Raw genomic sequence first — 68,967 nt, forward strand, 5'->3', positions numbered from 1 at the left:
ATATAGAGAACCTAAGTGTTTGCCAAATAAAAGATGGTCACATCAAGAGACCCGATGGACTGCATCTGAAGGCACTGAGAGAACTGGCTGCTGTCATTGCAAGATCCTGCTTTATCATCTTTGAAAAATCATGGAAATTGGGAGAGGCTTTCTCTAACGACTGGTGAAGAACAAATGCTACACACACTTTCCAAAAAGGCCAGGACAATTCGGGGAACTGCAGACTAAGACAGTCTCACTTTCATCCCTGGCAAAATCTTGAAGTAACTCCTCTTAGAAGATATTTCTGGGCACATAATGGAATGAAGATGATTTGAAACAATCACCATAGATTTAAGAATGGTAAGTCATGTCTGACAACTTGATTGTCTTCTGTGATAAAATAACTGGATTTGAGGATGGGATGAGAGAATAGCAATTCGTGTAATTTACTTTGACTTTAGTGAGGCCTTTGAGACTGTCTCACACAATGCTTTTGTATCCCAGGTTAGGACATTACAGTCTGGATGGGTGGATAATGAGATGGCTAAAAAAGCGGTTTGATGATCAGGCTTAGGAGGTTAATCGGTCATCCTTTGCCCAGAGCCTGGTAATGAGTGGGTTACCTCTGGGGTGTATATTGGAACCTCTTGTGTTTAACATCTTTATCAATGACCTGAAGCAGGTGGTGAAGTGTGCTTTCATCTGATCTCAGATGCGACCTTTTGCAGTTCCTTGCAACCTGAGTTACTCCACGATCCTGTGAGAAGGCATTGATTGCAGCTCATGCTGTTCCTTCAGAAGATATTAGCCTTTGCAAGGCAGTATATATCAGCATTCAATTGCATTTGTTCACAGTGTGTGCTGCAGGCAGTTTCCCTTTTTCTTTTTACATGCCATGGGTTTGTTAATCACAAAAGATCCCGATGGGTCAAGTGGATCTGTTGCTTATAGATAACATGCTGAAGCTGTGATTTAGTTATTTCTCTTTTTTTTACTTAGGCAATTAATTTCAGTGTTCAGCTCTAACTTTATATATTCTAGCTGTCAATATGTTCTCAAATCACCAAAGAGTTTTCACTCAAAGAGTTAAAAAGAGGAGAAATATTCCAATGCTAATAATGAGTCAAATAATATAGCTGAGAAAGGGCTGCGTGTCCTGAAATATGCTGGAGAGGATCAGTGCTCTAACTAAGTTTCCGTGTGAACCTCTGACTTTTATAAATACCAGAGACTCTTTCCTTTCAGATCCCAAGTTTACCTTCCTCATCTGGCTTGTTGCTTCCTTTTAGCTGCCCTGGGAGGGGACTGCTGTTTTGCAGGGAGAAGCCTGGGTTATTGTTGTCTAATTTGCCTTGTTGGTTTTTTCCACAGATACTATCCCATGGGGATCAGAAGCTGTGAGACCAGTGAAAGGTGATTTCTTTATGCACAGTTTGTGAGATCTTGCAGAGGTAGCAACAAGTAAAATCTCAATTGGATTAAAATCAAAAGTGAAACGCTCCCAAATTTCAAAAAGGAGAGAGTTTCACCCTGTTCCTTTTGCAGGATGATGTTTCTCATAAGGACAAGGTTTGCCTGAGGGCAAAAATCCGATGAACTAAAAAGAAAAAAAAAGTATTCAGTGGTTGTGGCACATTATATACGACATTTAACTTTTTGTGCAGCAATCCTCCAATGATTCTTGCAGACCCAGGGCAGGAAATCACTGTAACATAATCATTCTGACTGTCTGTCTGTTTTCCCTTCCTGCACCCTACTGAGACTTTTTAATCCACTGGCCATTTTAATCCATTAGTTTTCCATTTTACTATTTTATATAAGCTCCAGTGCTGGGGAAAGGCTTTCAATGGAGTTTGCGACCTAGCGGCCACTAAGAGTTCTCATCCTGAGAGCAGGAGCCACAGCTTGTTCAGCTTTGTTGGTTCTAGGCTCAGAGGACAGACAAGAAGCTGTTCCTGATGAGGGATTTCCCATGCCTACCTCTAGGTCTATCTGCCCGCAAGGACTCACAGCTCTAAGCTCAAACCACATGCAAAAAAAAATGCAGACCAGCAAATTTGGGCTGCACAGAAGCAAATTTTGTGCACAGGTTGATAAAATTCTCAGGAAAGACTTTGGAGTTGCAGGAAAACAGATTGCTCTGAGTGCATTAAGGAGGTCTGATGAGGCTATACCAATGGTGACTTGACTATGTTTCCTCCTATGTTCCTGCAAATGGACCTGTTTGCTTTCTGCTTTTATTCCAGTCCCAGGTAACATTAACATATTTTTCCTCTAATGAGTTTAATTTTATTTTAAAATGCACCTAGCTGGGGAGGGTTGATTTTAGGGAAATCCAGCTGTAACTTCAGTTTTTCCTACTGCTTTCCTAGCAGAACAGTAAACATTTGTTCCCAGGGACCAATCAGCTCTTGCTTTGACAATGCCAACTGCAGCCTTACTGGCATCTCCATCTATCCCCACCAACAGTTAAGGAAAGCTAGAGCAAGTTTATACAGCCTTGCTCTAAAGATAATGGGGAAGATGACTGAAATATTAAGGTGTCAGTGTGCACCTGAAGCAAGGGAGTAAGACAGAAAGAAAAAAAATCTATTTGAATATTTAACACTTAAGGGCTAATCTTCAACTTTTAAGGTAGAACCTTTTTAAAGGTGGAGACAAGTAAGTTGTTTCTGAGATTTCCCAGGGCCTTACCCCAGACGTACAGCAATATTTGCAGAAGCAGCTTGTTTACAAGCTTGTATCATATCTTTCACATGGGACTTAAAGTGAGACCGTGGCTTGCTGGAAAGGCACACAGATAGCAAGGTGTAAGCTGAAATAGGGACCTGGACTTTCTGGAGTGCAGCTTTAGCAGGCTGTCTGTTTGGTTTCTACAGTCTTATGGGAAAGGTTTAGAAGAGTGAGACAGATTAACTGCTGTCTTCCAAGCCCCTGAAGGTCTCTTGCTTGTAGGCATCACTCATGGCCAGTACAGTCCCTGGATCAAATCTCTCACCTGTGTGCTGTGCACAGGCTGACGGACCTGCAGCAACAATGCCAAGTATTTGGTGCTTAGCTGCACCGAATACCAAGCTTCAAATTTGGCAAGGTTTTTTCACACAAGCCCATATTTTTGGGCAGTTATTTGTCTGCAGAGAAGCTGTGGATGTGCAAGCCCCAGCAGCTTCAGGACTGAGCTCACTGTATTTAACTACATTTTCTCATTGTGTATTTTCCCAAGGCCAGAATATCTGAGTATTTCTTAAAGATTAATAAGGCATGGCAATATCCAAAGAAACAGAAGTAAACAATGTTTACATCTCACAGACTTTCAGCAGTTATTCAGCACTTCCATGTGTTAGTCTCAAGGAAATTTTTCCTTATAGAGGGACTAACTATATATGCTTCCTAATGGTGTCAATGAGTTTTCCTTCTCTGTGCATTACTGAGCATGGTCTGATTTAGTGTTCAGTGAACTCTGATCCAGAAACATGGAGTGGTAAGAAAAATGTGATTTAACTTTTCCTTTATTAATTACCACTTTACATTTACCTTATGTTTTTCTCTGTCTTAAAAAAAAAGAGTAAACAGGTTGACTTCTTTGCCAAGAATGTGTGGAAATACAGGATATATATATTTAGCACTAGTCAATCTGTTGAGAATGAGTAGGAAACCCATCAGTTCCTGAGGCTGTAGTAGATTTCCTCTGCACAACTTGTCAGCAGCCTGCTGGAACTGAGGATATTCTGACTGTGTACTTGAAATGTCAGGAATGTATTGTTTATTTGAAGCCAAAAGCCTGAAAAAATCAGGGCCTAAAGCCTCTCATGCAGAGGCTGCACGACTCTTCAGCAAGCTGCTGGTATGAGGTATAAGCTGTGCAGCTGGTACATGGTAATGCTGAAGCATCATTGCAATCAAACTGCAGGCTGAAGTCACTCGTGCAAGCTACAGTGTTTGATCCGCTGCCCCTGAATTCTCTGTTTGGAAACACATGGATTTTCCAAGGGCTGAGGACCACTCAGAGCAATTTGAGCAGAATACTCTTTATTAGCATGCATTGTACTCAGTGCAGAGCTGTTTAAGTGTGTATGAAAACCACATGCTTACGATCTTCTTGCAGAGAACTACTGTGTCAGGCTGATGATTTAATTAACTATAAGATAGTACAAGTTAACTTATAAAAACTTCAGGGGAGCCATACCATAGTATGCCAAAGCACCTTTCTAGGAGCTCCAGTAGTTGATTGTGAAAACCTAGAGAAGAGTAAAAGCACAGGATAAACACACAGAAAATTTCTCCCAAATATCCTATTTCAGCTTCCCAAGATTTACTACACTTAGTACCTCTGAATGTTTTCTTCTTCCGTTAATTTGCTCAACAGTTTTCTGAACTGATTTAAGTAGTAACAACCTGTGGAAAAGAGTTTCACAGGTTCACCAAGCACAGATGAAAAGCACACTGTTGTTCATTTTGAACTTGCCCCGTTACTCTCAGCTGATGCTCTAGTTCTTGTGCTGGAGGAGACAAAACAGCTTTTCCCTACAATTCTTCTCCTTCTGTGACAAGCTAGTGAAGTATTGTCAGTCTTCTCTGTAACACCAATGAAAGAAATACAGACAACGGTACTGCTGAAGACTTCAAGTATCTGCAAGAATGTCTCAAAGTCTACTTGAAATCTCGTCAGCTAGGGAAGAGGATAAACCAGTATATAGTGGGGAAGGATGCCTTTTTTGCCATTTTAAAAAATACTCCAGATGGAGCAGTGAGTCTCTCTCCCCTTTTGATGCTGTGCTGATACCAGCCTAGAGCCCCACAGACACACTGTGCTGCCTCTGGAAAAGTCCACAATGGCTTTAATTTTACAAGTGGCACTAGCAGGAGGAAGGAAAGATGCTGTGCCTCTCCACCACTGCCAGTATCCATTGCTTTTCCTCTTGCACCTGCCTTGTCCCTTTGTAGCTACAGGACACAACAAACTACATCCTGGGACTTACCTGAGTTCAAAGCAACCTGAGAAAACTAACCAGTCAAACAAACACAAAGACTCGATTTGTTTCCAGTCAGCTCTGTCCTCTGCCTAAATTCACTTGTGGTCAGGCAGCTGCTTTTCCCACACAAAAAAAGCATATGGCTTGGGGTAAGTGTTAAGCCTGAGAGTTCTTAGGAATTTCTTCTGGTGATGTTGCCACCTTATGGCAGTGTGACTGTCAGAGAAATGCTGGTTTGAGGTACATTGAAAGCATATACACTACAAGTATAGTTCATGAAACAAAAGCTGACTTAGATGCACCTTGGGGTTTTACACAAAAGTGAGTCACAATATTTTAAGCTCTGATTACCTGTCATACACTCAGATCTAAGGAAATGCTCTTAAAAAAAACCCCACTACCATATAAAGAAAAATAAAAAACACTTCATCAATTCATATGAGAAATATGTCACAGCCATTTCTGTGGTAGAAAGTTCTCCATCTTAGATTAGTGATTTTTTGCAATGTGCGACAAACATGTTTATAGTATGGTGATTTGAATAAACATATTTATATGAATATATTAGTTTTTTGAAAGCTACATAGTAGTTAGGAATTTTAATGATGTTTGGGAGTCAGAATGGGGGGAAGATATTTAAACATTCAGTAATGATGTTCTGTAATCTACTTGTAAAATCGCCACATGAATGCAAAGTCACAACAGTGAGGACAGATTGTGCAATCCTCTCTTCAACGTCTAAGACATCTATCTCATCATGCAAAGCCCAATTCCAGCAGAATTATAAAAATTCCTTCTTAAATTGATTTCAAATCTGGTCCCATAACAGACTCAACAAACTGTATAGCCATTAAGGGACTCCACATTATACAATATTGATTTCTCTAATATCCATATAATTATACTGAGATGTGAATTGCTAATAAAACTTAATAATCCCCCTGAAAAATTGGGGACATTAGCCTAAAAGCAGGCTTGAAATGCCTGAAGCCATTGTTTTGATAGCATTACTAAGCCATACGTTAATAATTGTATCAGTTTATCTGCCTGGTCCCTGCTGTTTTAGTACTTAACTAAACTATAATGTTAAATAGTTGTTGCCATTTCAAGAAGTTTATCAGACAATATAAGGATGTCTTTGGGATTGTAATTTAAAACTACACATAAGTGCACCTAAAAAGTTCCACTTGTGAAGTTATCTCTTACGGGCCCCATTTATGGATATTACCCAGAGTTTAAAGAGAGTTTTTATACCCCTGACTTAACTCAGTAAGTAACTGATAAGATAGGCCATGCTTTCACTCTGTTCTGCCAGTTCACGGTGGTAAATGGTGCCCCTGTTTGTGCTGTGTTTAGGCCATACAGCCTCTGCTTTCTTCATCTTATCCCTCCGCACAGCCAGCCAGGAGCCAGCTCAAGCAGCCTGGGAACAGGGTGATGCGGCACGCACAGGAGACAAACACAGCCCAACCTTTGAAAACATTTCACCGATCAAAAATAGCAACGCTTAGAAGATACTCACAAAGTTGGATCTTGACATTGACTGATGTTTGACAATGCTGCGGTACATTTATCACGTGAAACAGTTGACATAACACCATCCTCTGCTGGGTGTCCCACAGCCTCCTTCCTCCTGACGGAAACTGGGTATCGTGCAGAGACCTGCTTGGGAATCATGCCAAGCACATGTCACCTTCCCACCAAGGGGCCCTATTCACAGCTTTTGGGAGATGCAAACAGATTTTACTAACAACTAGGAACATTCTGTCTCAAAAGGGAATGACTGAGGGGATAGTAGTCCATCAAATCCTAAATGACATGGAGAAGATGACTAGGGAATGCTTGGTTGGTGTACTGGAAAATACCTGGATCCGTCAAGTGAAAATTTGCATGCAAGAAATCCTTGCTGCAGGATGTCTCAGATGCTAAGGATTTTACATAGGTTCAAGAACAAGTGGAAAACCCTTCAAAGGACATGAAACATAAAACATGATGAACAGACTAATAAACAGAGCACACTGCAAGTCTGCAAGTGAAACTGTAGAAAATTTGGTGGATAAAGCAGCCCTATTTCTCCATGAAATACGCACTGCAAAGCAGCCTCCAGATGACTGGCAGTAAGCAATGCTGGTTTTCCAGTCCTACAGTGCAAACTGATTGTGTCTGACAAGAAAAATCTCTTTGCTCTTCCTTGGTTCCTGATGCTAAAGTACAATTCTCCAGTATAAGGCCTTACTAATATTTGAAAAGGACATACACAATTACCAGAATTTTCTTTCTGCCTTTTGCTCCTCTGCTCTGTTCCGTGCCTATGCAGCACTGCTGAGTTTAGGCGGAGTGTCAGTCCCAATCCAAATACCTCTGCTGCCCACCAGTTCCCATCAGCTGTGAGGTTAAACAGGGTCCACAGAGCTGGGGTCTGATACACCTGGAACTAGTGGTGGAAAACAAACTCAACCAAGCTTGGGAAGAGACTGTAGGAATGACACTCTGAAACCAAAGAAATGTAACATCACAGACAATGTTTGCCACCATGGTGCGTGATTCAGGTGTAACCATGGGTCTGTGCAGGCCACCTAGAAGTGCAAGAAACTTCAGTAACCAAATGCGATTTGCATCCCTGTGGTTATTTCTAGGTGTGGAAGCACTACAGTTGAAGGTGTGGCACATATAGAGCTTCATCCAGCAACCAGATTTCTGCTAGCAAGCAGCGTGGGCTTTGCTGTGGGCCCCACTATTGATGGGTAACACCGTGACAAGCAGAAGCCCAGGCTCTGAATTCTCACTGGTGCTGCTGCTTAGCCTGGCAGGATGAAAGCTAACTTATGTCTATCTACAGTGTGACACAATCATGCTTCTGACTGTAGCATGAAAACAGATCAAGAGAAATAGAACTAAAAGTAGTGACATTTCCACTCGCTTTTGTGAAACCATTGCTAGAGTAATCATGCCACTTAGCATGAGAGAGCAGTACAGAACTCAGAAAAACAGTGCTGTGGGATACTGAACAGCTTCATCTCCCACTGGAAAAAAGAATTGAATTTCAGTTCATATATTCCACCTTTTAAAAAACTTTTTCTAAGACTCAGGAAGGCACATTGCACTGCCATTTTTTCTGGGCAATAAAGTCTGTGTTGGATGCCAGAGCTGGACCTGGAAACTGAACTCATTTATTGCTCCCTCAAACTCACAGAGAAGCCATCATTCACCATAACATGTCATCCTAACAAGCTGCAAGGCAAAGATACTTCATTCAAACCAACTGGTGGCAGTCAGTGAATAACACCTAGGTAACCAGGACACCCTTCATCATGAACCTGATATGTCTAACAGCTATTTAAATCTGTGTAGGGATTAGGCTTTACATTGTGTAGTTTTATGGCAACAAAACCTGAGCTTCCTAAGATTGCACTGACCAGTCCCTTATCTCTGATGCAGAGATGTTTATCAGCACCATACGTTACAAGCTCCTGCTATGTTTCCCAATGACCTTCTGGGACTTAATCAGCCCGAATGTCAGGGGCTGAGGAACTGAGGACATATATTATGACACAGAATCCAATGCTCAGCCAGGCAGAATGAAAATCCAGGGCTAAAGTCCAAAGAAAAGGTCTTTGTTGGTTAACGTCTGTCCCTAATAAATTTGTCAATTAGGAAGAACAAAAGTTAACTTTGTTTTCCTTGCCCTTGCTGTTGCTTTGTGAGGTCCCATACTGCGAGGTAACACAGGGTGTGTACTCAAGTACCAGTGATGAGGGGAAACCTCAGATGATTCATAGTTTGGGAATGTTTCACATAAAAATAGCAAATTCCAGCTTTATAACGGGAGGCTATGCATGCTACCCAACTATGTTTTCCAGCCTTAAAACCATCAAAAAAGAAGCAAATAGCATTTTTGTTCACAATTTCAATATTTCTGTGATAGTAGTCTTTTTTCATTCAAACGCTGCTTTTAGTATTAACAAACGCTTGGCCACTGAAGTCTGCAGGCACGGTGCTTGGGGATGATCACAGAAGACGACACAGAGGATCATCATAACACTTTCACTTGAATGTTTTTACGCTTATGTGGAACACACTTGCTCGTGATTGGAGAAGCATTAATAAGAAACCTTGGGCAAGGACTAGATTTCCCAAGACATTTCCATGCAATGAATTGGATACAGTTTGCATTATCTTTTGCAGGGACCTAGCTATCATGCTTGAATGCTCCTGCCTTCTTCAGGTGGTTTATCTTTACATTGATAACAGCTGACATGAGCCATCTTCAAGCCCCAAAACCGCCTATTTCAGGCATGACTCTCCTTGATTCCCTACATCCAAACCCATCAGCAGTTCCGGTTCATTCTGGCAGTTCTTCTGAACAGGAACTGTTAACCCCTTCACTGCTTCTCTCAGCTCCTACCCAGCTGCTCACAGTGATATGTTTGGATCCCTAATCTCACCAGTGTCCCTTCTCTACGCAGCTCAAATCCAGGCTGGAACCTCCCATGCATTTCACAAATAAGGATGCTGATTCAAATACTGACATTTAAGTGTGCGGTTGCAGAGTGGAGATAAAGCTGGGACTGGTTTGCAAGGCATTTGCAAATCTATACACTGTATGTCTGTCATTTCATTGAAAATATCCTTTTTGGAATTCAAAACATCTACCAAGATTCGTGTGGCCTGACTGGGGTTTAGCTGAACTTCTTGTATTCAGAACACAACAAGAAGTCCAGGTGTTTTAAAGGATGTAATGGCAATGGTCTAAGAAAAGAATCATGTTACTGAGTGCCAAACATATGCATTTATAGAAACTTTGCTTGCTCCTGAAACTGAATATATGTAATTTTTTTTTTTTAAGAAACTAATTTCCTTTCCGAAAGCAGGTGTGTGCTAGTTCCCACGTTGTCCAGGCACGTTTAAAATTATTTGGACTCATGAGAGTGTTTCACTAACTGACAAGGACTATAAATCAGAAAACTCATTAGCTGAAATTGCACTATGATGGATATTTTAGAGTTACTGCAAAGAAACAGGGAAGCATCTGACTACGTGTATGTGGTACATACTGTGTGCTACACCAGGCTGGAGAGGAAACAAAACTACAAAGTTCGGATGTCTAGATTGAACATCCCAAACCTTGGGGAGCTCCAGGCCTATGGCAGATGGACGTCAATGACAGATCTCTTCCACCTCTATGCCAAGACTCTCCAACATATGGCTCAACCAGGTAACCATCAGGCTTCTGTCAGTGTCAGTTTCATTAAAGATATTGAAAAATACTGTGGAGGGGAGATTGTAAAGAATGTAGCATTTGCTGTTAAGCATACTCTACTGGCTATGCTCTTGCCCAGGAAGCAAGATTAATGTCTCAACATTTTTCTACCTGACCTCCCAGCTTCTGCTTTTCTGGCTGTAAAATGCCAGATCAGATTCAGAGAGAGGAATGGAGAAACATCTGAAGCTTGACATCCCACAACCTTGTAGATGGGGCATGCACATAGCACATAGAAGGTGTTGGTTCCATATTCAGCCTGAGAGGAGTTTAGCAGTGAGATCTACCAATTCTTAGATACATGTTCTAACTTTGCAACAGCCTACAAAAGTCTCATTTCAAACTACTATAAAGAGAAGATTAATTCAAAACTGCAGTTTGTGGTTTAATTTGCCTTGCACTCTTTTTAGCGTAAGCTGTTATGATTCGTTGAGTCCTGATACCCCAATGGTGGCCAGCCTTGCACTGTGAATGAAGGTACACATAGTGCAATAGAGAAAGTAAAAAAGGGGACAGAGTGAAAAGATGGGAGCTTTAAGTATAGATTTAAAATAAAGGAAGATGTTGCTACACAAAAGCAGGGACAACACCTCAGTTAAGAAGTGAGATGGAAGAAACACAAATGTGAAACGATGAATAAGGCTTTAACAGAAAGTGCTACTCTTCAGGCAAAAGCTGCAATACAATTAGACAAACCATGACCTAACTGAACATAATAAACTCTTTCCGAGGAGGTTTGGTTTGTATGAGCAGTCTGTTCCTCTGACCATTTCTCTAAAGGCATTTATTCCCAACTGATAAAAATCACTGAAGTTTCTTTAGTATAGGTACCCACAGAAGTGTTCACAGGCCTGTACAATGGTATAGATGACTAGATTCATTAAATGTCACTTGAAATAAGTAGCATTTGATAAATTTCCCTGCCCATAGAAAGCATATAAGAAAACACACGCAAGAAAGCAAACAGATACATGTAGTCCCCACCTCTAAATTTCCAGTCCCTTCTAATAAAATTAAATGTTCTCTTAAAAATTTTCTGACCCCTGTAATGATACAGAACACTGATACAAAATGTGACTAGTACAATACCTATTATATAATATATATATTTTAATATATTACATTTATTTCTACATAAAGGGGCTATAAATACTGTATATGCCTTATATTCATGTTTCCCAGCATTTGACATTATAGTAGGTACAAACAAACAAAAAATTATAAAAATACAAAAAAGAACTCAGTAGAAATAGTCTTACATGTTAAAATCTTGTAGCCTGCATTTTGTCTATCAATAGAGCTCTGGGACTACAAGAGCGCAGGTAAAAAGTTGTCCAACAATTAGGCACAATCTCACCACACAGAGAAGATCGGAGCTGCCATGAAACCAGTCACGGATTTACACAAACGAAGATCTCTGCCATTTCAAGCACTTTGAATTTGCAAAGTGGAAGGGTCAGACCTACATCTGAGGGAGGGGGGATGAGATGAGAAGGTCGGGCTCCCTGTGGTCCTAAGGTAGATTACATTGCCTTTTCTACCTGTTGTAGAGGCTGCTCCAGTGGTGATTCAGGGGGAGAGGGTATTTTCTGCAGCCATTTCAGGCTACTCAGAAGCAGGTTGGCACCTGGTACGGGTCAAGGGTGCTGGGGAAGATGGGGGGGCAGAACCATCCCAGAAGTGAGGCACGGCACCGGCACTCGTGTCCCATCAATTGGGTCGGTGCTCTATCCTCCAAACCAGCCGCACTGTGCAACTCTTGCAAGCAAATGCAGCTCATGAGGTCTGGGATAGCAACTTTTTTCCTCTGCCAAGGACAGACACCATTGCCCCCATCTATATTTAGCTTGGCCTATGTTTAGTCTCAGGCAGTTGGCGAGTGCCAGAACCTTGAGCTGGAGGTTCCTTTTTTTGTTTGTGGAGGTGCAAGCAAGGGATAACTCTGAGAAACAAGAGCCAGCGCTGTGCTGTTTCCTTCCTGGAGTCCATCCGCAACGGGAAAAATAACAACAAAAAAAAAAAAAAAAAAAATGCAAGGCTGTGCTGTTATTTCGTACAACAAATGTCGTGCCGCTGCCTGCATCAGGCAGGTGCTCAGCATGTCACCACGGTCTCAAAGGCCACCACACTGCCTCTGCCATTGGATCGGTACAGCACGCACAGACCGCAGCTGGAACTTTGCAACGTAAACCACAAGCGCCTCTCGAGGAAAGCGCCCCGCATCCTGGCACAGTGCAGTTTTGCTGCCAGATGCTTCTGCATCCTCTTCAGGGAAAATTAAGGTCTATTCTTAGTCTCACGACACCACCTTTCTAAACACCAAACCTGAGCAATACCAGCCCAGGCAAGGAAGGCACATCCCAGGGGGACAGAGAGTTGCTGGCTTCATCCTAGAGTGGTGGAGAGGCAAGTGGCACAGCTCCATCATAGGTGAGCCCATGTGTGCAGCAGAGCAGGGGTGAAGCCTCCCGGGCACACAAGAGTTCTGTTTCTTCGCTGGAGTAGACAGTGGTATCCATGTCATCTGAGTGGTACCCAGACTGGTACCCACTTGTCTGGTTGGAGGCTTCAGACATGACGGACTCATTACTCTTGCTGGGCACCAGCGTGCTGTGAAAAACAAGTAGAAACAGGACTGAGAGAGCTGTGGAGACTGTCTCCCGTAGGGCAGGTGGGCAATTCCTGTTGGTAGCTGCTTTCCATCACAACAACCAAACAAAACTGTGCACTTAACAAAACTGGCTTCAAGTCTTTTTAAACGTGTTTGATTATAAAGAGACACCTTTTTATATGGCCTAACTTCACTAGCACATGAAAAAGTTATTTAGTTATATGACCACACAAGATTAGATTGTGACGGTGGATAAAATGGAGAAAAAATTTTGAGGTTTCATACATTTCAGCCATGGTGCAATCATAACTGCAGAACACCTTTGTTTGCACTGAAGTTGTCCTGGAAAAAATAATCTCTGAGAAGCTCTCAGAAAGCATACGTGAGGTTTCAGCTCCATCAACACCACTGTGCTTCCTGTGAACTGCACAATGAAACCCCTGTACAATGCTCTGAAAATACACCCAGGTACATCCTGAAAACTCAAAAGTCAGCTTCAGACAAAAAAAGAAGCAAAAAGGGAAAAAAGGAGCTCTTTGTCGCTGCAGACAGGCCCTTACAAACACACTCAATTGTGTGCACTGGCTTAGTTCCTTCAAGGGGTGGTTGATGCTTTCGCAGCTGATAAATACAAGTCCTTTCTGTGGTGCTGGTGGATACTTCCAACAGCTGCATTACCTCTTCTCTCCTAGCAGCAAATGCAGATGACCAGGCATACAGTGTACAATTTTGGCTTACGTTTTGAAAAACACAGTAAGAAAAGATTTTATCTTCTAAAAATTTACAAACCAATGAGTTCCCTGACTTACTGCAAGCAAAAGGTTCTATTAAATACCATGGGTAGCCTGAGCCTTACCTAAAGGGTATTTTCACTTGTTTATCACTCTCCTCCAATGCCTTCAGCTCTTCAGATGCAAGAACCATCCCACTGTCTGTCTGGTTTTCCTGCAAAGGTATTAGAAATGTATTCAATGGAAAGGGATGAAAAAAAACCCCAAAACATATCAACAGAAGGAAAAGAGAGAAAAACAACTGACGAACTCACCTCCTGAACAACTTTTACAGTGGTTACCAATGGTACATCTTCAAATGTTTTCACACTCACAGGGCGGCTTTTTCTTTTGCTACCTTCTCGGTACTGACTGAAAAGAAAAGAAACAACAAAAAAAGTTTTGTGTCCACTATCCACAACTTGGCTGCAAACAGCACCATGATATCAGGATTCTTTTATCTCTCTACAGAGAAGTTAATCCTTTTGTCAAAACATATTATGCAAACCTCCAAAACATCCATTTATTGAAAAGGATGAACCACCTAGAAAGCGGCATGTTTCTGACCTTCTGCTCCTGACAACCTTGATCCCTGAGCAAATTCTAAGAAACAGCTTTGAGAAAACAGCTCCTTTCCTCAGTTACACTGGAGGGCTTAACTTCCTGCAAGCTTTGCTAAGAAGTATTATAAACAGAGCACAGACATGTGTCTCTTCCTTTGGACTGCACTTGTGAGACCTCTGGCTGGACGTAGGACAACAACAGCAGACTGCCACCCTTAAACGATGGGGATCAGGACAGGGAGTGCTACATGTCTCTTGAAGGCTGTTCTCCAAAAGAAGCCCTCTGGTCAAGGATCCTCCCTCTTCTGAGATTGCTGCAAGCAACTCAGGGTTCCCAGCATGTAAGTGGCTGTACCACTATTTGTCAATCATGGATACCACAATAGCCTACTAGAAGCAAGCAGCAGACAAAATCCAGTGACAATGCTAGTTAGGTTGCATACCTCTTAGCTATCAATTCATGACCTCTTTACCAACATTCCACTCTAGGAGGTGAAGTGCCAGGGAGGCTACTTAATGACAGATCTATTACCACTGATATTTAGAGACCTGCAATACATGAGTGCGGGCACAACTGAATTGGACAGGTAAAACTTTGTATTTGTTCTGGTTGTTAAAAACTATATATCAAATGTTTCTTTGAATGAAAATAACAAATCTAGGAAAAGTAGCAAAAAAATAAATAAATCCCTAGCATTCACAGAGGTGAGAATCTAATTTTCACCTGCAAAACCTCTACAGATTCATGTTATCCCTATAGAGGAGGTTAAATATGAACCATGCAGCTGAAGTCTCTTCCTTTCATTTTCCCTGCCCCCAGCATGAACAAAATCCGTTCAGAGGCCCCAATAGGATGTCCACCATATAAAATACCTAATTCCTGCTGTGTTGTCATAATGGAATTTAGGATCACAGACTTCCTCTTCCTCCCTACAGGAAACAGGTGAAGTTGGGAGAGAGAGACCTGAATCCTCCTCCACATTCAGTGATACTGACAAAGGAAGGACAACGTAGTCTTTACCATCCTGTAGAATGCAGTGAAGAAATAAAAAAAATTAAATGAGGCTACAGAGACATACAGGCATAAACAGCTACACATACATACATGGAAAATGCAGCAGTCCAACAGAACTACTTGGTTGTTTTATTAACCTACAAGCACTATAATACCCTCATAGGAGCAGCTTAATTGAAAGAAGGAAACACACTAAGAGCCATTGCCAAAGAGTTTTCAATTAAAACATTGAGATTTTTATATGACGATGTAACATAACATGTAAACTGAACTTTTCTTGATGTCTTTGAGATAAAAAAAATCAATTTTAGTAATGTTTGAATTGCAATAACACAAAGAACATGACCCTGAAAGAAAAAAAATACCTAAAACTGAAAGTGACATTGAGTTGGACTATAGCGTATGAACCATAAAGCCTAAATTAAGTGTAAGAAGTAAATGGAAAAAAATGAAATGGAGATAGTAAAAAAGGAAGGTTTCTCGCAATACCTTGGTATCTAACTCAATATGAATAAAAACAACAACATTTAAAAAAAATATTCCACTTGTTTATATTTCTGCTTTAAAGTATAAAAAGTATAAATTAACTATGCATCCTTTGTTACTGCATACCTCTTCATAGCCCAGTAAGCAATAACCTTCTAGATTCCCCTTTTCTCTAATTTTTTTAAAAAAATTTGGACTACAATACGAAACATGTATAATTACCTATCAGTTATCAGACAGTAAATTATATTTGTCACAGTACACTATAGTTCATGACAAGAGAGCCTAAATCAATAGCAACCCAACCATATTAGGTTACGGGCAAATATATATAAAGTATGTTCCGAACATGCAAGAAACCACTTTTTTTACTGTGAGGGTGACCAATCACTGGCACAGGTTGCTCAAGGAGGCTGTGGAGTTGCCATCCTTGGACACATTAAAAAAACATCTGGACATGGTCCTGGACAACTGGGTCCAGGTGCTTGAACAGGGGTTGGATCAATGCCCTCCAGAGGTGCCTTCCAGCCTTAGCCAGTCTGTGGCTCTGTGACACACAAGAGTCAGGCTGCTCTGTAGGAAAGCAGACAAATTCTATCCTTCCTGAATTCTGGTATGCACAGAAGACACTGTGATTGGAAAGGACAGGTAATTGTCATCACTACCAATAGGCTGGAAAGGGCTACCTAGTCTAATAGAACAACGTGAGGCAAAATCCAGCCTCGTTCATCCTGAGTGCTCACATCTATTGCCCTGGCCTTGTCCACATTTATGATGTGCGAAGAAGGAGCCACAATATGAAGAACCCAGGAGGGAGGGAAGCCCATATACCCCAGCTGGAAGCAATAGGCTCTCTTAATATAATGCCTGTGCGTTGGATAAGTCTTAATACATGCATGCACATGGAACAGCTAACAGGTAGTGAAACATCTGTATCCTCGTCTTACAGAAGAGTCAACAAAAACCCTGCATCCCACATGTGCAAAGATATCTATCTTTGGCATGGTAAGATCAACAGGAGCTACCTGACAAAATGCCTCTGCAGTCTGCAGAGAGAAATAGGCAGAAGAGCAGGAATTGAGCCTGTGCCAACATCTCCCCAGCAAGACAGCTAAGTAACAACAGTGGTGGTGTAAGGGGAAGCCCTTGCTGGCAGGACAAGTTGGCTTTTGGTTACCACACCAGATCTCTGCAATCTTTTCCCTCCCAAGTCATTCTTTGCGAGTTGCCTTGATTGCCAATCAGTAACAGGAGCAGTGAAAGCTCAGGCTCCCTCATGGCTCCACGAGACAGTACCCATCTGTGGGATTCTGTGGTGGCTGGCAGGACAGGCAGGGTTCAACCAGTAGTTTTAGCTAAGAGAGAACGCATTTCATGTACCTGACGGACATTGGCTTGCAATAAATTTCCCAGGTGCTCTACCAGCTCTGAAAAAGTTGGTCTCTGCTTAGGATCTCCATGCCAGCAATCCAGCATTGTTTGGTACCTACAAGGACAAAGCCCATTAAAATATCAGCATAAGGAAAACAGCACCTATTGCTTCCTCAAGCACCTGCTGTTATTGCAAGGTAAAAGTGGGCAGCTGGAAGAATAATTTCTTACATTTCTGGTGTTGTATAGTCGGGAGCTCTCATTCTTGTTCCTTCTTTCAGTCTTCTGCAAAATTCCTCATCAATTTTCACTCCAGGGTATGGCGAAGCACCTAATACGAGAGCAACGGTAATTTTAGTGCATTAGACTCCTAAATTCTGGGATTAATTTTCAAACAAATAATTTGCTATGATCTGAGTTAATAAGGTAATTCAGTATATTTGGCTGTGCAAATAATTTATATATATATGATGGCAACAGCAACTGATTGAGTAAATAAGGCACATAATCACATGCTGAAATTGTATGAAGAAGCATTTCAAGTCCATGTTCCTATGTCTGCATTTTTAAGGAAATTTGAGTATTTTATTTTGATGCAGAAAATGAACAGGAAATTTTCAAGAAGTAAAAAAAAAAAATTCTAAAGAGGATCCAAGAACACTGTGAATCTTTTCCTCAGATTTTGTTGTTTAACATTTAAAATGGTTCAGTAAAGTAAAGTGACTCACCTAATGAAAATATTTCCCACAGCAGAACTCCAAAGGACCACACATCACTCTGAATAGTATATACTCTATCAAAAATGGTTTCTGGTGCCATCCATTTTAGGGGTAGTCTGGCCTGAAAGCATTTCCGTAAACAAAAAAGGTATCACAGTTTAGCAAAACACTGAGTTTCAACAAACCCATTTAAGGTGAAAAAAAAGGAATCCTGACCGTATTAATTCTATCTCAAACAGAGAATCTGAAACTTACATCTCCTTTCCTGACGTAATCTGGGTCCTTGTAGATGTCTCGAGCCAAGCCAAAATCACAGATTTTGACCACGTTATTGTCTGACAAGAGGATATTACGAGCAGCCAGGTCCCTGTGGATGCACTGCAAAGAGAAGTAAACAACTTCATATGCTGCCTGTCATCATAGTCCTGTCCACGGGGCTGATTGGTTTTGCATATGTGCTCTCTTGCCCTCAAAGGCCAGATAATTCTTAAAACCTTTCAAGAAAAAGAAACCTCAGCATCAACAGTTACTGATTTTAAATGTTTTTTTGATGGTCACAACTGATTTGGCTTAGGAAGACTTGTGTTCCCAAGTCCAAACATACATCTGTTTATCCACTATGCAGAGAGGCCTTTGAAGCTAGTTAATTAATTATCCTCAGAAGCTGACACAAAACAGGTTCAGATCTGATTACCTTTAAATTTACTTAGGTTCACTCAAATCTGTGTACTCCACTCTCTGAAAAACATACCATGCAAAAGAACCCGATTTGATTGCAACAGAAACTAATCTTGACCACGGAGAGAAAAGTCCATGCCTTTGCCTATGCAGAATAACAGCTTAGACAACAACATAAAGATTTCAAAACTCAAGCCTCAATAGCTAGAAGTAAAAAAGCCAGGTTCTGAAAGTGGCTGCAGATTTGCTTCTAGGGTGGAGTAGAAATGAAGAACTTGGAAAGACATATTTTTACATACACGTACCAAACAGAATGTATGAAATGTAGAGAAATGCCTGCACTCTAGAGCATTGTTCTATTCTCCCTTTGTATTCCCTTTTCTCATTTCTAAGTACCTTTTGTTTTTATATAGCTTCAGGCAATTCCTCTCTCTTGCTGGCATTTACATCCTTTGAAATGTGTATTATTCTTACTTAGCATCAAACCACAGAAAAGCACTTCTAGAAGGCCAAAATGCAGTTAAGTTGCTACTCATTATCAGGGTGTCTTTAGCAAGAGATTCTCCAAGGAGCCATCCACAAAGTTTCACAGAGGAGCATTGTCTCTCCTCACACTGCCTTTCCAATCCCACTGCACAAGTTGCCGGCAGCCTCCTCAGAGCACACTCCTTTCCTCTAGTTTAGTTCTGGTTATCACAGATTTGTTCCTAATCCTTTGAATCATCCTCCTAAGTCAGTTCCCCTCCCCCAACTACTTAATCATTTTTCTATGAATCTGTGACCCACAAACCTTATACAGATCACTAACATTTGTGTCAATAAATGCATCGGCTGTTTAACTCTGTGGTATTAATGATTTGGGTGTGCCTTAGGGCAAAAAGAAAATGTTGCGGATGATTGCTAGTCCAAAGATGAAATTGTTTCCCTCTATAGACCTACAGCACTACTTCCTACAGTCAAATAAATAACATGCCACTCTTCCTGAGAAGTTCCTTACTTTGCGTGAAGCCAAGAACTCCATCCCCCTCGCCACCTGGAAGCTATAACAGATGAGGTCCTCCATGGTCAAAGGGTTCTTGCAAAGGTCTTCAGGTCCAGCTGCAAAGAATCAGAGCACAGTCAAACATGCCCTTTATCACTGATTTCACCCATAACTGCTTCTTAGGTAAAACCCCATCTTAACCTTATGCTACATTGAACTGGAAGAGTAATCTGAGCCCTTTTATGGCTGTACAATTAGCACTAACAACCTATTTCACACCAAACTACTCCTGTGTAAAATAAATTTTGAGATGATTGGTTGTACCCCAGGTGTCCTTGCTTATTTCCAAAGTACTCACCAGTGGAAATATTCGCAAAACAGTCTCAAAAGAAAAACAACCAAAACCCAGTTCACAAGTTCCTAGGACAGGAAAGGCTGCTGTGGTTTCAGCAGATGGATTTGAAAACCGATGAAATAAGCAACTTGATATTTTTGCTCAGCTCTTGTTTTCAAGAAGAAATGTACCAAGAGCTACAGCACTGTTTGCTAATATCCTCATCTCAAGGCCTGCTTTAAGTCTACACACTTCTTACAACATCCCAGCTTAGATGGTCAGTGGTTACACCAGAGAGGCCTGAAAATGACCAAAATAGTGTGGAAAGGCATAAAGTGCATGCCTGACATTACCCATTAGGATCACACTGAAACTCCCTGTTAACACACTGATATTTTTCTTTGCACGAAATGATTTTTATTAGAAGCTGAGGTACAGGTAGTTGACCTATAGCTTCCCTCCTGATCAGTCTGATCCTACTGCTTGCTGAAATCAGCAGTCTCTGAAACATGTTGGCAGCACTGAGCACTTCGTGCTGTCTCTGCCAAAGGAGAACATGGCAAATACACCAGTGAAAACACTGAAGAGGGTATGTATACCCAGGGGAGGCTTTGAACGAGCAGAGAATTTAGGTTTCCTGTTCCTGACAGACCACCTGCACAGAGGAAAGGCAAATCAAATTTTCTACTAAAAAGCAGTGAAGCAGACTGAATTTGATAATGTTTAACTTCTAGGTAAACACTAAGGAAATTCAGTTAGCATCTTGGCACAACCCTCTCTGCACTGCCTTCAGAGTTTGTGCTTCACGATTTCCCCTGAAGACACCAGGACACTGAAGAGTTGGATCTCACTAAAAATGCACCCTTTTCAGATGGGACATTAACAGGACTGAGCTGTGGGGTTTGGAGTGTTGAACTAGATGAACCATAGCTAGAGAACTTTGTTCATTCAGTAAACACTCCACACACAGCTTTGGGGGAGCTTTGGAAATTGCTCAGTTCCCCGTGCTCCTTATCAGCCCCCTGCCATGACAGCTGTTGCAGCACCAAAAGACATATCCTACCGTCCTCCTCTTCCACATCACTCAGGGACCGCTCCTCCACAAAGCCAGAGCTTGCTGAACTCTGGCTGCTCGTGATGCTGTCCAACCGTCGCTTCAGGTCTGCAGAGATGTCACCAACACAGTTGTCCTTCCCCTGCCGAAACCTGGCACTTTTGGTCTAGAAATGGGAAGGGAGGGTGAGAGAAATCAGAAGGAGAAAGCATGCCAGAAGCTTCCTCAGGAAAGGCAATGGCACTCCCCACGCTCTGTGCCATGGGCACTACTGAAGGCACGGAGGGTAGCTCGGGGCTGGCATCACTGGCTACTCGGCTCCAAGCCAGCTCTAGTTGGTGTACTAGACTGGCACAGTGACAGTACTGGCAAGCCCTAAGCCTTGGCCATGTGGGCTCACCAGCTTAAGCAGCCCCTACTGATCCACAGAGTGGCTTTAGCCTGCTGCCACATTGTCCCAGCTGTCCCCCTGCACCATTTCCAGACACTTCAGAAGAAATCCACACTGAGGAGCTGGCCTTCTCAGCCTCCTGCTGCCCACCACTTGTGAAGCACACATGGATGCTGCTGAACCCCTTTTCATACTCCCAAGCCTCTCCGTACCACTACAGCATTACCTCTTGCTGCAAAGACTATTCCGCTAAACCTCTATCCTGGCCAAAATGCTAGTGGCCTTCAAAATCTGATTTAATTCCGTCCTCTCCTAAGCTACTGAGTGCCCCTGAAGAGGATGCTTTCTCCATCCTATTTCCATTTTCTCCTGCTTTGATTTGGTGACTTTTGTCCCCTGGCAAGGCTGTTTTTTTCCGTTCCTGATTCCCATCCCAAGGCTTGTGTAAGCAAGGGTCAGCACCCTTGTGAAACTCTGCTTCGTCCTTCAAGGCCTCTCAGATATTTATTTATTCTTTTTACCTCAAAAGAGGATGCAGCGAGTTGCCTTTGCCAATATAAAATAGTAAACAATGGCTCAAAGGATAATGAAAAATAACCCCCCTGGAGAACTGACAAGCAGTTTGAAGAAGCTCTGATATAAACACAGCAGCTGCACGAGGGCTGGAGCCGAGGTCTACCAGGGCAGCAGCACACAGCCCAGGACCCTCCCTCCCACCTGTACGGAAAAAGGGTAGTGTCTGAGCATGATGCTTAGTGCTGGGTACCCACAGCCATGCAATCTGACCCTCTGACCCTCGGAGGGGATAGATCCTCCTGACCATCTCCAGAAATCAGAACCCTCATCAGAGGCAGCCAGAAATTAGTTTGAAAATGCCAGCCTCCATCCTCCATCCTCCTTTCAAAGTGGGGTGTGTAGGGAGTGCTGTGACAGAGCCTTCCTTCACAAAGGACCAGGGACATGGAAAGCTGAACATAAACTTATGAGATACATGAATTACACAAAATGATTAACAGCAAAGATGTATAGCCTGGTTCAGCAATGAGCCAAGGGGATAGTGGACAGGATGATCACGTGATAGAAGATGTCGATGAATAGTCGATGGATATGTACACTAAGCAGGGAGTGCAGTTATTTAAGGTGGTCTGGAGCTTAACTAAGAAAGGAAAAAAATTCAGGCTGATAATCAGAAAAAGCTTCCTGACGGATATGGCCAAATGTAGAATCATCTGCCAAGGGAAATAGTGGAAGCCCAGTTCCTTTGCACATTTTAAGCTAACAATAATAAAATAGCTATATTGCAGGGGCCAGGGAAAAGACCAGATGACCTCTGATGTTTTTGCCATCTCTCATTCCCATGAGAAGTACTGGATATTCAGCGTCCCCAAGGACTGCTACTTCAGTCTGCACTAGAAACAGAAACACGGTGCGTGGAAAAAAACCATCAAATCAAACATTATACTGTTAAACTTGACTCCTTACCTTGTATGGGATAAATTCACTTCTCTTGCTCCGTAGGTAGGCTGACAGATTGCCGAACTTGCAATACTCCACAATCACCATAAGTGGGCCTGTACAACAGTTAAAGCAATTCCTCAGAAAAACTATTCACACCTCATCTTATCTCAGAGCATAATTTGTGGCTAGAAATACATACATTTCAAAAAGCATTCTACTACCCAGAGTTTTTAAAAAATATTAGTAATAAAAAGGAAATTTAATCAAAGCAGGGAAATTATTCCTTTTCTGCTGTATAAGGAAGGAAAAGAAAGCAGATACTTCTCAAAATCACAGACCGAATTTCATACGTGAAAATGTATAGTCGTGTGCTCATACTTTAAGTGCCAATAACTGCCTATGCTAATTGATACTGTAAGGATGTGCCATACGTATTTGAATGAAATTCAGTGCAACTAACCACTCATCTGCAATAAAGTACACAAGTGAATATCCACGCGCTTTTCGTGCAAGCAGTTTAAGTCCTGAAAACTTAAAACAGGAATCTCAGTTTCAGACATAGATGTCTTATGTACAGCCCAGATGTTGTACTTCATGCTCAGATTGCTTCATATAGGCATCTGCTACAATGACAAATTTCCATCCTGGGTTCCAAATACTGGCCATACCTATTCTATTATGGAATAAACAAGGAAAGAAATATTTATGGATTATGTTTCCTTCAACTACTGCGCTTCTCTCATGGAACTTTACAAATTAAATTCTGATCCCACAGTAAGCCAACAAGTCGCTTCCCTGAAAAATTATTACCGTGTTACTTTCACTGAATATCTTCCAAATAAGTGTGCAGTGCTGGATTTGTTAAATAAAACATCTGTCCCTGATTATAAAGTGAAATAGATTCATCCACCCAGAGCTGGACTCCAATTGCAGTCTCCTTTCCCACACACACACAGAGGCATCCACAGCCCATCCAAAGCCAGGGAGGGAAGTCACAGCTTGCAATTGCAGTGCAGCTGGTGACAAGAATAAGACCAACTTGTTAAATCTGGTACTAGACTCAGTCCCGAAGTCTGTTACACGTAGGGTGTCCACAGTTACAGTGGATCTGAGGTACAGAAAAGCAGTGATAGAACAATTAAGGGAAGGAGCTGCACGTAGAACTCAGGGCTTCTAAGCTTTTATCCCACTTTGGACTTGCTCTCTTTTTTAAAAATAAAAGACAATTTCTTCCAGACCTTCATTTAGAAACTCTATTTTCTATGCAGCAGAAATGGCAGAAATGGGGTTTTCATCAGCACCTTTCCACCCACTGAGAAATTACTCACCTCCTGGCTTTGTGCAGGCTCCAAGTAAATTGACAACATTGAGATGATGGCCAATATGAATAAGGATCTTCAGCTCCGACATAAGTGCTCTGTGCTCACTATGGGTTGCACCCTCTGCAGAAGTAAAACAACATAGATCAGACACATCACAGACAGAAAGGCTTTTCCCCTCCTCTGCACTCTCTTCTGTTATTTTTCCAGCCCATCTACTGAGAAGTCTTGTTGGTTGGTAGCCTGGGTCAGTTATGTTGCAGGACACCGATGAAAGCTAGACACATGCATGACAGGCTTGGTTTTCCTCTGCTTTTAAACATTTTCAAAAGTTTGCCAACAGTAGTACATCAGAAAAGGTACAAAACCAATCCAGATTAGTGAACACCTTTTTTTCCTACAGACCTTTTGAGCATTTTGTACTCTGCCATTTGACCTCCCCAGCCAAGAAGAGCTAGAAACACTGTCCCATAGCCATTGCTGGGGTCCACGCTAAGGGTCTAATGAGTCCATGGACTGGGAGGGGATAGGGCAGGGGCCAAACATGCCTGACCCCGAAGCCTCACCAAAAGCCTAGAGACAAGACTAGTATCCTCATCTCACAGGGATAGAAGGGGAAGAGGAAAAGAGCTTAAGCAGTGGGGTGAGAGGGGCAGAGGAGGCAGCTCTCTGCAGTCTGTCTGTGCACTGGGAAGCTGTAGCAACAGGGCTTTCTCATTTTTATTGTAATTACTGCATACTCATACCATCGTAACAAGTCTACAACAGGTATTGCCTGTGCTTGTGACTGCTTACACTGTACTATCAGAAGACTCCCAACTTCCCTACCCTCCTCCAGTACTCCAGTACACCCTCTGGGATACAGACCCCAACTACTGGCAGACCCACTTTGCTGCCCCAGCTACGTCCTCCTGTTTACAGAAACAGTGTGTCCGGGAACTGGAGCTTTCAACTTTCTTGTGGCAAACACAAGGTACTGTAATATGATTTAAAGTGAGGAGAAAGCTGTTCAAAACTACAACTGATTTTAGAGTGTGCCTAAGCCCTTGCCTGAGACTTGTAGAAACATCCCTGCATAAGACAGAACCAGGTATGTGCAATTTGCTTACAGGAGCAGGTTTGTATTCTGAACCTGAGCAGACCTATAAAGCAACAGCTAAGAAACCACAGTCGCATTGCTCCGATTAGTGATGAGGTAAAGGCATGTACTCATTGCTTCATCACCAACTGTTAAGCTAAACTTGGTTACATCATTAGTACAAACATTTCTATTATTGTCTATCTACTGGTTATAGCATTGGCTGCATTGAACATTCAAGGTGAAGTTTTAGTTACTATTTTTACCTTTAAGCATTTTGACTGCCACTGTTTTGCAGGTAGCAGTTTTGTCAATTCCAAATGCGTCTGCTTCTATGACTTGGCCAAAAGCTCCACGCCCGAGAGGTTTACCTTGAAACAAGAAGATGAATAGAGTGATTTACTTGTCTGGCACTGAGGGTAAAACATGCAGAATAAAAAACAAATGTAAATTGAATTTCTACACCAGAAATTAACATAAGGTTGATAACGGGGAGAGCATGCACTATATCCTATGGGACTGGAGAGTCCACACAGATGTCCTGCATCGGGGCAGCTCCACGGCAAGCCAGGACCTGAAACACCTCAAGACATAGGGCTGGCTGCACTATCACTAAAGGACTCATGGAATGAAGACTTACCTAGCTTTAGCCTGTCTCTAGGAAACTCCCACTTGCTGGCGTCATACGGGAGCCGTTCGCAGTGTTCGTCTATAGGGACTTCATCAGGATCCATGATGATTGACAAGTAGCCAGTCTTCATGTCCCCTCCATTGGCCTGGAAAATTATATTAGTTGTAGATGAAGAGATTTTTTTTTCACTGGCAATGTGCAGGCAAAGTGCCATTTTCTTACTTTGTAGTGTTCCACTAGTTCCCAGAAATGCCAGGCTGCCATTTCCCTATGTCATGTCATCATGAGTGTGATCATTGTTAATTACTTGCACTTTTTTTTAATAAACAAAACCAGCTGAAACATTTTTTTTCTTATGAGGGCCTGTCCAATTAAAAACAAATTTCTGTGCCCCCAGTTCCAGGCAAGAATGTTACAGCATGGAGAGAAAAAATGTGTCTGTTGATTTAAGAACAATGGAAAGAAACAACACAAAAGGCCTCAAGTCAGGTCTCATTTGTCATGCAAGACCAGTGCTGATAAGACAGTAGGAGAATTTTTTCATTACCCGCTTAACGGTCCGGAGGATGATTACAAGAAGCAACCAGAAGAACATGGCAATCACTGCCGTGCCAACAAGGATAATGAGCTCCAGATTTGTTTTCTCTTCAGCGCCTGGGAAGAAATAAATGAATATCTGAGTGATAGTTGGAAGCATATTGGTTTTGTTCATTCATTAATGTAGAGAATGGAAGTCCTTGTTCTGAAGATTCGTTTTAAAAGTGCAACATGGAGCAAGGAAACAAAAGCAAAACAAAACAAAAAGGTTGTGGTTTTTTTTAATATTGGAATATTACGCCTCATTGCGTGCTGTTTTACACACCACACGATTCCTTAGTATCAACTTTGTTCCAAGGACAGCATCTGGACCTTTGTCAAATAATAAAAAGTAAAATCTCTCATTTTAAAAATAAATCATTGTTTTGTAATACTCAAAATGAATGACTCTTTCTCCAGAAACTCAAACACCCCCCCATCATATAATAAATAAAGTGCTCTAAGAATGACCCAGAGAACAATCTCTCTCTTGTCTCTTTACATGCTTCAGCTGGAGCATGAAAAAATGCGGTTCTACAACAGCATGCGAAAATAAAGACTTGTCCACAACACCCCTTTTCCAGTAAAATATTCTCCAGCAGACACCACGTGATTATCTATTAACGTACAGGAGCAGCTCTCTTCTTCAGGTCCCTTTGGCCACATCATGCTCCTGTATTTCATCCCTTGCCCATTACAGATTTTCTCACACAGTAGCACGCTCCATTGCCTGACCCTGATGAGCTGCACTATAAATTTCTTTGAGTGAAACAGTATGTCCTACACAGATTTCCAACTTTTACAGACATGCCCCAGCCTTATTTACCACATCAGCTGAAACCTGCATTGATGTCAGCTGCAGATAATTTCCACCCCACGTAAACACATTGCCCAACATCTTAATATCCTAATGGGATCTATAAGAATAACAGGATACTGCCTTAATTATCTTAACAGAACAGATCAGACAATCACCCTGACCTATAAGACAGAGGTTTGTGAAGGATTCAGTAACTAATTTTTGCAAACCTACTGACAGCAAGAGCAAAATCTATTACTTCAGGGCTGCTCGTTGCAAAGTCTGAATTCTTGGTGGAAAATCCATCATGGTTCCAGCTACTGGGACCACAGGCTAACTTCTTGTTAGGATTTATTGCATATCATTGCAAATTGCATTTTGGTGTGCCACAACAGGACTGGATCAATTGAGACAGGTCTCACAAATGCTACTTTCAGACTTTGGTGGATTAAGGCTGGAGTCCCCTAATCCAAAACCCCTGCCTGTTTCTATCACTGAAATGGGATGGGAATCACAACAGACTGCACAGTTTTCACTCTGTTTTTCTTAGATGCTGTGACAGCAATGACGTAGTTTAAAAAGTTAACAACTGTTAAAAAACATAGTATGACAATCATGTTACCAAGACAATAGAGATGCTGCAGGATACCTGTAGGCTGGCACAGATTCTTCTTTATAGGTTTGCATGTAGTATAGGTTGCAGAATTTTCTTTGCAACTACAAGTAGATAGATTCAGCTTTTGTTGAAAAGCGATAAGCAACATTGTGGATAAGAAAGCATCAGCGTCAACAGCTGTAATTACAATGGCTATGGCAGCACCCAATTTGAGCTTGATAGAAATGGTCAGGAATTTTTGCAAACCTCAGGTTGTATTTTCAGATCTTTGATCAGGATAGTCAGTAGATTTTTCTTCTGGTGATCAGAACGATTTCACACACGATCTGGAAAGAAGCTCACACTAACCTTCCACAGAAAAAAAAGCCACTGCTTTTCTGCATCCAAGGACATTGCAGGCAAGGCAGGTGTATAGCCCTCCATCTTCTTTCCTCACTCGACGTATGGTTAGTGTTTTGTTTCCATCTTTTAAAACAATACCTGGAAAAAAATCATGATTCTTAGTTCTGCTATTTTTATGCCAGTTTGTGTTTAAAATTCAAAATGAAATTTATCAGGGTGAAAATTAGCAGTGAGAACTACGAAAGAAAGCCCTTAAGTGATAGAAAACTTGTAGCAAAGGAGCAATCCTCACCTGAATCTTCAACAAGTGTTTCATTATTTTTAAACCACGTGATGTCTGGAGGAGGAATGCCATTTGCTGTGCATGACACTTCTATGGTTTCACCAATGTTTGTTGTTTGATTTTCTAAATTTCCTATAAGTGTGGGTGCCATGGGCTCTGTTGGTTCACAAATAATAAAAAATTACTGACCACTTAAAAAAACATCCATTTTTGCAGTAACAGCACTTGATGACACTCTACACGCTTGGCCCAGTAATAAAGTCTGAAATCCTTTTATTACACCATCAGTCACAGGTTCATGTTAAGATCACAGCTAAACTTTGACATGACATGAAAAAATTACAATAGCTAAGAAAATTTTAACAGTATTGATGCAACCTGCTTTACATGATTTAATTTGTAACTGTTCATGCTGCTCCCGGAAAAGTGAATAAGTGGGAAATTTCTATTTCCAGGTTCAATACAAGAAGTTTGACACTCAGTCCATCAATTGTCCATTCAGAAAAGCCCAGGAACATGCACAGGTATTTTCCTGAATCTGCCTAATCAACTTAGATATCTGTGTCCCAAAGCAAAGTCATTACTATTGTGTGAAAAGCTGACTGATTATCAGTTTGCATCGCTTGTGTCTGAATACCAGCCTCATCTCATGACAGTTTTAAAGTTATAGACACTACTTCAAACCCAAGATCCAGTGACACAAAGCTGTAGCATTAATGCCATGAAGACACACATGCATATGCAGCTAGAGGGAAAAACATATTTTGAAAAATAAAATTAAGAGGTTATCAAGCTAAACATATGCTATTATTTGTGCAAACGCCAAACTCATCTCCTTGCACAGCACAGAGGCTTGCTCAGGGTTTCCTCACTGGTACTTATGACATGGTAAGCCCCTTCTGCCCAGACAAACCCCAGCTCTCCATTTCGCAGCTTGTAACATGCGCAACTAACAACCCCTTTATTCACAACATATTATCTAAACATATTTAGCAAACAGAGTGCACCATTAAGCCAACACATGCAAGACCTGAACATACAAAAAACTGGCACTACTGCAGTAAATAAGATCCATACCTTGCACAGTAAGATGCTTCACCAGGCAGTGCTGTGTTTTAGCCTTTTTGTCCTGAGCAATGCAAACATAGTCTCCTCCGTCCTGGAGGGAGATGTTACGAAGGATGAGCTCTAAGGTGACATTTTCACCATTGGTATTTGAAACTGTTCCGTTCAGCTTCTGGAGAGCATTGAGGTTCTTGCAAACGGGCATGGGCAGCCCTCCAAAGGCAGTCTGTGAAGTGTGAGCACTGAGTTTGTACCATGACAGCTTTTCAAAGGTGAATTTGTCTGCCGTGCACTGCAAGGACATGTTATCCTTCTCTGTAAGCTGACTACGAGGCTGGAGATTTATTTCAAGCCCCCCTGCAAGTTAAAAAAAAAATAAATTCCTACTAGGTAGCACATTTTGCTGCCAACAGTAACTCGAAAAAGCCATTTTACAAATACAGCCTTATCCTCATCTTGTCCAGTTGTAAATAAGGAAATAGCTTACTTAAAAATCAATCAATCATTAATGTAAAGAGTTTAATCTCATTGAAAGCAATAAAATGTAAACGGATCAAAGAAAGGACTGTGTAATGAATATAGTTCCTCTAACTGTAAAAACTTCTTGTAAACTAAATTGATTCTTAGCATTATCTTATACTTCATTTTTAGATTTAGATGAAAATATTATTTCAGCATGTCAAGATGGGGACTGATTTTCAAGAAGACAGAAGCTCTTTGCCACTGTTTTTGAAAATGTTAGTCTTAGCCTTTTCAGTACATCTTTACTCACTTTGTGACACTACCATAATTTCTCTGTAGCTCTTTTAAGTGACTGCAGAAGTCCAATAGCAATCACTTTTGGGGCAACAGTGCCCATTTTGCATCATTTTCATGCCAGCGGAACTAATCACTTGGCTGAAGTTAGGTGGTGACTAAAGGCTGCATTAGGAAAACCTGAATTCATAAAGAATGAATGAATTTTATAAAGGACAGGAATCAGACAACAAGATTGCAGCATCTATCATTAGTGAAACAGATGAAATAACATTAACTTAACACAGCTGCTATCAACAGGGAATACTCACTGGTCACATGAAAGGAGATAATTCTCTCACTTGACCCAGCTCGGTTCGTAGCCATACATCTATACAAAGCAGATACATTCGCTGCTTGAATCATGAGGGTGCTCACAGTCTACAAAAGAAAAATCCAGCAATTTCATATCACATCAGTACTAAAGTACTTACGTGAGCCAGACCACCCCAACAGCTTAGCAAAGTGCAGGTATCTGCACAACCAAAAATCCCTCCAAAAGCACAAGTCCGTGGCACAATGTGAGCATAGTTTCCTCCTGAGGTTTACACATTTTTTCCTCAAGTGTGCAACAATCAGGCAAAAGAAAAGAAAAAGCAGCCTGCCAGAAGGCAGACTTTAGACTATGTGTTAATAAAAGCTGTACTCACAATTTTTTCTGCTCTTCAGTCTTTCCAGCTTCTCCCTATTACATCTAATTCACAACATAACTCACCTAATTTCAGATCACTAAAAGGTAAGTACTAAAGTTTAAGTAAATTATGTGCCTCAATGGACACTCACTTTGGATCAGTGTTGTGTCTCTCTGCCTATTGGCTTTGGCAGGAGCTTGCATGACTAACTAGCTCCAAGTAGACCTCCAAGTCTAAAGTTAGGTGAAAAGGGTCTCATCTCTAGTGATACACGAAGACTGCTGAACAGAGCTAATCATCACCAACCAAAAGAAGACAAAATCTACTCACCTTTGTTTTCCCCTCAATGGTGACAACTCGGTGCTTAATTTCAACTTGATTCCCCCCCTTTCTCTCAGAGATCACTTTCCATTTCCTGCATGCATATGGATTGGCTCCTGAGCGAACTTTCCTGAGATATAAGTAGAGACATTATGTATTAGATAAGATGAATATTTGCCCTTCAAGACAGTGGTTTTGTTTTCTCTTAACAATATGCAAATATTTATCTATAAATCAGATGCTTCACTTGCCACAGCGTGTATCTGGGAATGAAGAGTATTTTTCTGGAAACATTTCTATTAAAATGCACCCTGTCACCTCCTGAGACCTTTGTGCTCTGTAAAATAAGGAATCCCCAAGCCTAAAGGTGAATTTCCTAATTAATCTGCCTGTGTCAGCTCAATCAGGATGCTTGGAGGGAAGCAGCTATTCTGGGAACAAACCTCCATTCATAAATGTATGATTCAAGTTAATTTAGTTCAAAGGAAGACAGAGAGACATAGAAATCACTGAACTCTCTACAAGAATTTCTTGAGGACAGTAGCCATTGTATAGGAAGCAACCAGGCACCAAAGGAAGAAACTAGTGGAAATCATTTTAAAAACAACAACAGGAAACAAGAATGCTTTTTTTTTTTTCTGTTTTGTTTTTTTTTTTTTGAAAAGGAAATCTGGGCTTATGGTAGGTGCAGATAAGGAAGGCTGTGAGAATCTCAGTCAGGCACTCTCTCTATCATTCCCCAACATCAATTCATGCATTTCCTCCAAGATACACTTTCACACAGATGAAGAACACCATTGCACTCAGCACTTGTGCGTAAGAAAAAAATGCATTGCCAAGATCTGTAATTAGCATAAACAGCAAGTTTCCTCTCTTTGGGATGGAGCTTTGGGCCTGCAGTCCACAGGGAGATCAGAGAGGAGTGCAGGCAGACAGCTGCATTTGAACCCCGACACAAGCCAAGATGCCCTTCAAGAAGGCATGATGGCAACATGCAGGTGCCGCTGGCTCCTTGCTGTGGGTGGCCCTTGCCTTTGCTGACAATGATGACCTTGGCAGAACCTGCCTGCCTGCAACAATCTGCCTACTAAGTACAACAATCTTTTCTTCATTGGCCATTGGGTTTGCACTCAGTAATGAGCCTAGAGAAGGGCTGCACCGAAAAAAACCAAACCAACCTAAACATCCCTCAAGAGCTACAGAAGATGGCAAGCAGTTAGTACTCACTGGGGGCTGAAAGTGCACTCCTCTTCCAACTGCCAGTGCCAGAGGATGGTGGTGGGTGGTGGGACGGCGTAGACAGTGCAGGTGAGAGCCTGCATTGAGCCGTACTTGTAGGAGTCGACAGGGGCCAGCAACGCGTTCTCCCCGATCTGGGGGGGAACTGGAGGACAGAGCTCTAGGTTACACTTCCCACTAATGGCTCACCAATGTGCAGACATTAGATACACAGTGACTAATTTACACCATGCCCCATGTTAAGTGCAACGTGGAGCATGTCCAAGGACATGTTGGGTAGAGCTGAACCTGCCCAACACCTTGAGGCTCAGGCTTTCAAGACACAATGTTTAGGATTCTCTATAAAATCACCCTTCATTATATCCTGGTTTAAAATGCAGCCCTCAGACCTCAATCATCATGCCCAAACATTAAATGCATATTACTCCCCAGCCCTGCTCCCACCGCACGTAGACTTGCTGTCCTTTCCAAGACCTGTTGTCTTCAAAGGATGGGGGGTAGGCTGCTTCCTGGAGAGGAGGAGGAAGAGGAGGAGGGTGCACAGGGCAGGGCAGAAGAGAAGGGACAGCCTGCATGGGGCAGGAAGGATGGGCGAGTCAGGGCAGGGCCAGGATGGAACAGGGTGGGGGAGGACTCTGTCAGTACAGCCAGCAAGGAAGACAGGAAAAGAGCAGGATGCAGAGGCAAAGAAATAATATACAGACAACAACAACAACAAAAAACCCCACACAAAGTATCATCACAACAACAGGAGACTGCAGTCTCTTGACCAGCACATCCTGGAGACGGCAAAGATGAGCCACCTCTGCCCTCCCTGGGCTGACGCTCAAGTGCTCTCTTTCCGGCCACCATCCCCACTTAAATCTTTATAGCTCTGAGATGAATTTAATCCTAAGTATGGCAATACACCACATTCACAGGTGAAAGAAAGGTACCCCTGTAAGCCACTTACCATTCACAAGCAGGGTAAATGTATGTCTCTTCTGTATCTTGTTAGTAGGGTTTGTAAGGACTACAGTGTAATTCCCAGCATCCTTTTCACTTGCTTCATTGATCACTAATGAGTAGCCAAGTTTAACTGTATGATTTGCATTGATGACTTTTCCATTTTTATACCTGAAGAAAATATACAGCGCTTTGAATACTTTAGAGATTTACCTTGACTAAGAATAGCTCAGTTTTTCAACCACGTTGTGACTAGATTCTTACCATTTTGCCTCTGGTGGAGGATATCCTTTAAACCTGACAGGAATTTTGACTGTATCACCTAGCCTTGTCTCAACCACGTTCTCCATTCTCTCCAGGTGAATAAAGGGACTTTCTGCCAAAATAAATAAATAAATAAATAAAATTAACTAAACAGTCTTTCCACATGGACAAAAGTGTAAGCGGTCTCCATCAGGGTTAGCATTTACCAGCAGATCACAAAGAGGGGCCAGTCACAGGAAGCCACTGGTAAAGTACATTTGGCTCCAAACTGGGCTCTGGAGAGATGGACCCACCATAAAAACTCATTCCTTCCCCTCACTCAGAGGAACCGACCAGTTCCCCCACTGGGGATTTCTGGGAAGTAGAGGCAAAACTCAGCTCTGAGGATGGTGTGCCAACTGTTAGATGAGTGTCAGATCTGTGTGTGTACATACATATATATACATATACATAAAAATAAATACATCTTTGAATAAAGTTTCAGGATAGTATGGACTTAATATCTGAAACACTCACTAAAGCACATGATCTTGTTTTGGGTCCTGAAGACAAACAGAAAGAACCCAGCAGAGAATTGAGTCTCTCTGGGATCACTGTGCCACTTATTATGTTTGAATGTTAATAAGTTTGAATGTTAAAAAAAACCAAAACCCATTAATATTCCGAGCCCTGAGATCAGACCTCAAAGAAACCAGCCCCCTTTAAAATATAAAACCCTTCATCTGACTCAGTGACTAAAAATGGGCCATTCCAATGCTTACTTTTTTTTTCTAGGGGTAAGCTAATGGAATCACTTGGCTGTGCCCTGAAGGGGCTTGAGAAAAAACCGTACAATGTGGCTTCATATTTATCTATGCATTTAGTCAAAGTTGCTTCCTTTGCATCCATACAACCAAAACTCCATTTGATTCATCTATTCATAATGTAAGAGCTGAAAGTTTTATTTCCCTCGCTCCGTGTTGGACCTGATTCTTGTCCCACAGAGCAATTAGAATCTAGTCTAAGCTCACCTTAAAAAAAGCAACTTTCACATGAAGTCATCTACACAAATTCAGATTTATAGGACCTCAAGGCTGTCAACACAGATGAGGACCAGGGGGTTACCTCAGTTTCTTTTACTGCCCATTTTCCTGTAGGATTCTACAGCTTCCAGTAACAGACTGCATCCTTTAAAAATCTTATCATCAACTAAGCTTGTGATGTAAAAATAATCCTACAGTGGGTGCAAGAGAAATACTGTGGCTGCAGTTTGGTTCATTTCTGTCATTTGATGCAACACTGAGATGCCTTCTTCATCACAGTAACCGATCCCAAATTGGAAGCAACAAAAAAACTCCAAAGCAGAAGATGCCATACCATGGATAATGAAGTAACTGCTGTTCTTCATGTTCATACGGCCACTGGATGCTGCACAAGTATATCGACCTTTGTCACTTAAGGATACGCTGTCGATGGTGAGAGTGCTTACAAACTTCTTTACTTCTCCTGCAGTTGTTTTTAAGTCTCTTATTGTTGCATGTTTTTCCTGCAACAAATAAAAACCAGAGGTGTTTGGGAATTTTATTGTTATTCGTCCTGTCACCCTTTGCACATCTGTATATACTAGCAATTTCTTTGTGCATTATCATCTACTTTGCCAATATTACATAGGTGGGAGTGACATTACAAATCAGATCTCGTTGTGACGTTGGCACCTTTAAATTATTACAGATTTACCTTGATGGAAGGGTAGTCCCATTTAAAATCAATTCCCACATTCAGCTCTGTTCTTACAGTGCAATTGAGGACAAGTTTTTCTCCTACTGCCAACTCTACTTGGTAGTGTGGGTTCATTGTTAAGTCATAAATTCGGTATCCTAGAGGAAGAAGAAGGCACATACAAAACACGGAGGTAAGAAGAGCGGATTTTACAGCACTCAGCACCAAATTTCCCAGGTGAATTCACCAAAATTCCCACTGAAACCTCAGCCATGAAGAGGCCCCTCGATACCCCAGTGTAGCATGATGATGAGTGTAAAAAAGAGCTTGGTGGGTAGGTATATGCGTGTCCAGAGCATTCCCCATCCAAAAGCCACATGAGAGAGGGGCACAGCAGGATGGATGCACTTGGTTAGAACCTCCTTAGCAGTAGGAGCAGTTCCTCTGCCTTAGACACCTTCTTCTTATCCTTGTGCAACCTTACCCTTGTGAAACTAAAGGAGATACATCCCCACCCTCAGCAGTAAGTGGGAAATTTATTAAGACTGGCAGTCTGGCACAGGTAAAATTATCCAAAGTTTCCTTTGTGCAATAAAATATTTTAAAATATTCCAAATTCTGAATGTGGACATTCTGCAGAAATTCTGAATTTTCTTCAAATCAGGATGAAGACAGCTGAATGTGCTGGAGAACCAAGAGACTGCTATAAAGGGTAAAGGGCTGCTTTGTCTTCCTGGCAAGCTAGGCAAGACCACCTTGGTGCCAACTGGCCACTTGAGGTGGTCATTGTATCCTCAAAGAGTAATAGTTGCAGTTTCAGCTCAGGCTTGAGCCTTCACAGAATGCTATTCCTGGGTTTTGATGAACAACAGATGGAATATACTAGGACAGCATAAACCCCGTCACAGTCAGGACATAGCTCTGAAGGAGACAAGACAACCTAACTCCTAATGCAGCCTTCAAATCCCCCATTCCCTTGGTACCTCCTCAGAGCAATTTTCTTCCATCAGCTGCTGATGGATACCTGCCTCTATGGTCAACTATGACTTGGATGCCAGGTAAGTGAATAAAGTATGGAATAGAGTGATTTCAGGAAAAAGACTTGCATTGTCTGGGAAAAAAATAAAAATCCCCGGTATCTATGTAACACTGAAAGAAGCACTTGTCCCAGTGATCAACCAGAAAGAACACAATAAATTGCATTTAAAAGAAAAGTAATAGATATCACAACACCCCTTTTACATTAACTGCATTATCAGTACTGAATAACCAATATTTGGGTTAGTATGTTGTAGCAAGCAAAATAACATTGGTTACACATTTTAAAAAAACCAAACTGGCTTACCTACAACTGCGACTATGTATATCATACTTTGATAGCTTTCATCATCTATTTTAGCTTCACAGAAGACCATGCCCGCATAGTTGATTAAATGACTGGGTATAGTGAAGCCTTTTTTATTATGCCATGAAATTGATTTACCATCAGGAACAAATATCTTTTCTGGATACTTCTGTTTGAGATATTGATAAAATACATAGTCAGGTTTCAAAAATCAAAGAACTCTGAATTTTTAAGTCTGCTATTGTCCTCAGTTTTAACATCCTAGTTCAGGCAACCTCCCTTCCATAGGCAATCCCTCCACGCTCTGAGAACACAGGATTATGGATGAGTACAGTCACAGCACTCAACTTGTAATTACAGGCTGTAAAATTCCCAAGGCTGAAAAGAAGTTTATAAGAAATGTATTTATGCTTAAAGCAATGTATTTATGTCACAGTGATTTCAACTAAGTCTTATAACAGTAACAGGTTTTTTTTTCCTTACCGCATGTAGAGATACATTGAGGTTTGAAACAGTCCCAAGGCACGGCACTACCACAGTTTTATTCTTAGTGATGTATACAATGCCAAGTTGATCACTAACTGAAGTCACAAATGGAGATCTGTAATCTAGAAGAAAATTCATTTGGCAAATGGATATTATTCATCATGTGATCATGGAGGAAACATCCAATTTTGTTCTTTTCCTGTCTATTTTTTCTCAAATCCGCTTTATTCTTTTCCGTGTGGTAAAACACTCAAACAATAAGACTAAATAGGCGGGGATATATTTTGACAGCTACTCCTCAGCTTTACAATATTGTTGTTCTCAAAACAGTACGCAGCAGCAGTGTGTACTTGGAGAATAGCTTCCTGTCACCGCAGCCTTTGTGCTGACAAAAATCCGATCTGTCACACTTTCCTTGCATAAGTGCTATGGGAAGTATCAGTTAAAAGTAGTGACGTGCTACATTGGCTCCCCCAACAGCAGCATCCTTTCCAAAGTCAGATAAAAAAAAAGTAAGTTTGTGATCTTATAAAACAAGCTAACTCACGTATATAATAACATCCCATATCTCAAAATGCTAACTGTAAGTTAACAATAAAAAGGAAACAGGAAAACAGCAGAAAATGGGTATCAAGCTATCAGCACAGAAAGGCAGATGCTTTAATGAATGCACTTACTTAAGCTGAGTTTATTAACTGAAGGCTTTGCAGTGTCTGTGACACTCAGCTGCGTTCCTACCAATACAACTGACAGCCTGAGTTTGAAAACAACTGTTACAGCCTAAACAGATTTTGGCATCACAGTCAGCAAATCTATGGAAGTTTATGATCTGGGGTGGGCGGGGCAGTGTTCAATGGCATCAGATAGTACAAACTGTAAAAGGGATTGGATCTGTTTGTTCTAATAAATATACCATTTCTGTAATCCTCCCTCATATGAAACACTTGCTGAGGTCAGTAATAGCTCTGCATTTGTGAGGACAGGCTCAGAGTGCAGCCAAGGTGTGTACACTAAGTTGTGGGTGGAGAAGAAATGTGAAGTACTGCGTATGGCAGGTCAGTTCAAAATTACAGGTACAAGGCTTTCGTGCTGATGGCAACCAGCACACTGACAGGGAACTACACAACATGAAAACAAGAAAAACAGCAGTACCACAGGATCAAAAGTTCTAGGATTAAGACACTTTAATGTCAAAACCATTTTGAGATACTTGATATCCTTTTTTTTCCTCCTGATTCTAGGGGAAAAAACACCTAAGAAATGTGTAAGCACTTACCTTGAACATATACATAAATGGTTGTAGCTGCCTGGTTGTCCTTGTAAAGGCACTTATAGTCCCCTGTGTCATTTCCAATGACTTTGAAGAGCGTAAGTGTCTTGCAGTAGGGGCCATCACTGCATTCTGTCACAGAGATACGCTTCTCAGCACTGCTTTGATTGTTTGGCCAGGACCACTCCAGTGGTCTCTGACCGCTGGAAAAGCAAATGTTAGAGGACCTTGAGCACACAGCAGGCACTAGTACCAATGCCAAGATAGCGAATCCCAGCCCTGCATGTCTCTGTCTATGAGAAGGAATGGGCTTCATCCCATCACACGGAGCATCAAGTCACGTAGGATAAATTCACATAAACTATTGTTAATACCTATGAGGAAGCTACTTGAGATACACATTCTGCTAAATCTAAGTGACACAGCACCTGAAAGAGAGAGTCAAGAGTGTGGCTTACCAGTGGGCTCCGTGAGGAGTCAACTAATGCTTCCTCCTCCTGGCCTCCCTGCACTTCTCATCTCCCTTCTGTAACACTTTTAAGATCATTTCTACAGTCTGCTAGGGTAAAGTGGGGAGGGAGGCACAAAGGGACCAGGGAGAAACAGGAGCAGTGATGGGGGAGAGACTGAATTGCATGTGATTCTGTGCAAAAAATCACAACATAAATCACCCCTGCCAAAGTCATGCTGGACACATTTGCCCTTACCTGCAAGTAATATTTAGAGTAGCATTTGCAGTTATTGTGAGGACATCTTTTTGGATGCTAAGAGTTGGTTGATCCAGAGAAATAAATAAACCTGCAAAATCACATTAAAAAAAAACCTTAAATCAATGCAATAACCAAAGTAAACACTACTCAATAAAAAAATGTACAGAGGAATATGCAGCATGTTTTAAGCGGGCACTCTCATATTGCCTGCTTAACAGTGAAGGCTAAATAATGACTTTTCAAACATCCCAGAAAGTTCAAAAACTCTGTCATAACAGGAAGCAAAGGCAGATGGTCAGGAGCTAGCTGCAGAGCACTACAATTCAGCCAGCCAGGGTGGAGTTCCTGTTTTCTTGCGTTGCCAACTTCAAGGTCTAACAAGAGGATGTGGGACATTGAAATGTAGTGAACCTTCATCTGGTGATCTCACTCCCTGGGGACAGGGATTACGAACTTTTCTTAAAATAAATTTAATATACTTGTGTTCTTCAAGACTGCTGATCAATGAATTATGCAAAGAAACTATTTTCCAGTTTGTCACGAATTTGAGATCCCATAAATTTGTTTTATCCCATGATTTTCTGAGATTATCTCTTTCCTCCAAGCAGCTACACAAAAAAAATCTGTTCCTACTGGACTTCATTCACACAAGGGGTTGCATCGTGCCCACTTCGAACCACCTGCGCTCGTGAGGGCTGCCATTTGGGTGCTGGTGCTTTCTCTGTGGCAACAGCTCAGCTTGCGCAACATTTTTGAGGATGATAGAGATTTTCGGATTGCCCTGGCTGGTCCCAGTAGGGTCAGGAATCCCGCCTTACTGGGGTCAGCCAGCAGCCCCGACCGGGACCGCTCACTCAGCTATGATGGGCAACAAGAAAGCAAGGCCAGATCGGGACCTTCCCTATTTCCCCGGTATTTCCCCACGCTTTAATCACTGCCGTTCCGAGCAGGTTGTTCGCTGATGACGGGTTTCCCGCACTTGGCTCCAGGAACATTTTGCTCTTGGAAACAAGGGTTGATGCTGGAGCCAAGCGAGCAGGACACCGTGCCATGGGAAGGAGCCCTCTCAGAGGGGCCGGCCAGGCAGGAGAGGGCGAGAGGACACGGCAGGAGAGGACCAGAGAGGACAGCGAGCGCCGTGCACCCCGTCCCGCTCGGGGCTCGCGCTGCCCACCCGCTCATCCCCAAGGTCTCCTACCCCGCTCCCAGCACCCAAGCATCCCCGTATCCCCCGCGGGGCCCCCCGAAAGGTCAGACCCGGTGCAAGCGATGCTTTTCCGAGGGCTTACCGGGAGCCAGGCACAGCAGGACCGCCAGCAGCCGCGCCGCACCGAGCTCCATCCCGCAGGCGCCGGGGAGCGCTCTGCCCGACGGCACCACCGGGGCGGCAGACGAGCCGAGCCGAGCCGAGCCGAGCCTTGCTGAGCAGCTCGGCACCGCACGGCGAGGATGCGGGACCGCGGCGAGCAGCACCGCCCTCCTTGTGCCCGGGGCGGGGCCTGTGGCCGCGGCTCCGCCCGCCGGGGATGCTCAGTTCGGGAGAGCGGCTCCATCCCGGCCCAGCCCCAGGGGTTCGGGCTGAGTGGCACCGATAGTCGGCATCTCCAGGCTCTCTGTTGCACGTGTCTGGGATTTCTTAAAATCCCCTGGATGAAAATGAACCCAAGGATCAACCCTGTGGGGCACATGCAGTGAGACACAGCCGTCTTCCCGCTGCCAGCAACTTAATCCAAACGAGTTTTAAATGCCTGGCAATATCAGTGCTGAGTTTACAACGTGGGAGTCCCCAAAACACATGACATGTACCCACCAGCCTAACTGACCACATCTCATGGGATCAACCAGCACTGGAGAGAGCCACCCGTGTGTGTCCCCCCCACCCCCAACAGCCCCATACTGCTCTCTGTGGAATGCTGCTCGGTGGCAGAAACTATCACCCTCTCACACCAAAGGTGCAATTTTTTCCATAAATGAACACCCAGCTGGTGAGGTACCTTTTCATCAAAATTATTAACCAGTGACTGTTGAAAGAGACTTCCATGAGATAGTCCTTTGGGGAAAATAAACACACGTTTCTTAATGTTTTATCCACATGTGATCATAAAGCCTCTTGGGGAAATAAATACATCTGTGTAGACAGATACATAGGTAAATAGGTAGATAATCAGCTAGATAGAAACACATAGATATGTACATGAATATGCGTGCATATATATGCACTACTTCTACATGCTACATTTTTCTATTTCCCTTCAAATCTGCATGTGAACTTATTGACAAATGACTAAGTTAATGAAACAGTGATTTTATTTTGTATGCTATGCAATTCCAGATGCTTTATTGTACTGGGAGATGAGTGTAATTTTCTTTGAAACTATGCCCCTGTTGCTCACAGAAAGATAAGGGGAATGGGAAAAGCCAAATTTCTATACTGATTTTTCCCAGAGATCCAGTAAAACCATGAGAAGTCAAAGAAGACTCATGTGGTTCAAGAGGCAGCGAGTTGGCACTATGCAAATAAAATGTGCTCTTGTTATTATTCTTATGTTATTATTCTTATGACTTCTTAAACCAGAAAATTGGTAGTCCTCATTAATATCCCCATCTCCATCATAGTACAGATCAGGTCATTAGTATTTCTTAGTGATTTTGGGGACTCTGGCAGTGATCACTAAACAACTGACCTTTGCTGAGAGTAGGCTGCACATAGGCTTCACGTGGTTATGATAAAAACCTAGTGACAATCAAGGGTACCTACTGCTGAAGAGCCAGTTTTGATAACTTTATTTGTGGTGATGCTGTTTTTGTTGGGTCTGACTACACAGAGCAAAATTTTGATAGGGTATGGATAACCTGCAACAACTGTTTGCCTCCAAAGCAGTTTAGATAGTGAACATAGCAAATTAAATTATAGGAATATGTTGAAAAATGTTCACCTGAAAATATTATGGAATCCATAGAATACAGCAGAATCACTGGTAGCTCACTTTAGTTGCAGTCCTACCTGAGCTTCCAAAAATGCAACTTGTAGAAAACATGCCACCATATTGATTTTAACAAGTGGGTTTTCTGAAGTTTAGTCAGATGATGTGCAGCTAGAGCTTCCTGCAATTCCATCTCTGTTTTCATTAACAGCTATTAAGTCTGTGGTTTGGGAGGGGGGGGATGGTTTCATTGTTAAGAATTATTTTGATGCCTGAACTTTATTGGAATAAATACCCACTGTTTGCCCTACACATATCTAAGCAAATATTGATGAATGCTAGCCTTCCTCAAGTCCTCTGGTGTTTGCCATATCCCCTGCCTCCTTCTATCCTCAGTCCTGAGGAATGGAAGGGAAGAAAAGGAGGGAGGCTGACCCCTCAAACACACACTCAACCGAGCAGCCAGCAATGAGGAGCTTGCACATTGTGAATGTCGGGCATTCGCAGGGAAGCACACGTTTCAAAAGCACAAAATGGTCTTACCTCCCTGAGCGATCCAGTTGAGATTTCAGTTTTACGTTGTACTTCCTAAATGGGACACAATCCTTCAGCACTTTGCCTGACTGTCAGTATAATCTTGTTAACTAAAATAATGCTGCAGGAACTGCTGCTTCGCCTTCTGAACTGCCATCTCTATATCATCAGGGACATTTGTGATAGCAATGAGCGAAGCAGAAGATGAGTTCTTTACACTCCAGATGCTTGAATGGAGCCCTGACCTTGTAAACACTTAAGTATAACTTTGGTCTGGAGAGTTGTACAGATGGAGGACTTCTAATCCTTTAGATAATTACTTATCCTTTAGATAATTACTTATCTAAATGGAGTTTGTTGGATCAATCCTGTAGTATGATCAAGTGAAAACTATAGGCAAGAATCACTGGAAATGGCAGGTGTCTGGGGAAAGTGAAAGTTAAAAACGATGTGAAGTGACTTTACCAGCACATATGGTGTCATGTGTGCTTTGCTACATTGATATTTCTGTTTTGAGCTTTGATAGGGCTCTCTCAAGTGAGTTGTCACTGGAAGATGCCTTGGGGAACTTTTGAGAGAAAAATTGACCGAAGCACAGAGGACGGATAGTCACCTCAAGTCCTAGTAAAGGATTAATCTAAATATATTTCTACCATGATAGCTATAAGACAACAGATGTCTGGTTACAAAACCCCAGTGATTCAAGTGATGGCGATTTTCTTATCCAGCATTATAGGCTGTAATGTCTGCAGAGCTTTTGTATCATCCTTTAGACTTGTAGAGCATTAGGAGGGCTGGTAGCTGACAGATTGGAAGTGATCAGACCATGTGCATCACTCCGTGTTTCATCAGATTGATTCCCTGCTCACACAGCGTCGTCCAGAGCCCCTTGGAGAGGAAATCAGTGTTTCCAGCCCCTGGGGTTATTTTCCTCCTTCACTGCAGCCTCTTTCTACTGCAGTTCCCATGTGGGGAAAGTTCTGCGTCCGTGGACATTCCCTGGGAATGATCCGAGAGGGCACAATGTCTCAGCTTGGCCAAACAGAGCCAACAAGCTTTTGTTTATGCATCTGCTCCTCTGGTCGCCAAAAGCTCATTAAAAACAAGACACAAAGAAGCAGCAGAGGAACCGGACAACCCCCCTCCTCTCTCCTCCCTGACCTGTCACGACTCCCTGGGCTTTGCGGCTCCATCAGCACCTCCTGGGCAGTGCAGCCGAGGAGCTCGGCCAGAGCAACTGTGGCCGCAGGACCAGACAGGCTGCCTTTTGTTTGCTTAATTATTCGAATAACAACCTGGAGGAAGATAAGGGCTAGCAGTGGGAACACTGCTTACGTGATCTCTTGCTCATATGGCTCAATAAGTTTGCGAGTGATCCATGTCCCACGCAGAATACATCTGCGATGTGGCAGCCAGCAGCCAGACCAGCTCTCAGCCTGCCGCATCTGGGGCTGCAAGCACCTCAGCATCAAAGGCAAGAGTGGAAGCTACCTTCAGCTCTGTGTCTATCATAGATTGCGCTGTTGGAACAACCTCCACTCTTGCAACAACCACTGGAGCTACACGGTATGGCCTTAGTGTGGCTTTTGTCAGGCATGCTTCACTAGGACCTTGATAAACCTTGTTAGGGCAGATGTGGAAGCACATTCAAGAAACCACTGCAGGAAGAAAATGAAAAGGCATTCATCTAATATTGAATGCCATCACTTTTCATATAAACCACATATAAAAGCAGAAATACATTTAGCATTACTACTCCATGTGCATGATCCATAAAATGTGTTGGTTTGCAAGTGGCATCGCAAAGTACAAAATCTATCTTTCCAAATAGAAGAAATAATTGTTCCAGGCAAGAACAGGCATGGAAGTAGGAATGAGAAAGCATAAGCCCATTCATTTTCAGTGTTACCTAAAGGTAGAAATTGAAAGACCCTTTAGCCTGTTTTCAGAGCATGCCAAAAATGTTGACACTTTTGCTGGAATCTGTGAATATGTCACGTGTGTTTGTCAGTGTCCAACTACAAACAAGGAGTGCATGTTCAATGTATGTGAACAACTCCAAAACATTTTTATTCTAACTTGGTTGGATGCTGATGGTAGCAAAACTGGAGGAGAAGGTTCATTGCTGTCAAGGCCCAAAGTAGTCTAACTTGCCTTGGATACATCTCTCCACTCCTGGGCACTAATTATGGTTTGACGCACATAGAATTTTAGGAACACACCTTTGAAAAATTCAGTTTCTTTCCCTGTTTATTTGCTTGCCCCCATCATTTCCTAAAACTCTCATGCCAGGGTCCTACACACCCTTCACTCAAGGCTCTTCATTTCTTTCACCAAACCCTTCGTGGGGCAAAGGAGAAAAGACAAATGCCTTTACTTTTTTGAATGGGTGAAGTCTCTGGAAATTTCTCTCCCGCTTGCAGCAGGAAGCAGCTCTGAAGCATCACTTTCTGAGCAGGAAACAGAGGGTAATTCAGTGTCTGAGCTCCTGGATGTGTTGTCAGGCTAATGGATGAGCAACTGGTGACAAGGACAAGCTACAGACCCTTACACAGAAATAAAGGATATGCAGGTTTTTTTTTCTTTTTTTTTCCCCTCCCCACTCTTCGCTCTTTTATCTTTTTCTTCCTTGAGGGAATGGGGGTGCTTAAAGTTGATGAGTCTATGGAAAAAGTCTTACAGCCTAAGTTGACAAAAATGCTGGAGAAAGTCACAATCTTTTTTTTTTCAATAGCTCACTGGCTTAGCATGTATTCATTGCATCCCCTTCTGTGATGAGATTTGCATCTCACAAGAGTGCTCTCACCTCACCTTCTCATACTGCAGAAATGGAAAGCAGCATCCATAGTCACTTTGTTCATAGGGCTATCTTTTATGCTATTCCCTTATTATTCACTGAAGGAGGAGGAGAACAAGGGAGTGAGCGTCACACTATCTACAAATAGGGTCCTGAAGGAGAGACCTGGATTCTGGCCCTCGCATCTGTGATTATTTAAGGATTTTCTTTAATGTGAAACAGTGCTATGAGGAAACCTGAAATGCCCATCCGCTATAGTGTAGTGCCTAAGGTTTCTACTGACCTGGAGCCAGGCCTCTTGCAGGTGGATTGCCATGGTGGTGGAAGGTCAACTGCTTGGGAAACTGTCTGCCAAAAAACATATGTGACTGGCTTATTTTGAAATAAACAAAAATTATGAACATATCTAATGGGGCCCAGCCTATCCAACATATTCTTACAAAAAGTCATTCCATTAGGAGCAGAAGAAATGCACAACACTCAAGGGGTTGTGTCCTCCACATCTCATGAGGAACTATCTCCATCTGAAGGGGTTTGGGTCGTTTGCAGCACCTTTCTGCCACAGAGGTGCCTTGCTGTCTGCTAAGGATTTTATCACGGCAGACTTTCACTGGTGAGGACTCTAATAAGGTGTCTCTCCTACATCCTATCACTTTTTAAATTAAATATATATAGGGACTTAATATCTTAGAGATATTCAACCACTGTCATGTTTGCTTGAGACTGGCTGAGGGGTTAAAAAATTATGAGTTAAGAAGACAGAAAAAATAAACAGACAGACATAAAATGTGGTTGGGTAAGTCCTACTTCCCTAGGAAATCAGCCTAAAATTCACAGGTCACATCAACTGGAAAAAACTGCCAGCACTTCATAGGACAGGGTTAGAAGTTGAAAATGGAGGCAACTCAAAGGAGAACAAACCATTGTCAGAAATTGTGAAAATCTATCCTACAAGGAAAAGCTGAAAGATGTGAGACTGTTCAGTCTAGAAGAAGAGAAGATCAGAGAAGTGTGATAACAGCCTTCTAGTGGGAAAAGACTGGAGGTCCCCGATCAATTACCCTCATAGCCACCAAGGGTAAGAGAGGAAATAGTCTAATTTTCTGGACAGGAGATTTATCTCAGATAAGGTGGAACATTTTATGACTCTCAGAGCAGTTAAGCACTGAATAAGGTTGTCTGGGGAATCTTGGACTGGCATTGACTGAGGTGTTTAGTGTCAGGTCTGACAGATCCCTGCCAGGATTGAAATTTAGTTTTGGTTTACAACAGAAGTAGGTATTAGATAGTTTTCTCATGTTTATTCAAGTCCCTGTATTCATAGTTGATAGGAATACAATTTGTAGATTCCTATTCTTTAATAAAAAAGACCAAAAAATTAACACTTCTTTATTCAGTCAAGTGTAACATTTCATCCAGCCCTAGTTCCAGCTAGGATTTCCTTGGAGAGACCTCACGGCGTAAGTTGATGGGAATTTCTGAAATGTGTCAGTAGTAGCGGAAGTACAACCAGGGCTTTATAGTGATGGTTTGAAGTGATGTCAAATGGCTTTCCCAAATCAGTGCAAATAGCAGTTTACAGTGCGTGAGTTAATAGCACGTGACTCCTTTCTAAACTAACGTTTGCCAGTTCTTTTAAACAGCATTTGGGGAAATGTCCAGATTGGTTCCTTGACTGTAATTGATTTCCTTCACAAATATTTTCACAGCCAGGAGAACTAGGTGGTAACTGAATAGTCTTGTGGGACAGAATGTAGCATCCCCACAGTGTAGGGACTTAAGAATACAAAGAACTGCGAGATCCAAAAAAGGACACAGCAAGGGCTGCTGTGGACACAGGAGGGACCTCTATCACCTGTCATTCTTCTGTCTTCTTCTTTTGGGGTACTAGCACACTTGACTCTCTCAGCCCCTCCAAAGAACTATTTTTGTCTCAGTGGCAAGGAAGTCTTGTTTCAGGTATGATATAATCAAAATTTATTTTCACAGCTGATACCTTAAATGTGATTAATCACTTTAACATTGTAATATACATGTTGATTTTTAACACTTACACCCCAAAGGCGTTTTTCTTAAAAAATATAAAAGTTATTTGCAACTGTCTGTTTGCCTGTTAATCTTTTTTCCTCATTTGACTTCATACCTGCTTTTATGAGACATTAACCATTTTTTGTCCCAAAGAACAGAACAGTGCCAAGTTCTGCTTCTGTTCAGACTCACTTTCTAGGACACAAATTAATCAGGTTTGAAAAGGAACAAGGAGAACATCTCAGCTTATTTACGGATCAAATTCCTCTATTTACAACGATGCCAATCAACTTTCTGCAGCCTGGGGATGCAAACTACCTCTGTTCTTGCAAGCATAGTCTTCACTCCAAAATCAGAAACCCTAACCCAAAACACTGTTTTCTACATAGTTTGCCTTTGTGAACAAGCTGACTGATGGATTAAACCTTTTGTTTTAACACCTGACTATTTTCTTGCATATCTCATCTAAGCAGAAACATCACAGAAAATATCATATTGCCTTCCCATTGTTTTCTGCTGTGGCTGTAGCTAAATGAATCTTCTGAACATTTAGTAGCTGGTGTGTGACAGTGTGGCTCCCAGAAGTAAAGCATCAACAGGAAAGAAAAGGAAGTGGCCAGACACTGTCTGCATTCCCCACTGAGATTATCTCACCAAAGGCTGTCACCAACCAAAGGTTAAAAAATACACTTCACTGTTTTCTGGAGGGTAACACCTGAACAAGTCATGAACAAAATTCATAGAATGGTCCTTAAGGCCAAAAGGAAACATAAGGACATGCAGTCTCACCTTTGAAAACTGCAGGCAATACAGGGAGACCACTGTAATACCATTCATCATTATATAAGTGCAAATGCTATTGGGAGAGGACTATTTACTAGCAACTTGAACCTGACTGAAGTTAGAGCCAGACAGGGAATAGTTTGAGAAGAGCTCAGAGCCTGCATGTTATCCAGGAGGATTTTAGGATCAACCAAAAAAACTTAGAATAAACCTAAACCTTAGAATAGCAACTTTAGCACTTAGAGTATTCTAAAAAGACAAACAACAACTGTACACACTAGGGGCTATAATATAAACACATATATGTGTGTGTATATATGTATATGCACATATATATTTGTACTTTGTGGGAGGTCAGCAGTATTTCTGGAATTCTACTAGTATAGCACTTACTAGCTACATAGTTAGCACAGCTGATAAGCATTTTGAAATTATTTCATTTCACTGAGTTGCTGGTTCAGCACTTGCAAGAAATGCATTACCATCCCCATCCTTTCAGTTGTGGAAATAAAAAAGGTGACCTTTCACTGAAACACTCATAGTAAGCAATGAGGAAGAACTGACACTCCTTTCCTCCTGCCCAGATGCAGAGGGGGCCAGTTAAGGCCAACAAGGCCAAGAAAGGTCTAAGACCCTTCAGAGCAGTTGGAAGGATTCCTAGAGCCACATTCTGCCAAGGTAACAGCCTGGGAGAGCACTCAGCCCTGTTCCTTTTCATCCTCAGGATCACACTTTCCAGGCGAGTCCTGCATACAACACACCACAGACCAGGGAAACTGGTACACAGGAAGCCAGATGTTGGAGCACTGCCAGGCTGTCCTCTGGTAGGTTGCTTTCTCTGCAGAGATTGTGCTGCAGAGGTAGCATTTCCAGCGGAGACTAATGGAGTAGAGGTAGGCAATGTAGAGAAGGTGAAACAGGGAACTGTGAGTCCAAGAATTCCATGGTGCTACGCAGATGCAAAAGTAAATAGGGAAGCCAAATCTCCAGGTTTATGTTGGTAGGAAAGACTTTCTCCTGTAGCCACAGCTATCACTACTCAGAAACGAGTGGTGCAAGCAACCATCTAGGGTGAAAACCTTGTAGGATTCTCATGGACCTCAGATTATCAGGTTTTGTATTTTTGTCCATAAAACCCCACAGGACAAGAGTCAGCAGGAATTCTCCATAAGCCTGAAATTAGACTCTTTATTGCAGGAAATACTGTGCCAGCACTGAAGTATTGGCACCACAGATCACCTTGTTCTTTGACATCTGCTGACAGTTGTGTGCCAAGAAAAAGGTAACTGAGCACTTCAAGGAAGGAAGACATTGAGCTTAGGGTCACTGATGCCTGCCAACAAGACTTATTTTTAGATGACTTAGAAATACGGGAATATTTGTTTTATAAAGAGTGGGAATCTAAGGATAGAATTGCCACTTCTAAGGATAAAATTGCCATTTCTAAATTCTTAAAAATCACAATAATTTGTTTTTAACCCAGAAAATGTAGCAACTGGGATCAGTGAAGAGCAAAACTCTCAACCTCCACAAACATATGAATATTCACTATGTTGAATAATCCTCTCTGCCTCCCCATTTCTTTCCTTCTGATTTATCCATAATGCTATTTAATTTATTCACATGGTTTAATTGTGGATTTACTACCCTCTTGTCATAATTTCAATCACTAGATAACTTTTTTTGTGTATACCTGTGAAAATATTTTGATTGAACTGATGCAAAAATCTTTCACGTAAACCCAAAGTATGGGTGTCAAAATATGCTAAGAGAATTACACACCTACTGATATATAATAGCATTATATATATAACACTATATATAACATGTATAATAACCTTTGTTATTAAAGGAAGCCAGTGGGAAACATAGGTATATGGTTTCTGGCTAGTAGGGAAAAATAATGACAGGTCCTGATTAAAAGCTGTTAAAGGACTTCACATTCCACTTCACTTCCTTAGTCCATTTGACCTACTGAGCAAAGCCCCAGCCAGCCAGGAGAGCACAGTTAAGTAGGGAGGTTTACCACACTTGTCTGGCCCAGTCAGCGAAAGTCACTTTCTGTAGCCTCTAGCCTTCCTCTTGGATATACGAGTCATCAGGAAAACTGAGTCCGGGCTCACTACTTTCTCTTCCGTCCCTTTCACTCCACATGTTTCCTGACCCTTGGCTCCTCTTCTGAGAGAGCTTGCCACCTGCACACCGGCTCTGCTAGCACAACCACATCCTGTACCTTCCCTATATCCAGGGTTCGTTGTTTTGATCAGCCCGTACGATAGCTGTGTGATGGGAATGTGTTTGGTTTCAAACCATCCTTGCGAGTGGAGAACAAAGCAGTGTTCCCAGTGTGATGTGCAGCAGAGATGGCTGAACAGTGAAATAAGAACCAAAAGCACACACAGCATTGTACTTGTTGTCTTTTTGGGCAGGGTGATGAATACTTTATGGACATGAGGACCTTGGCCTCTGCAAAATGGCAAAGAGCAGTGACAGTGCACGGCTCTCCTTTTGCAGACTGGGAAGCTCTGCATGGACATTTTTAACTGGTTAATGTTAGAGTGTGTAAAATGCCACTTAAAACTACCCCTCCTGAGAGTGCCAAAACACACAGAAAAAATCCCCAGCATTTCTGGTAGGTTTATTCTGCTGTATAATCTTTTTACAGTAACCCAAATCAGTAAACTTTAGTTTCTCTGAAGTTGGTAATGAATTTGGCCCATTGTGATGAAAGAAGAAATGCCAAGTAATTCTTTGTCTGAAATATGATCTTCTGGTTTCAGTATCTAGAGTACTCACATGGACACTTCCACCAACATGTAAACAGAATTTCACCTTTGAGCTGATATCAGGCCTATTTTCTTAACAAACAACAGCCAGTGTTACATGTGAGAAAGGATTCATGCAAAGAAGGACACTGACTTTCATCTACCATGAAGTGTTTGCACAGCCTGTAGAAATCTGGTTTGTTTATAAAAGGAAGAATCGCAACTCAAAAAAAAATCAGTTCTCAGGGGCAGGAATTCAGTTACATTTGGTTTGAATACATGGTGAGGTTGTTTCCACCAGTGAGGCTGATCTGTATTTCTTCAGCATGAACAGGTTAGACTTCATACTTAATGGCTGGCTTTCATGAAGTATCTACCTGAGGTAATTACTTACATCAATTGGAGTAGAGAAAGATCTAATCCTCCACCATTAGTGTGGTGGGATTTTTTGTTCAGTAGGAACGGAGAGCTCATTTTCCTACAAGTGAACATCAACACCCGGTGACAGGCAGGTGAATTTCTGATACAGGAGAATCCTTGTCTCAAATTTTGGAGATGATGTTTGGGGACATTCTTAACCTGGAAGAGATTTGTTTTGGGAGATGACTTGGCACAAGAGCAAATCAGGCAGCTCCACGGTTTACCTATTCCACGGAAGGCTTCTAGGGGTAGATGAAACTGCCTCTATCTTTAGCTCAGTCACTGCAATCATTTTTAGTGCTATTTTAGTGATAGCCATGAGGACTTACAATGGCCAGTGTGAGGAAGAGCTTTCATCTCAACTTCAGACATCAGAAAAGGCTCTGTAAAATGAATTTTTATGAAGGCTGGACATGTCTGGGTTTGGTATATTAACCATAGTGGTAGAAAAAATGCTCTAGTTGTGAGAGTATTATGGAATTTGAACAGTAGGATGATATTCTGAGTGAGTTAATGAGAAAAGTATCTCATGAGCTCTCACCTTATTGATAAAAGTCCTATAGGCATAGAAAATTTTCCATCTATGAAACTCTTCTCAAGATACCACTTGTCAATCAAGAAGTTGTATTCTCTAGATATTTAGGTTTTTCATAGGTTCCATTAGAGACTGTCAATCATCATCCAATGTTAGCAACTACAATTTTGAATTACCATTAACCAGAAAGGGCTTAAAACCCAAACCACCTACTTCATAGATGTGAGTTGACTACTGTGTTATATAAAAAATAGGCTGCCATGAGCAGCCTTTCCTAAAGTAAAGGCTCTCTAGTCATGTAATAGCCCAGTGATGCCACCTTGCCTTGTTTCAGAATCTCAGTGGAGGAGAAGGGTGTGGAGCTGCTGAAGCCAGCACCACTCTGGCTGTGGAGGCAGCACAACAAACAGGTCTGATATCCAGGTCCAACAGGGACTTCCAAACCAGCTCAGATGCTAGACTGAGGTTGTTCTGTGGAAGTTCTCTTAAATCTTTGGATGGATAGTCCATGTAAATCCTGTCTGAGATTAATAAGTCCTTTTTGTGCTTCTGGTACTTTGATGCACAAAGGATTTAAAGAGCAGCAGTGTATTTATTTTACAACGCATTCAGCACATATACTTTTGAATGATAAGATGGTTTATCTGTAGTTTACTTAATCTTTTCCTGTCATTCTTGGAGATTAAGCACCATTTTCACTGTAAACACTCCCTCTGTTTCCCTCATGATTCCCAAAGGATACACCAGTTTAGATATCCTTTCAAATAATGAACAGGCAAGGGCTAATAAATGTTCCACACATAAAAGGGCACTTCTAGCAAAAGGCTCTGATAGCTCCCTTCATTATGGCGGATATTTCTATTTGATTTTTACTTCTTGAATCCTTTCTTAAAATTGAGAGCCAAACATGGGTTTCCAGTGAAAGTGTCAAGCACACCCGGACCTAGATAAAATAAAATTACGGGAAACAAACTGCCAGGAAGCAGAGCCCTCATTCTGCATGCAAAGTTCCACTCCTTTCCATTTCCTATAGTGCATTTTAAAGAAGAAGGTGCTCAATATCCCAGCCCAATGAAGATTACAATACATTTCTCCATTACCATCTAAAATACACTGTGCTTTCAAGACTAACGGTTAAGTAAAGGGAAAGTGAAAACGTAATTTATGGTAAAATTGCTGAACTTATGAACTCTGTGTGAGCATAAAAAAAGAAAAATCCAGAAAGACATACAATTATCCTTCAGCTGGATTTTCATTAAGGATTGCCAGTCTGTTGCTTTGCTAGTCATCAGAGAACAATTAATTAGTAAGTTACAGTGTAAGTTAAAGCATCTCAAGACTGTGAAGTGGAACTAGGCTTACAGAAAATATCAAGCTTTTCAAGGATAACCCTGCACACTGCACAAGTGTACTGGCTGATTTTCGTGATCCAGTTACACACATTTGGGGCTCAGTCCTTTTCAATGAACCAAGCTGAAATGTTATCTTTGATTTCAATGGTTCTGTACATCTCAAATATTTGGACTGGGCAGAAATTATGCGCAAAGCTTTGGTATTTTTCCCCACATTTTGAAGTTATTCCTTCCTTCATTTTGTCTACGGCCTAAGTACTCACTCTGAGAAAAAAAATTAGACAAAGCTGTATATGTCTAAACATCCAATTCCTTTTTAACAAGTCTCTTTCAGTTCCTTTCCTCAGGGGAACTAAGTCCACAAATATCCAGACTTTTTTGCATAGTCTCTGTTTTCAAAAGAAGTGTGAATATTTAAAAAAACAGGGAAATGGTAGGTTTTCTTTGAAAGAAGGTCTGATTCACGGGCTGAAAAAAAAAATTATTTCTATCACTGATTTCTCAGAAGCTGCTACTTATTCTGTAGGATATTTCACCAGGTTTTGTGAGAGCTTTTGAATCCTTACTGTTTAAAATCCAGCAAAATAAAATATCTCAGAATGAGTGCCTATTTTGTGAAAAGATTATAAACTGCAATAGTTTGGTAAGGGCAAGAGCCTTTTGGAAAGAAGACTGAACAGATAGGAATGTGGACACCTAAATCCATCATGTCTCACGAGGTATATATCCTGCTCCTGAGGTCTTTCATGTCTACTTAGCCAGAGACCTTCTAGCTATGTGATAGTCACATCCAGATAAACACCTCTAGAGGAAGATGAAGCATCACTGAACACAGAAGTCAGTTCAGAGCTTCCCGTTCCACTTTCTTGTATGTGGCTGGTACCAGGTCATTTGCTAACAAAAGATGCTCAACTATTAGTCACTGCCAAGATGGGCATAAGACCTCTGTGTTCACTCAGAGTGTGCTGGTGTTGTTGCGGCTTGGTCCCTCATCTTGTATGCAGTAAGTGCCACTGTGGTCCCTGCCATGGAAAGGGAACTGCAAATGTGTATAAAATTATGTCTTAATTATGTCTTTTGACAGCTAAACAGATTTTTGACCACATAGCTATATTAAGAACCAAATCTGCTAGATGGTCAGCCTTTAAAATCTTGCACTTGAATCATCCACCGTGACATAATGTACTGATATTAATGGAACAGCATTGGTTGACGACTCATGTTTTACTAGTAGTATTAATCTCAGTGGGACACAGAAGCTTTTTTACCTACATTGCCCACAAACAGTTCAAGACCTGATGTTGTGGCTTGACAAGTGGGGTGAGCTGAGACTGCTTCTGAGAAAGATGGTCCCAGCCTCTCTCTCAGCCTCAGTCAAGCACCCTGTGGCATTCTCAGGGCTAGATCTACTTCTAGAGCCCTAGAGGAAACACAAGTCACTCCCACCCTCAACACTCGTCTCTCCAGTCTTGGTTTAGGGCTAATCTGACTACAACTGGTCCAGCTGATGGTTCAGACATGGTCTCTGAAAATGAAGCTGACTATTTCACCTATTTCAGCATGATCCAGGCTGCACTCGAAGGAATGAATCCCTTTCTAAAGCCCCAGACATAAGTTGTCATTGTTTCTCTTTACAGCCATAATCACACAGTTAGAGTGACTTTGTTCATTGAGCTCATCTGACAGAAAACGAACTCACTTCCAAGAAATAGTTTTCCAACAGAACATCTCAACAGACCTACACAACCCATAATCATGCAATTGTTAGAGGGTAGGGAATGTATGATAAAAACCAGGAAACAGAGATGACCTTCTTGTTGGCAGCGAGCAGTTAGGTCAGAGTTGGTAAATCATATAATTGAACCATAATGCTGGTGTTTCAACTGAGTCTAGTGGTTCATGTTCCCTGCAAAGCTTCCTGTTTTCAAAAAAATGGTCTCCAGGACTGGCTTAAGCAGCCTTTGCAGACTGAATTGTGTTCATGATTCCTTCTCTGTGCCCTCCTTTCCCTTCCTGAGGGCACAGAGTCTGGAGGACTGCTCTGCAAACAACTTTCACCAACCTTGACTTCATGCAAGTTTTGCTTTTCTTTTTCCCTTTTGCCAGGGGTTGATCAAAATAAGTCCTAAACTACTAAAAAAGAAAAATAGTCCTGATCTGATACCACCACATTTCAAGAATGTGTCAAGTTTCAACCACTCGCAAGTGCCTCATTTCAGTAACCTGGTTCAGAGTGCCAGCAGGCTTTGAAATGAAGAGGAAACCTTTTCAGCAAGCTCTCAGCAAGGTGTGCAGAGAAGGCAAGAACAGATGGGGAAAGAGAGAGCTCTGAGGCTCCAAGCCTGTTTGATGGAAATGAAATAATATCAGCAAATTTGTGAGAGCTGACTGAGACCTTTTTCAAAGAAGCACAACAGCTGCAGGGCTGACTTTGAGGCTGTCATCCTGTGCTGTGCAGTGCACTTTGACCATGCTCTCACAAACACTGTCTTCTGTGTACAAGCACGCTCAGTCACTTTACTGGAGAAAATGTTGGGTGAAGTGATACACGAGCACTGCAAAACACCGAGGCAGTCTGCATATAACAGTTAGCAACAAGCAGATCTCCAGTAAGAGGAATAACAGTGAGGATGGTCACAACAACTGATAAAAGGAGGAACACCGCAGTGCAGGAAGAAGAGGTGGCAGAGGTCATAAATTTTAATAGGGTTCATTGACAAAAACCTTTGTTTTCAATACACAATTTTATTCCCTGTAGAAAGTTGGACATCTCCGGTAACAAGAGCTGTGCTCTGACCCCACACAGGTCCAGTTACTAATGGTTTGACTCAGCTTGGTCTTGCAAGGTCCTGCCCTTACTACTCCTGAAGAGGTTTGAGCATGTGTGCTCAATTTTAAGCAAGTGCCTTCCATGAACGGGAGGAGTGTTTTAATGCTGACATGCACTATGAGACTGCAGCTGGGACACTCAGCTGCAGTGCCGTGTGAGATTGAGCCTTACACAATTAAAAGCAATGACTCAATGTGTTGTCCTTCTAATATGGTCTCTTTGCACTCAAGTTGCTGACACTAGGCTGCGTGTCATTTGGTATAAAAGTGACTTTTGCACTGAGAGCCAAAATATATCTTAATGAGTGATTAATTTTGCTGTGTGCTTCCATTACAGCACTTCACTTCAAGTGCTGCTTCTTGCCTCAGGGAACATTTTCCCACTCTCCAGTTGTTTATAATAATGAAAAGGCTGGTCTTGATTTGGAAAGAGCAATGTGTGTAGATAAGATAAAATTGCTGCTGAGCAACTAAGAACAGTCCTTTCTTTGCATTACCACTTGCTGAAGGCCTGCACTCTTGCACTCAGCGTCCCTCTATCTCACCAGCAAGCAGCAGGGTCCGGCACTGTGGATGCTGCTCAGCCACTTTCCCAGACATCAGGAAGTGAACGTTTTGACAACTTAGCCAAAATAACAAAATAGCTAAAGTTAACAGGATAGCAGCTGTGAGGACTTATTTCTCACATGGGGCTTACCCACAACTGTTATTGCACACCAAGGTGGAATGATAGGACTTCAAGCTCTCCCTCAATTTTATGTATTTATTAATAGAAATAGCTTTTGCAGAAGCGAATAGGCTCACACTTCTGAAGTTTCAAGTCCAAAGACCTCATATTGCTAACATAGAAAAGACAAGGGCAGCCTTTCTGTATTGCAACACCAGCATTTTCAATCATCATCCAAGTGTCCATATTTGGAAAGGGAGGATTAAGTTCTGCTTCAGTGTTAAGTCAGTCCTAAGTCTAAAGGTCTTAGCAAGAGGGTTTTTATTTGCTGTTGGATTAGGTTTCTTTTGAAAAGGGGGCAAGCAGGAAACGAGGATCTCTCCTGCAGGGAGCCTTGCCCCTGCTGGGTCGTTCCACCCCACCGCACCAGGCAGGAGCAGGGCAGCCCTGTTTCCCATCTCCCTGTGGCAGTGTGGTGAATGATGAGTTCCCAGGGTTGCAACTCAAAAGGGAGAGACTAGGAAAATCCTGTATCCCTGTGAATCGTGAAGACAAGATAGGAGTGCAAGGGCTTTTGTTGAAGGGTTGGGAAAGATCCTGCACATCAGGACTACCTATGCCAATGCAAGACCCCTGATCTCTCAGACTTAGACAAAGGAGCCAACATAGTCTTTTGCTACACTAGCCATTGTAAGCTGATTTGTAGGTGTCTATCCTACTGTAACAGGAAGGAGATCCACAAACACACAGCATCATCATGTGTGACTGTCATTTCCACACAGAACCCCTGGAGGATAATCCACTGGAGCAACGAGTTTTTTCCAGAAGTAGAAAATTAAGCTACTAGAAAATTGTGCAAGTGTTTAGCCTACAGCTCCGAAATTAAGAGCTGCAGGTGGCAGTTAGGATGAACTCAAGAACCTGGGGCTGTGAGGGGTGAAGTAGAATGCAGCGTGCTCCAGACTACCTCTGATGAGCAGGTCTGCATGCACTGCCACAGGAGAGGGCTTCTAGATGGATTCCAGAGGCTTGCTTGTTCCCAGGTTGGTCACACCTAGCTTGGGTATTTCTGTACTGGGCTTCAGAGCACACTATGCTCCTGTGTGGTTTTATAATGTCCATCATCAGATGCCTTCCTGAGGTAACTGGTTTTAGAACAGGGCAAGTATTCACTTATACTGAAGAAAGAGAATTGTTGTGGGAGAAAGCTGGAGCTGGTACAATCTGGTGTAATTTCTTCAAAGCACTGAAATCATATCCATTTATACCGACAGATTTGGCCTTCGAGGGATAAGGAGAGAGGTTAAACAGTGGGCATCATGGTTGGAAGACCTGACAAGTGAAAGGCAGAATACTTAGTTGTTTATGGGTCGGCCTTCCCTTATGAAATTCTCCCAACAGTTCTCAAATATTAATGAGAAACTTATCATAAGATGACAGTGCTCACAAGCATTATCCTTGGCCCTAGCTGTGGTATAACATAGAGAGGAAAAGTGAAGGCTGGTATTTGAGATGTGGAACAAGTCCCTGGAGAGATCTGCCTAGTCTGCACAGGCTCCCTTCTTCTACAAGACCCATGTAAAGAAAGAAGCATTTCTGAAAGTTATAGCTTGTTCATTCTTGAGAGTTACAGAAGCTCTCATTGAGGTTTTGTAAATATTTGGCATTTCAGATTTATAACCTTGGCTCCTTTACTGCCTTGGACCTCAGGCTCTTCCTAATGGCACTGTCCTTAAGACAAACCGCTGCCCCCTTCAGAACAGGTTGTTAATTTGACTTTTTTTCTACCATCTCCAGAAAAATAAAGTCATGTTTCATGCTATCAATAAATAGCTGCCGTGTGGTGTGACCCTGCACCAGGAGAAGAAAAAAACTCTGGAAAAGGCTATTACAAATAGAGGAATTAGAACAGCATGCTCTTTCCTTTAATTTGGTAGAAGAATGAGGTGCTCTCCCAAGCATCTCAAAACTCCTCTTCTTGGACCTAACAAGGAGGATGCTTGTCTGATTCTGACTGAGGGTGGAGGTGGGGCACAGGGTTCTAGAAGTGATGGAGAAGGTGAAGATGCATCAGGGAACTGGAAACACAACCCTTCTAGAGCCACTGTGGTTTTGGTGCTGAGCAGAAAAGTGGAGCAGGGATGTCTAGGAAGGGATAAAGTTGCCATGACCATGGGGCCAGAGCAGGAACAGGACTAGCACTGTGGTATCATTTTCTGGAAAAAGAAGGGACACACATTTTTCATTATCGTATGATCCTTAACCAATTGTACTACTTTTTCTCTCAGATGAGTTCAAATGAACTCTGGCTTGACTTCTGGGGAACTAATCTAGTCCATAAAATTAAGTACAGGTATCGGTGTTTTTTTGGAGCAGGGACAGTGTGCTAATCCCCTGGCAGGATCAACCATACACTACAAAGGATCTGTACAAAGTAAATACAGACATTATACAAAAGATTCTACAAGAAACTTGATTCTAGGAGCTATATACATCCAGCCAAGAAAGAAGAAATTTCTCATGCACCTACAGAAAATCATCTCAAATCTCCTGTATTGATTGTGAACTATTTGCAAATGGTCTGCAGCTGAAAGCTATCTGCAAAAATCACTCAGTTAAAAAATTATGACAAATAAATCTGTTTACCAGTCATTTCTCTGGGAAATAAGGTTCCAAGTTCTACAATTCTTTTGAATTAATTTATCTAGCTTTGTTTCTGACCAAAAGGTACTTGTTGTCATGCTGGAAATGTCAGAGCAGTGCCTGGAGCAGACACATGTATGTGCATGCAGGATTGGGCAGAATCAGAAGCACAGGCTGAGCCCTAAGGAGATTGTCAGAATGTGAGAAAAGATTTAATCATAATTGAATTCACCAGAAATTGAGAAAAGTAATCATGAAAATGCAAGTCTTGGAGGGATGAAATAAACTAGGGTTTTCTTATTTTAACTACTCCATCCCTTGTGACTACAAAAGAGTATTTTATTCACCAGACCTGGACTAAACTAACTGTAGTTATGCTAATAAAGCTCTTATCCTAATGCATCTTCTATTAAAATACTCCCCAGTCATTCATGAATATCTCATGCCACTTCTGAAAAACACTGCCCAGACCACAGTTTGGAGGTCCTGCTTATCTTCCTGCACTAGCTGTACTGCCGCTGAGCAGCTCCCATGGCCTTGAGACTTGCTTTCTTCACAAGAGACAGGATGGTGCTGTCTTTATTCCCGAGTCACAGGCCATATCTTCTCCTGCCTGGAAAGAAAGGGGGCTTCAAGAGTCAGCATGGGCCCCTTAAGCACTTAGCAAAATAGTATTCTCTAGATGTAGTCCCTGTAAACTTGCATTCGTGTTGCTAAGTGAAAGCAACTGATGCTTTCACACTCATGGCCACCACTAGTAGAGGTCCCTGAAGCCTGGGATGAAGTGATGGCTGGTGGGATGTGCTGTGGCCAAATCCATGTGCCAGCCTTAACTGATGGGCCAAAGAAAGGTCTGGGTGAACCAGAAAAACAGTGTCTCTGGCAGTCCACAAGACCAGTGCAGAAGGCGACAGTTGCTTTTCATGACCATAATTTGAAATGTAGCTATAGTACAGCTGCTTGAGAGGCTTGGACTGCGTTGGAGCTACAATTTATTACCAAATAACCTTGCTGCACTTTACCAGCAGTTACAGTCCATTGTTGGTCTTGTAGTCACATTCCTCTTCTTGGAATATGGCAGGAAATTTTAACAAATAGGGTATAATTTCACCACCTTTCTCCACAGCCATCTTTTACTTCAGTGCATGCCCAGTGGAGGTAGCCTTGTTTACTGTGTGGCTGTTAAGTGCCTATTTAGTCAACATTTTATTGATACTTAAAGAGCTATTGTCCCTGAATTTCTCCTTGTAAATTAAAGAAAACACCTCTGAAGAAAACATTTGATTCTGATTCTTAACGGTCAGTGTTTTCTGACTGTAATCCATATGGATTAGTTTGATTTTTAACTCATAGCCTCTGAAGTAGCATGAGGAATTTAAACGAACATCTTCAGGCAGGGTTACAGTGCCCCTCAGAAGAAGAAAAACACCAAAACAAAAACAATCAGTACAACTGGTGCAGCTGCTCAGAGGACTCTTCAGTTTTGCAGGATGCTCAGCCCCACATTGGTATTTGGAAGAAGTAAGAAAGGTGCTTCTCAAGGGATATTTTCAATGTCACCAACATGCTTATCAGGTTAGGTTCGCAGGAAAGGAGCATGAGTAAAAATGGATCATTTTAATTAATCAAGTTGATAGCACAATAGTTGTCTGGTTCAACATAATATGTGGCACGAATCATTCAGTCGTTTGCCAATACACTTCTGGTACATTGGACTGGTTTATATGCTAATACTGCTGTTCTGCTAGGAAGGGAAAGAGGCTGTGTAAGTGCAATAGTAACAACTGAAAGCTGTTTAACTCTTTGGTGGCTAAAAATGTGAAGTACTCAACATCTACATAAAAATTACACATTCATATAATTCATACCCAGCAAAAAGAGGCAATAATGTTGTAACATATTTTAGTGTTGCTTTGTGTTGTTAAAGGTTAGGAGTTCCCCATAGAAATGAAGATGTTACTGTTGCCCGGTTCATTACATTAAGGCTTTGGAGACCCAGGTCACAGTTCTGACTGTTTTCCTTTCTGACAGACACACTTGTATCGGTACAGCCCTGTGCACATCCAGACTAACAGCACAACACAGACATGGTAAGCCTGGTACATACACTGCGACTTATCTGTAGGTGTGCAATAGCTGTTTTTCCTGACAGCCACCAGATTGGACTCCTGAGCATCCGGAAGAGTGACCAATTACTGCAAAAATACAGGAAAAGACATCTCTCATGTGCTTGTCAGACGGCACATGGGATTTGACCACACTGTGCAGGAAATCCTATGCAAGATGAGCAGTCCAGCAGCCCTGGAGTTAGCTAACAGACATTGGGAGTGTGTGTAGCGAAGGTCCTGCTTTGCCAGCCTGTGAGTTCATACTTTGGGGTGGCACAATCTCTGCCTCCCTTGGGGTCCAGCAGTATGAGTGCCCAAGCATTCTTCTCTCTGAGCCACCAGCGTACTCTGCCACTCTCACTGACTCAGAAGAAGCTACTTATATGCTTAAAAGATTCTCTGGAGCTGGGCCAGACTTCTCAGCACATTATGGGACAAAGCTGTTGACAGATGATCTTAACTCTCTCGCTTGAGAGAGGTCTGTACATACGCTCAGCTAAGCTGCAGGACCAAGGTCTTGGCCTCACATTCTTGATGAAAAGACCCTGGTGCTTTTCAAGAGAATTAAGATGTCAGGCTCATCAGTCAGATCAGATCAGATGCCAATGCCATGAAACCTTCCTGGGCTGTATTCCCTGTGTACTTTTAAACAGCTGCATTGAACCATTCTGCCTCCCCACACCCCCAAGAAGCCAGACTTTAAACCAGTCTGCCATTAATTTGTTTTCAGTATCAAAAAGTGGCCACATGATTGACATCGCTATTTGAGTTCGCATGTTCTGGATTTGTAGCTCATGGAGACAGGTTGGAGCATAGGTATTCGCAAAAAGCAGGGCGCTTTACCTGGTGGGATTGTGCCAGCAAGCATGTAGTTGAATAGAAAGGAATTAAATAGAAATAATACTTCATTTGGGTTTGATGGCATATTTTTCTGCTGCTATTAATTTGAGCAGAATAGTCTTTAGAGAGAGGAGACAGGAGGAAAGGCACATTCTGGACTTTGAAGTACAAGTCCATTGTCTCACATGGAGTTATGCTGCATCCATACAGTTACACTGGTTAGGAAAGAAGACAAAAGGAAGGGAGACAATGCTATCCACAACAAGATAGCAGCCTTTTATCTTGCTACGCTTTCAGATTTACTGACAATACAATGAGGTGCTTAGGCAGAAGTGCCGCAACGGGCAGCCTCCAGCCACAGTGAAAAAATTAGGCTGTGAATTAGCATTATGGAACATGTTTCATTTCCTGGGCATTTTCTTATCTGTATCTTACTTTGGGTTTTGATCTATGAATGAATGCGTCAGGAAGTGGCCTGAAGAGACTCCTTTTGCCTCATGCTTGGAAATTTCTAATTATAGGGCTGCACTGACAGGCTCCCACTCTTGTCGTGACACTTGGTGTTGTTTATGTCATTTAAACAAGAGAGAGAAAGAACCCACCTCCTCAAACCAGTGAAATAATGAGGAACAAAATGCACTCTTATCTTTTGGTCAAGTGAGGCAAGTCCATTATCTGTCCCAGCCTGTGGCTGGGATCATCGTCTCCCCCAGAGCAGCATTTTACAGGCTGATTAGTGTATAGCTTCCTGCAGTAAACTATGAGCCAGGACCAGAACACAGGAAGGGAAAGAGAAAATCAGGGAAAAAATTTAAGCTTTGGTCTTAGTTTTTATTGCTTACACTGTATGTCAATACATATTTAACTGATAATCCATGCATAGTATACATAGATGAGCACAAAAACCATGGATGCAAACACAAAATAACCTACGCAGGCTCTAGGAGTTACTACTGACTTTGCACACAGAATGATGCTAAATCAGGAGTGTTTGAGCAAGCCGACTTTGAAAAAAGGCACCCATGAAGCAGGTTGGTAGAAGTGCCAGGCAAGTTTGTAGGACAGCGGTGGAGCTGTGTAGAGCCATAGACTTGTCTGAAAAGACCTAGCATCAGTGTAACTAGAAAGAGCTTCTGCTGCACTAAAAACCAATTCACTTTTAATATTTTACTTTCTTTGAAAGTAATTACGCCAACTTGAATTTGGAAAGGACTTCCTTTAAAAATCTTCTTATTTGATTATAAATGCCTGTTAAAAATTATTAGCTGTAAAAATACAACCAGCTTAATATATTTGTGGCAACAGGAAGACCCAAATGCTCATTAAGTGTATGGCAGAACAGTGACATGACATTAATTTTCTTATACCTCCAAATTGCTAATGCATTATTGCACATGCTGATGGAGACTTGGGAAGGTAATATGCAGCTTTAATTCCTTTAAAATGAGAGTATCTTGTGGGTTTGGGCATTAAAATGCATATCTAGCTGCTGAGTAAGACAGTACTTCTGTCTGCATATATGTCAGGTTGTAGTCAGCGAAGAAGTGCTCAGCAAAGACACGATGTGCTAGAATTATAATTTTTAGGGTTTTCTAACCCTGTCACTACAGCCAGATGTGTGGCTGCATTGTGTAAAGCAGGGTAGAACTTAAAGGTCATCAGGATCTTTTGGCTGTAACAACTACAAATCTTCGAAAGACTCAAAAATTATAATTTTATAATTTTTATAATTATAATTGAGTATGGGCTGTATGAAGTCTGTAAGCAATGTAACAGGACTGCCACAATTAAAGATGAGCAAGAAAGTGGTTTTATTACCTACAGAACCTTTCTGATGACATTTCAGAAATGGAAAGAAGTGACTCTAAGACTGACTGAGAGCAAACAGCTCAGACTAAATGTCTTTCTGTACGAGCTAATGCAAAGCATGCTCAAATCAGCACTGGTTTTGTGGATGCTGCTTCCTCAAAGGCTTAGCAGGAGGAGTTTTTCTTCACTGAAGCCAGACAGATAATCAGCTTTTAGATTCTGGATGTGATTTTGTTAGTGCATTGATCTTGATTTGGAGATACACTTCAAATGAGCTTTTGTAACAGAAGTTAAAGAGCCCAGAACCCTGCTGCCTTTTATTTATTTATTATTAGCATCGTTATACACTTTATTTGCTCAGATGTAAATGTTTATTCCAGGTAAATGGGATAACCTTGGACAATCATGGTGATGATACAGCATTCATTAACTCTGTGCATTGTGCAACTCTGATTTACTTCAGGTCTTTCTAGATCACCACCGTTGAGACTATCACAAACATGAACTGCATTTGTCTCCCAGCTGTAGATGAGTTAACATTACCGGCATTATCCAACTGAGTCCAGTGGAGCACCAGGATTAAGGAGGAGGCTGCTCACATGCAGATCTTGGATCAGGTCTCCAAGCTCTCAGCTCCTTGGGATGTGCTGAGAGATGCTGTCCCACAGAATGGAAATAAATGAAAAATGAGCAGCGAGATAGTGGGAAAGATAAAATTGCACAAAGTTTCTCCCTCACCCTCTCAACGATCTTTAACATCCACTGACCTTGACATAATCAAGAAATGCAAACCTTTCACACATCCACAAAGGACTTACAGACCATGCAGTCAGCAGTTGTGAGGAAGAGAGGTTGTCCTACATAAATTGTTTCAGCTGTTTTCACAAGGAAATGCTGTTGCAGATATTGCAGGTAACTGGACTGAACATTCCCTGCACATTCATTGTTATTTGGTCCCAATCTTAAATTACCATTGGTGTTTTTCATAAAGGACAAGTCTAGTGTTTTTTTAAGCATATAATTTTCACCTGTAGATTTTCCTGAAGCAGAAAATTTTATAGGCATCCTGACTATTGCCAACATCATACCGAGGGCAGGAGTGCACTCCCAAGCAAGGTTCAACATAGACAAAGCAAATTTAACTCTAAAGCATTTCCAAGGAAGTGTATTGACGACAGGATCATGCTCTCTCTCTGTGGCAATTCCAAAACAGATCAAGTTATTCCTTTTTACTGCAGAGGCATAGCATGAGCATCAGCAGCTCCTGCACAGCAGCTAGTATGCCACTGCTATTGATAGCCTGCCCATGGTTGACCCTCGCTCATCTTAAACAAGAGAGAATAGGTTCAAGGAAAATAGTTTCCTCAACTTCCTTTTCTCTTTTCATCACCTCAGGAGTAGGGCAAGTCAGTTGGGGCAGGCTGGGGCACCAGGAACAGTTAGGACACAGGACTGCAGCTTAGGAATCTTGCTTCCATGCATGGTCAGACACGCAATTCACTGCCTCGTGCTCCCTGGCTTCAAAACAGGGGCAGTGGTGCACACCCAGCTCTGTGAAAAAGGGTCTTCCATTCTCTGCACCTGAACAGCAGCAGTAGCAGAACAGTGAACTGTCCAATCATTTTAATGTTTCTTACTTCAATATGACATGAGATTTCTCAAGAAAATACCTGCTGAGCAAGTACAGGGACTGATGAGAGAAATCACAATGATCCCTCCAACATCTAAAATGAGATCTGAACTGTGCACTCAGCAGAGGAAAGGTTGGTGGCGGTATGGAAGCATCTCCAAGGAATCCTTTAAAGATATCAGTTCAGAAGAGGACAAAAGCCTAATTTCATCAGGGCAGAAGAGAAAGAAGGAACTGTAGGGAAAGGATCACCTGTAGGGATCCCGAGGTCAAGACAAAATCCAGCCTAACAGAGACTCATGAGTTGCAGAGAATGGAAAAGGGCAACCATTACTTTTCTCTCCTCTCTCACATCCAAAACAGAAGATGAAAGAAGGAAAAGAATAGGCAAGTCAGTCTTAAATCATCATAATAAATTAATTTAAAAGCTCAATATAACATGAATTTAAGTTGCATCTGTTGTTTCTTTTTTTTTTTTTCCACCATGGACTGAAGAAATGGTTGATGATTTTATTTTTAGCATCAATGGGGACTTCCAGAAAAGAAGAGAAAATTATACCCCTCACCAGCACGGCACTTGCTAATGGAGAGGAGTAGGAGAAGGTGTCGGGAAGAAAGCTGGTCTAAATCCATCAGGAAAACTGGCTGGTTTTAATAAGTGCTGTAGAGCTCAAAAATACCTCTTATTTTTTGTTTCACAGCCACTAGGTGTCAGAGCACAGTGATGTGGAGGTATCCCATGAGGACCACGGAGCCTGCTTGCAGCAGCTGGGGTTGAGCTAGACTTTTCGGTTCAGCACAGGGACTATAAACATCGAGCTTTAGATGGTTCTACATAATGAACAACGAATTTTAGAAAAAAGAAAAAAAAACAACAATAAAAAAATTTAGAAGAGTTAAAAGTAAGACCAGGTCTTATAAGGAGATGTTTTGTATCCTGCTCCACGTTCTGGCTGCTACTTCATGAGGCTCCACCGAGGGGGTATTTGTCTGCCAGCATTTTTCAGCTTGCTGTTTATGGTGGAGAACATACACCCCAACATATAATTTGATGTCAAGTCCAGTTTCAGAAACGTTTTGTTTTTTTTTTTCTCCCTGGGGTCTTACATTGACAGCCACCAAGGTTGCTCTTAAATGCCATTGGCTGACTAGCAATAGAGTTTCACCTTTGTGTCACAGTCATTTTGGATAAGAAACTGGCAATGTTTTCTCAAGGAAACACTCCCATCTCTGTTGGGTTTTTGGCTCTCTTGCATTTTATGTGAACTGCACTTATGCTTGGACCTGATGACAGTAAGTGTACAGGATCCTTCTCTTTTTAAAACAAGATTAATTTAAGTCCAGCAGGAAGAGCTTAACTATGGAAGAGTCTATGTTTAGAATATTTTCCTTTTGTGTACAGCTGAGTGTATTTCCAGATCCCTTGAGTGTTCGTCATAATACAAAACATATCCCACCTTAAAAGTCATTCTAAAGGCAAAAGGAAGACAAGAAAAGAATAATTGCCTCCAGTGGTCATGAAACTTAGGAAGAAGTCTCTTCCTTCCTCCAAGTGCAAACACACCTTTTTTTTGAGAGCACAGTTGTTGATCTGCTTTCAATATTTTGGCTTTAGTGTTAAAACTAGCCTATAGAAGCATAAAAACACTGAATAGCTCGTTAGAAGTAACTTCTGGAGATCATCTAGTCCCTTGCTCAAAGTAGGGTCAGCTTCTAAGTTAGATATAACATAAAGATTAGATCAGCTTGCTCAGGGTTTGCCTAGTCTAGTTTTTAATATCTTTGAAGGCAGAGATTTAATGGGCTCTGGCCAACTTGCTTAAGTGCCTGGTTAGCCACAGAGTGAGAAATTAAACTAAGTTTAACAAAGAAGGACTGATTTAAATATAAATAAACCAACTGGTGCCATATGAAAAATGAGAAGTTTTTACCTCCTCAAGAATATTTCAATGCCAAAGGCCTTTAAAGGGAAATTTAGCATTGTCAGCAGCACAGAGCTATAACTTTTATAATTAAAAAAAGGGGTTAATTCTGCACATGTTCCTTTTCTTCTTGACTGTTCTGTCTTTTGATCCAGTCAAATAGTATAGAGAATGAAATTTACAGTCCCAGTGATAATATTTTAAAAACCAAAAGCATATTAAGAAATCTTCCTCTTCTCTTTAACAGAAATGAGATTTGGAATATGATATTCCAGAAAAATAAAACAGCTCAGTTTTTGCTTAACTGAAATTAGTTTTACTTTAATTTCTGATCTTCATTCTAGTCTTTGTGGAAGTGTAATCTTTAGGCATACTTATTTTAGATTTCCACAAGCCATTCAAAATCAGTCAAGCATAGAGTCAGATGGTCAAACAGCATCAAAGTTATGAACTTGTGATATCTGGAGGTAAAAACACAGTCGCACACTGATCTTTAGATGGGTCATGAGTGATCTCACTTGGAAACTCAAGCAATTTCATGATGGTTATAACACAAAAGATGAGGTCACATCCACTTTGAGGTAAGCTCATTGAGAGGTTAAACGTCACCTTTCACATGATTTTGTAATTTAACCAGTGCTCTGTCACCATTTTTGACCTCTTTTTGCTTGCATGATCCTGCCAGTCTGGTTTTTATATACCATGCCACAAGATTGACCTTCAGACTGCTCACACTGTTTGGGGAAATTTCTGGAAAAGGATCTTTTTTCTTTTCTTTTACTAGAAGATGTGGAGCAAGGTACAGATGAACAGGATCACAGAATCCTATCTCCACTGCTAGGGACAAAATAAACTGTCATTATTAGCTGTAAAGAAAATAAGCTCTTTTGTAAGCAGCACAGATCTCTAGTCTTCCAATTCACAAGTACAAAAAGGAAGAAAAAGTGCCATGAAAACCAATGGAATTATCCTACTGCTGAGGAAAGAAAAATCCTTATGTAGCAAACACAGGTTGAAGACTGCTGATGGACCAGTAGCACCATTCACACAAGGGCCATTCTCATTTGTTTCTAAAGTTCAAGATTTCAGAAGCAAATACCTGATCAGCACACAGACATACACAGTGTATGAGACACCAAAAACCATAAGCAATGACATGTTGCCTATAGCTATCAGAACACCCAGCTCCGTGCTTTCTGCTCGTCATGCTGTACACTGATAGATGAAGAAATAGTTGATCTTAGTACTACAGCAATTATGTCAAAAAGCATACGTGCTAATTAAATGCAGGCTTAATGGGTGTAGTTAATTGAACACTGA

At 41.8% G+C, this 68,967-nt stretch overlaps 1 protein-coding gene across 1 annotated transcript; it reads right to left on the bottom strand.

Annotated features, from left to right (window-relative positions):
• Positions 1-11,305: 11,305 nt before the first annotated feature.
• KDR (kinase insert domain receptor) lies at positions 11,306-40,505 on the bottom strand. Its single transcript, XM_054065868.1, has 30 exons — positions 40,351-40,505; positions 39,059-39,149; positions 38,358-38,554; positions 37,079-37,203; positions 36,596-36,764; positions 35,269-35,408; positions 34,909-35,077; positions 33,553-33,664; positions 33,296-33,459; positions 32,332-32,488; positions 31,114-31,234; positions 30,424-30,532; positions 29,369-29,713; positions 28,301-28,447; positions 28,015-28,146; positions 26,223-26,329; positions 25,685-25,820; positions 25,311-25,415; positions 23,976-24,089; positions 22,672-22,760; positions 20,808-20,964; positions 19,426-19,526; positions 18,006-18,128; positions 17,760-17,871; positions 17,263-17,362; positions 17,041-17,146; positions 15,033-15,184; positions 13,872-13,968; positions 13,683-13,771; positions 11,306-12,825 (listed from the first exon to the last, which is right to left on the bottom strand). Exons 1-30 carry the CDS (start codon positions 40,400-40,402, stop codon positions 12,606-12,608), a joined length of 4,038 nt encoding a protein of 1,345 aa, XP_053921843.1. The 5' UTR covers positions 40,403-40,505; the 3' UTR covers positions 11,306-12,605.
• Between the last annotated feature and the right edge of the window lie 28,462 nt (positions 40,506-68,967).

This window comes from Cuculus canorus, chromosome 4 (genome assembly GCF_017976375.1).
Source record: "Cuculus canorus isolate bCucCan1 chromosome 4, bCucCan1.pri, whole genome shotgun sequence".
Taxonomy (NCBI): Eukaryota; Metazoa; Chordata; class Aves; order Cuculiformes; family Cuculidae; genus Cuculus; species Cuculus canorus.

Coding starts and splice junctions, on each gene's coding strand:
- KDR (XM_054065868.1), bottom strand. CDS start 40,402: ATGGAGCTCGGTGCGGCGCGGCTGCTGGCGGTCCTGCTGTGCCTGGCT. Junction 28,147..28,300: donor AACACTTGTTGAAGATTCAG/GTGAGGATTGCT, acceptor ATTTTTTTCCAG/GTATTGTTTTAAAAGATGGA. Junction 22,761..23,975: donor AGCCTGCACAAAGCCAGGAG/GTGAGTAATTTC, acceptor ACTGTTGTACAG/GCCCACTTATGGTGATTGTG.